Below are 72089 nucleotides of genomic sequence, written 5' to 3' on the forward strand. Positions count from 1 at the left end.
ACTCCCCAATATCTGTACCCGGGACACACTCCCCAATATCTGTACCCGGGACACACTCCCCAATATCTGTACCTGGGACCCACTCCCCAGTATCTATACCCGGGACACACTCCCTAATATCTGTACCCGTGGCACACTCCCCAATATGTGTACCCGGGACACACTCCCCAATATCTGTACCCGGGACACACTCCCCAATATCTGTACCCGGGACACACTCCCCAATATCTGTACCCGGGACACACTCCCCAATATCTGTACCCGGGGCACACTCCGGGACACACTCCCCAATATCTGTACCCGGGACACACTCCCCAATATCTGTACCCGGGACACACTCCCCAATATCTGTACCCGGGACACACTCCCCAGTATCTGTACCCGGGACACACTCCCCAATATCTGTACCTGGGACACACTCCCCAATATCTGTACCCGGGACACACTCCCCAATATCTGCACCTGGGACCCACTCCCCAATATCTGTACCCGGGACACACTCCCCAATATCTGTACCCGGGACACACTCCCCAATATCTGTACCTGGGACACACTCCCCAATATCTGTACCCGTGGCACACTCCCCAATATGTGTACCCGGGACACACTCCCCAATATCTGTACCCGGGACACACTCCCCAATATCTGTACCCGGGACACACTCCCCAATATCTGTACCCGGGACACACTCCCCAATATCTGTATCCGGGGAACACTCCGGGACACACTCCCCAATATCTGTACCCGGGACACACTCCCCAATATCTGTACCCGGGACACACTCCCCAATATCTGTACCCGGGACACACTCCCCAATATCTGTACCCTGGACACACTCCCCAATATCTGTACCCGGGACACACTCCCCAATATCTGTACCCGGGACGCACTCCCCAATATCTGTACCCGGGGCACACTCCCCAATATCTGTACCTGGGACACACTCCCCAATATCTGTACCTGGGACCCACTCCCCAATATCTGTACCCGGGACACACTCCCCAATAAGTGTACCCGGGACACACTCCCCAATATCTGTACCCGGGACACACTCCCCAATATCTGTACACGGGACACACTCCCCAATAAGTGTACCCGGGACACACTCCCCAATATCTGTACCCGCGACACACTCCCCAATATCTGCACCCGGGGCACACTGCCCAATATCTGTACCCGGGACACACTGCCCAATATCTGTACCCGGGACACACTCCCCAATATCTGTGCCCGGGAAACACTCCCCAATATCTGTACCCGGGACACACTCCCCAATATCTGTACATGGGACACATTTCCCAATATCTGTACCCGGGACACACTCCCCAATATCTGTTCCCGGGACACACTCCCCAATATCTGTACCCGGGACGCACTCCCCAATATCTGTACCCGGGACGCACTCCCCAGTATCTATACCCGGGACACACTCCCTAATATCTGTACCCGTGGCACACTCCCCAATATGTGTACCCGGGACACACTCCCCAATATCTGTACCCGGGACACACTCCCCAATATCTGTACCCGGGACACACTCCCCAATATCTGTACCCGGGACACACTCCCCAATATCTGTACCCGGGGCACACTCCGGGACACACTCCCCAATATCTGTACCCGGGACACACTCCCCAATATCTGTACCCGGGACACACTCCCCAATATCTGTACCCGGGACACACTCCCCAGTATCTGTACCCGGGACACACTCCCCAATATCTGTACCTGGGACACACTCCCCAATATCTGTACCCGGGACACACTCCCCAATATCTGCACCTGGGACCCACTCCCCAATATCTGTACCCGGGACACACTCCCCAATATCTGTACCCGGGACACACTCCCCAATATCTGTACCTGGGACACACTCCCCAATATCTGTACCCGTGGCACACTCCCCAATATGTGTACCCGGGACACACTCCCCAATATCTGTACCCGGGACACACTCCCCAATATCTGTACCCGGGACACACTCCCCAATATCTGTACCCGGGACACACTCCCCAATATCTGTACCTGGGACACACTCCCCAATATCTGTACCCGGGACACACTCCCCAATATCGACCCGGGACACACTCCCCTATGTCTGTACCCGGGACACACTCCCCAATATCTGTACGCGGGACACACTCCCCAATATCTGTACCTGGGACCCACTCCCCAATATCTGTACCCGGGACACACTCCCCAATATCTGTACCCTGGACACACTCCCCAATATCTGTACCTGGGACACAATCCCCAATATCTGTACCCGGGACACACTCCCCAATATCTGTACCCGAGACACACTCCCCAGTATCTGTACCCGGGACACACTCCCCAATATCTGTACCTGGGACACACTCCCCAATATCTGTACCCGGGACACACTCCCCAATATCTACCCGGGACACACTCCCCTATATCTGTACCTGGGACACATTCCCCAATATCTGTACGCGGGACACACTCCCCAATATCTGTACCTGGGGCCCACTCCCCAGTATCTATACCCGGGACACACTCCCTAATATCTGTACCCTTGGCACACTCCCCGATATGTGTACCCGGGACACACTCCCCAATATCTGTACCCGGGACACACTCCCCAATATCTGTACCCGGGACACACTCCCCAATATCTGTACCCGGGACACACTCCCCAATATCTGTACCCGGGACACACTCCCCAATATCTGTACCCGGGGCACACTCCGGGACACACTCCCCAATATCTGTACCCGGGACACACTCCCCAATATCTGTACCCGGGACACACTCCCCAATATCTGTACCCGGGACACACTCCCCAATATCTGTACCTGGGACACACTCCCCAATATCTGTACCCGGGACACACACCCCAGTATCTGTACCCGGGACACACTCCCCAATATCTGTACCTGGGACACACTCCCCAATATCTGTACCCGGGACACACTCCCCAATATCTACCCGGGACACACTCCCCTATATCTGTACCTGGGACACACTCCCCAATATCTGTACGCGGGACACACTCCCCAATATCTGTACCTGGGACCCACTCCCCAATATCTGTACCCGGGACACACTCCCCAATATCTGTACCCGGGACACACTCCCCAATATCTGTACCTGGGACACACTCCCCAATATCTGTACCCGGGACACACTCCCCAATATCTGTACCCGGGACACACTCCCCAGTATCTGTACCCGGGACACACTCCCCAATATCTGTACCTGGGACACACTCCCCAATATCTGTACCCGGGACACACTCCCCAATATCTGCACCTGGGACCCACTCCCCAATATCTGTACCTGGGACACACTCCCCAATATCTGTACCCGGGACACACTCCCCAATATCTGTACCCGGGACACACTCCCCAATATCTGTACCTGGGACACACTCCCCAATATCTGTACCCGGGACACACTCCCCAATATCTGTACCCGGGACACACTCCCCAATATCTGTACCCGGGACACACTCCCCAATATCTGTACCCGGGACACACTCCCCAGTATCTGTACCCGGGACACACTCCCCAATATCTGTACCTGGGACACACTCCCCAATATCTGTACCCGGGACACACTCCCCAATATCTGCACCTGGGACCCACTCCCCAATATCTGTACCCGGGACACACTCCCCAATATCTGTACCCGGGACACACTCCCCAATATCTGTACCTGGGACACACTCCCCAATATCTGTACCCGTGGCACACTCCCCAATATGTGTACCCGGGACACACTCCCCAATATCTGTACCCGGGACACACTCCCCAATATCTGTACCCGGGACACACTCCCCAATATCTGTACCCGGGACACACTCCCCAATATCTGTATCCGGGGAACACTCCGGGACACACTCCCCAATATCTGTACCCGGGACACACTCCCCAATATCTGTACCCGGGACACACTCCCCAATATCTGTACCCGGGACACACTCCCCAATATCTGTACCCTGGACACACTCCCCAATATCTGTACCCGGGACACACTCCCCAATATCTGTACCCGGGACGCACTCCCCAATATCTGTACCCGGGGCACACTCCCCAATATCTGTACCTGGGACACACTCCCCAATATCTGTACCTGGGACCCACTCCCCAATATCTGTACCCGGGACACACTCCCCAATAAGTGTACCCGGGACACACTCCCCAATATCTGTACCCGGGACACACTCCCCAATATCTGCACCCGGGGCACACTGCCCAATATCTGTACCCGGGACACACTGCCCAATATCTGTACCCGGGACACACTCCCCAATATCTGTGCCCGGGAAACACTCCCCAATATCTGTACCCGGGACACACTCCCCAATATCTGTATATGGGACACATTTCCCAATATCTGTACCCGGGACACACTCCCCAATATCTGTTCCCGGGACACACTCCCCAATATCTGTACCCGGGACGCACTCCCCAATATCTGTACCCGGGACGCACTCCCCAGTATCTATACCCGGGACACACTCCCTAATATCTGTACCCGTGGCACACTCCCCAATATGTGTACCCGGGACACACTCCCCAATATCTGTACCCGGGACACACTCCCCAATATCTGTACCCGGGACACACTCCCCAATATCTGTACCCGGGACACACTCCCCAATATCTGTACCCGGGGCACACTCCGGGACACACTCCCCAATATCTGTACCCGGGACACACTCCCCAATATCTGTACCCGGGACACACTCCCCAATATCTGTACCCGGGACACACTCCCCAGTATCTGTACCCGGGACACACTCCCCAATATCTGTACCTGGGACACACTCCCCAATATCTGTACCCGGGACACACTCCCCAATATCTGCACCTGGGACCCACTCCCCAATATCTGTACCCGGGACACACTCCCCAATATCTGTACCCGGGACACACTCCCCAATATCTGTACCTGGGACACACTCCCCAATATCTGTACCCGTGGCACACTCCCCAATATCTGTACCCGGGACACACTCCCCAATATCTGTACCCGGGACACACTCCCCAATATCTGTACCCGGGACACACTCCCCAATATCTGTACCCGGGACACACTCCCCAATATCTGTACCTGGGACACACTCCCCAATATCTGTACCCGGGACACACTCCCCAATATCGACCCGGGACACACTCCCCTATGTCTGTACCCGGGACACACTCCCCAATATCTGTACGCGGGACACACTCCCCAATATCTGTACCTGGGACCCACTCCCCAATATCTGTACCCGGGACACACTCCCCAGTATCTGTACCCGGGACACACTCCCCAATATCTGTACCTGGGACACACTCCCCAATATCTGTACCCGGGACACACTCCCCAATATCTACCCGGGACACACTCCCCTATATCTGTACCTGGGACACATTCCCCAATATCTGTACGCGGGACACACTCCCCAATATCTGTACCTGGGGCCCACTCCCCAGTATCTATACCCGGGACACACTCCCTAATATCTGTACCCGTGGCACACTCCCCGATATGTGTACCCGGGACACACTCCCCAATATCTGTACCCGGGACACACTCCCCAATATCTGTACCCGGGACACACTCCCCAATATCTGTACCCGGGACACACTCCCCAATATCTGTACCCGGGACACACTCCCCAATATCTGTACCCGGGGCACACTCCGGGACACACTCCCCAATATCTGTACCCGGGACACACTCCCCAATATCTGTACCCGGGACACACTCCCCAATATCTGTACCCGGGACACACTCCCCAATATCTGTACCTGGGACACACTCCCCAATATCTGTACCCGGGACACACACCCCAGTATCTGTACCCGGGACACACTCCCCAATATCTGTACCTGGGACACACTCCCCAATATCTGTACCCGGGACACACTCCCCAATATCTACCCGGGACACACTCCCCTATATCTGTACCTGGGACACACTCCCCAATATCTGTACGCGGGACACACTCCCCAATATCTGTACCTGGGACCCACTCCCCAATATCTGTACCCGGGACACACTCCCCAATATCTGTACCCGGGACACACTCCCCAATATCTGTACCTGGGACACACTCCCCAATATCTGTACCCGGGACACACTCCCCAATATCTGTACCCGGGACACACTCCCCAGTATCTGTACCCGGGACACACTCCCCAATATCTGTACCTGGGACACACTCCCCAATATCTGTACCCGGGACACACTCCCCAATATCTGCACCTGGGACCCACTCCCCAATATCTGTACCTGGGACACACTCCCCAATATCTGTACCCGGGACACACTCCCCAATATCTGTACCCGGGACACACTCCCCAATATCTGTACCTGGGACACACTCCCCAATATCTGTACCCGGGACACACTCCCCAATATCTGTACCCGGGACACACTCCCCAATATCTGTACCTGGGACACACTCCCCAATATCTGTACCCGTGGCACACTCCGCAATATGTGTACCCGGGACACACTCCCCAATATCTGTACCCGGGACACACTCCCCAATATCTGTACCCGGGACACACTCCCCAATATCTGTACCCAGGACACACTCCCCAATATCTGTATCCGGGGCACACTCCGGGACACACTCCCCAATATCTGTACCCGGGACACACTCCCCAATATCTGTACCCGGGACACACTCCCCAATATCTGTACCCGGGACACACTCCCCAATATCTGTACCCGGGACACACTCCCCAATATCTGTACCCGGGACACACTCCCCAATATCTGTACCCAGGACACACTCCCCAATATCTGTATCCGGGGCACACTCCGGGACACACTCCCCAATATCTGTACCCGGGACACACTCCCCAATATCTGTACGCGGGACACACTCCCCAATATCTGTACCTTGGACAATCTCCCCAATATCTGTACCCTGGACACACTCCCCAATATCTGTACCCGGGACACACTCCCCAATATCTGTAACCGGGACACACTCCCCAATATCTGTACCCGGGACACACTCCCCAATATCTGTACCCGGGACACACTCCCCAATATCTGTACCCGGTGCACACTCCCCAATATGTGTACCCTGGACACACTTCCTTATATCTGTACCCGGGACACACTCCCCAATATCTGTACCCGGGACACACTCCCCAATATCTGTACCCGGGACACACTCCCCAATATCTGTACCCGGGACACACTCCCCAATATCTGTACCCGGGACACACTCCCCAATATCTGTACCTGGGACACACTCCCCATTATCTGTACCCGGGACACACTCCCCAATATCTGAACCTGGAACACACTCCCCAATATCTGTACCCGGGACACACTCCCCAATATCTGTACCCGGGACACACTCCCCAATATCTGTACCCGGGACACACTCCCCAATAGCTGTACCCGAGACACACTCCCCAATATCTGTACCCGGGACACACTCCCTAATATCTGTACCCGGGACACACTCCCCAATATCTACCCGGGACACACTCCCCTATATCTGTACCTGGGACACATTCCCCAATATCTGTACGCGGGACACACTCCCCAATATCTGTAACTGGGACCCACTCCCCAATATCTATACCCGGGACACACTCCCCAATATCTGTACCCGTGGCACACTCCCCAATATGTGTACCCGGGACACACTCACCAATATCTGTACCCGGGACACACTCCCCAATATCTGTACCCGGGACACACTCCCCAATATCTGTACCCGGGACACACTCCCCAATATCTGTACCCGGGGCACACTCCGGGACACACTCCCCAATATCTGTACCTGGGACACACTCCCCAATATCTGTACACGGGACACACTCCCCAATATCTGTACCCGGGACACACTCCCCAATATCTGTACCTGGGACACACTCCCCAATATCTGTACCCGGGACACACTCCCCAATATCTGTACCCGAGACACACTCCCCAGTATCTGTACCCGGGACACACTCCCCAATATCTGTACCTGGGACACACTCCCCAATATCTGTACCCGTGGCACACTCCCCAATATGTGTACCCGGGACACACTCCCCAATATCTGTACCCGTGGCACACTCCCCAATATGTGTACCCGGGACACACTCCCCAATATCTGTACCCGGGACACACTCCCCAATATCTGTACCCGGGACACACTCCCCAATATCTGTACCCGGGACACACTCCCCAATATCTGTACCCGGGGCACACTCCGGGACACACTCCCCAATATCTGTACCCGGGACACACTCCCCAATATCTGTACCCGGGACACACTCCCCAATATCTGTACCTGGGACACACTCCCCAATATCTGTACCCGGGACACACACCCCAGTATCTGTACCCGGGACACACTCCCCAATATCTGTACCTGGGACACACTCCCCAATATCTGTACCCGGGACACACTCCCCAATATCTACCCGGGACACACTCCCCTATATCTGTACCTGGGACACACTCCCCAATATCTGTACGCGGGACACACTCCCCAATATCTGTACCTGGGACCCACTCCCCAATATCTGTACCCGGGACACACTCCCCAATATCTGTACCCGGGACACACTCCCCAATATCTGTACCTGGGACCCACTCCCCAGTATCTATACCCGGGACACACTCCCTAATATCTGTACCCGTGGCACACTCCCCAATATGTGTACCCGGGACACACTCCCCAATATCTGTACCCGGGACACACTCCCCAATATCTGTACCCGGGACACACTCCCCAATATCTGTACCCGGGACACACTCCCCAATATCTGTACCCGGGGCACACTCCGGGACACACTCCCCAATATCTGTACCCGGGACACACTCCCCAATATCTGTACCCGGGACACACTCCCCAATATCTGTACCCGGGACACACTCCCCAGTATCTGTACCCGGGACACACTCCCCAATATCTGTACCTGGGACACACTCCCCAATATCTGTACCCGGGACACACTCCCCAATATCTGCACCTGGGACCCACTCCCCAATATCTGTACCCGGGACACACTCCCCAATATCTGTACCCGGGACACACTCCCCAATATCTGTACCTGGGACACACTCCCCAATATCTGTACCCGTGGCACACTCCCCAATATGTGTACCCGGGACACACTCCCCAATATCTGTACCCGGGACACACTCCCCAATATCTGTACCCGGGACACACTCCCCAATATCTGTACCCGGGACACACTCCCCAATATCTGTATCCGGGGCACACTCCGGGACACACTCCCCAATATCTGTACCCGGGACACACTCCCCAATATCTGTACCCGGGACACACTCCCCAATATCTGTACCCGGGACACACTCCCCAATATCTGTACCCTGGACACACTCCCCAATATCTGTACCCGGGACACACTCCCCAATATCTGTACCCGGGACGCACTCCCCAATATCTGTACCCGGGGCACACTCCCCAATATCTGTACCTGGGACACACTCCCCAATATCTGTACCTGGGACCCACTCCCCAATATCTGTACCCGGGACACACTCCCCAATATCTGTACCCGGGACACACTCCCCAATATCTGTACCCGGGACACACTCCCCAATAAGTGTACCCGGGACACACTCCCCAATATCTGTACCCGCGACACACTCCCCAATATCTGCACCCGGGGCACACTGCCCAATATCTGTACCCGGGACACACTCCCCAATATCTGTACCCGGGACACACTCCCCAATATCTGTGCCCGGGAAACACTCCCCAATATCTGTACCCGGGACACACTCCCCAATATCTGTACATGGGACACATTTCCCAATATCTGTACCCGGGACACACTCCCCAATATCTGTTCCCGGGACACACTCCCCAATATCTGTACCCGGGACGCACTCCCCAATATCTGTACCCGGGACACACTCCCCAATATCTGTACCCGGGACACACTCCCCAATATCTGTACCCGGGACACACACCCCAGTATCTGTACCCGGGACACACTCCCCAATATCTGTACCTGGGACAAACTCCCCAATATCTGTACCCGGGACACACTCCCCAATATCGACCCGGGACACACTCCCCTATGTCTGTACCCGGGACACACTCCCCAATATCTGTACGCGGGACACACTCCCCAATATCTGTACCTGGGACCCACTCCCCAATATCTGTACCCGGGACACACTCCCCAATATCTGTACCCTGGACACACTCCCCAATATCTGTACCTGGGACACACTCCCCAATATCTGTACCCGGGACACACTCCCCAATATCTGTACCCGAGACACACTCCCCAGTATCTGTACCCGGGACACACTCCCCAATATCTGTACCTGGGACACACTCCCCAATATCTGTACCCGGGACACACTCCCCAATATCTACCCGGGACACACTCCCCTATATCTGTACCTGGGACACATTCCCCAATATCTGTACGCGGGACACACTCCCCAATATCTGTACCTGGGACCCACTCCCCAGTATCTATACCCGGGACACACTCCCTAATATCTGTACCCGTGGCACACTCCCCAATATGTGTACCCGGGACACACTCCCCAATATCTGTACCCGGGACACACTCCCCAATATCTGTACCCGGGACACACTCCCCAATATCTGTACCCGGGACACACTCCCCAATATCTGTACCCGGGGCACACTCCGGGACACACTCCCCAATATCTGTACCTGGGACCCACTCCCCAATATCTATACCCGGGACACACTCCCCAATATCTGTACCCGTGGCACACTCCCCAATATGTGTACCCGGGACACACTCACCAATATCTGTACCCGGGACACACTCCCCAATATCTGTACCCGGGACACACTCCCCAATATCTGTACCCGGGACACACTCCCCAATATCTGTACCCGGGGCATACTCCGGGACACACTCCCCAATATCTGTACCTGGGACACACTCCCCAATATCTGTACACGGGACACACTCCCCAATATCTGTACCCGGGACACACTCCCCAATATCTGTACCTGGGACACACTCCCCAATATCTGTACCCGGGACACACTCCCCAATATCTGTACCCGAGACACACTCCCCAGTATCTGTACCCGGGACACACTCCCCAATATCTGTACCTGGGACACACTCCCCAATATCTGTACCCGTGGCACACTCCCCAATATGTGTACCCGGGACACACTCCCCAATATCTGTACCCGTGGCACACTCCCCAATATGTGTACCCGGGACACACTCCCCAATATCTGTACCCGGGACACACTCCCCAATATCTGTACCCGGGACACACTCCCCAATATCTGTACCCGGGACACACTCCCCAATATCTGTACCCGGGGCACACTCCGGGACACACTCCCCAATATCTGTACCCGGGACACACTCCCCAATATCTGTACCCGGGACACACTCCCCAATATCTGTACCTGGGACACACTCCCCAATATCTGTACCCGGGACACACACCCCAGTATCTGTACCCGGGACACACTCCCCAATATCTGTACCTGGGACACACTCCCCAATATCTGTACCCGGGACACACTCCCCAATATCTACCCGGGACACACTCCCCTATATCTGTACCTGGGACACACTCCCCAATATCTGTACGCGGGACACACTCCCCAATATCTGTACCTGGGACCCACTCCCCAATATCTGTACCCGGGACACACTCCCCAATATCTGTACCCGGGACACACTCCCCAATATCTGTACCTGGGACCCACTCCCCAGTATCTATACCCAGGACACACTCCCTAATATCTGTACCCGTGGCACACTCCCCAATATGTGTACCCGGGACACACTCCCCAATATCTGTACCCGGGACACACTCCCCAATATCTGTACCCGGGACACACTCCCCAATATCTGTACCCGGGACACACTCCCCAATATCTGTACCCGGGGCACACTCCGGGACACACTCCCCAATATCTGTACCCGGGACACACTCCCCAATATCTGTACCCGGGACACACTCCCCAATATCTGTACCCGGGACACACTCCCCAATATCTGTACCCGGGACACACTCCCCAGTATCTGTACCCGGGACACACTCCCCAATATCTGTACCTGGGACACACTCCCCAATATCTGTACCCGGGACACACTCCCCAATATCTACCCGGGACACACTCCCCTATATCTGTACCTGGGACACATTCCCCAATATCTGTACGCGGGACACACTCCCCAATATCTGTACCTGGGGCCCACTCCCCAGTATCTATACCCGGGACACACTCCCTAATATCTGTACCCGTGGCACACTCCCCGATATGTGTACCCGGGACACACTCCCCAATATCTGTACCCGGGACACACTCCCCAATATCTGTACCCGGGACACACTCCCCAATATCTGTACCCGGGACACACTCCCCAATATCTGTACCCGGGACACACTCCCCAATATCTGTACCCGGGGCACACTCCGGGACACACTCCCCAATATCTGTACCCGGGACACACTCCCCAATATCTGTACCCGGGACACACTCCCCAATATCTGTACCCGGGACACACTCCCCAATATCTGTACCTGGGACACACTCCCCAATATCTGTACCCGGGACACACACCCCAGTATCTGTACCCGGGACACACTCCCCAATATCTGTACCTGGGACACACTCCCCAATATCTGTACCCGGGACACACTCCCCAATATCTACCCGGGACACACTCCCCTATATCTGTACCTGGGACACACTCCCCAATATCTGTACGCGGGACACACTCCCCAATATCTGTACCTGGGACCCACTCCCCAATATCTGTACCCGGGACACACTCCCCAATATCTGTACCCGGGACACACTCCCCAATATCTGTACCTGGGACACACTCCCCAATATCTGTACCCGGGACACACTCCCCAATATCTGTACCCGGGACACACTCCCCAGTATCTGTACCCGGGACACACTCCCCAATATCTGTACCTGGGACACACTCCCCAATATCTGGACCCGGGACACACTCCCCAATATCTGCACCTGGGACCCACTCCCCAATATCTGTACCTGGGACACACTCCCCAATATCTGTACCCGGGACACACTCCCCAATATCTGTACCCGGGACACACTCCCCAATATCTGTACCTGGGACACACTCCCCAATATCTGTACCCGGGACACACTCCCCAATATCTGTACCCGGGACACACTCCCCAATATCTGTACCTGGGACACACTCCCCAATATCTGTACCCGTGGCACACTCCGCAATATGTGTACCCGGGACACACTCCCCAATATCTGTACCCGGGACACACTCCCCAATATCTGTACCCGGGACACACTCCCCAATATCTGTACCCAGGACACACTCCCCAATATCTGTATCCGGGGCACACTCCGGGACACACTCCCCAATATCTGTACCCGGGACACACTCCCCAATATCTGTACCCGGGACACACTCCCCAATATCTGTACCCGGGACACACTCCCCAATATCTGTACCCGGGACACACTCCCCAATATCTGTACCCGGGACACACTCCCCAATATCTGTACCCAGGACACACTCCCCAATATCTGTATCCGGGGCACACTCCGGGACACACTCCCCAATATCTGTACCCGGGACACACTCCCCAATATCTGTACGCGGGACACACTCCCCAATATCTGTACCTTGGACAATCTCCCCAATATCTGTACCCTGGACACACTCCCCAATATCTGTACCCGGGACACACTCCCCAATATCTGTAACCGGGACACACTCCCCAATATCTGTACCCGGGACACACTCCCCAATATCTGTACCCGGGACACACTCCCCAATATCTGTACCCGGTGCACACTCCCCAATATGTGTACCCTGGACACACTTCCTTATATCTGTACCCGGGACACACTCCCCAATATCTGTACCCGGGACACACTCCCCAATATCTGTACCCGGGACACACTCCCCAATATCTGTACCCGGGACACACTCCCCAATATCTGTACCCGGGACACACTCCCCAATATCTGTACCTGGGACACACTCCCCATTATCTGTACCCGGGACACACTCCCCAATATCTGAACCTGGAACACACTCCCCAATATCTGTACCCGGGACACACTCCCCAATATCTGTACCCGGGACACACTCCCCAATATCTGTACCCGGGACACACTCCCCAATAGCTGTACCCGAGACACACTCCCCAATATCTGTACCCGGGACACACTCCCTAATATCTGTACCCGGGACACACTCCCCAATATCTACCCGGGACACACTCCCCTATATCTGTACCTGGGACACATTCCCCAATATCTGTACGCGGGACACACTCCCCAATATCTGTAACTGGGACCCACTCCCCAATATCTATACCCGGGACACACTCCCCAATATCTGTACCCGTGGCACACTCCCCAATATGTGTACCCGGGACACACTCACCAATATCTGTACCCGGGACACACTCCCCAATATCTGTACCCGGGACACACTCCCCAATATCTGTACCCGGGACACACTCCCCAATATCTGTACCCGGGGCACACTCCGGGACACACTCCCCAATATCTGTACCTGGGACACACTCCCCAATATCTGTACACGGGACACACTCCCCAATATCTGTACCCGGGACACACTCCCCAATATCTGTACCTGGGACACACTCCCCAATATCTGTACCCGGGACACACTCCCCAATATCTGTACCCGAGACACACTCCCCAGTATCTGTACCCGGGACACACTCCCCAATATCTGTACCTGGGACACACTCCCCAATATCTGTACCCGTGGCACACTCCCCAATATGTGTACCCGGGACACACTCCCCAATATCTGTACCCGTGGCACACTCCCCAATATGTGTACCCGGGACACACTCCCCAATATCTGTACCCGGGACACACTCCCCAATATCTGTACCCGGGACACACTCCCCAATATCTGTACCCGGGACACACTCCCCAATATCTGTACCCGGGGCACACTCCGGGACACACTCCCCAATATCTGTACCCGGGACACACTCCCCAATATCTGTACCCGGGACACACTCCCCAATATCTGTACCTGGGACACACTCCCCAATATCTGTACCCGGGACACACACCCCAGTATCTGTACCCGGGACACACTCCCCAATATCTGTACCTGGGACACACTCCCCAATATCTGTACCCGGGACACACTCCCCAATATCTACCCGGGACACACTCCCCTATATCTGTACCTGGGACACACTCCCCAATATCTGTACGCGGGACACACTCCCCAATATCTGTACCTGGGACCCACTCCCCAATATCTGTACCCGGGACACACTCCCCAATATCTGTACCCGGGACACACTCCCCAATATCTGTACCTGGGACCCACTCCCCAGTATCTATACCCGGGACACACTCCCTAATATCTGTACCCGTGGCACACTCCCCAATATGTGTACCCGGGACACACTCCCCAATATCTGTACCCGGGACACACTCCCCAATATCTGTACCCGGGACACACTCCCCAATATCTGTACCCGGGACACACTCCCCAATATCTGTACCCGGGGCACACTCCGGGACACACTCCCCAATATCTGTACCCGGGACACACTCCCCAATATCTGTACCCGGGACACACTCCCCAATATCTGTACCCGGGACACACTCCCCAGTATCTGTACCCGGGACACACTCCCCAATATCTGTACCTGGGACACACTCCCCAATATCTGTACCCGGGACACACTCCCCAATATCTGCACCTGGGACCCACTCCCCAATATCTGTACCCGGGACACACTCCCCAATATCTGTACCCGGGACACACTCCCCAATATCTGTACCTGGGACACACTCCCCAATATCTGTACCCGTGGCACACTCCCCAATATGTGTACCCGGGACACACTCCCCAATATCTGTACCCGGGACACACTCCCCAATATCTGTACCCGGGACACACTCCCCAATATCTGTACCCGGGACACACTCCCCAATATCTGTATCCGGGGCACACTCCGGGACACACTCCCCAATATCTGTACCCGGGACACACTCCCCAATATCTGTACCCGGGACACACTCCCCAATATCTGTACCCGGGACACACTCCCCAATATCTGTACCCTGGACACACTCCCCAATATCTGTACCCGGGACACACTCCCCAATATCTGTACCCGGGACGCACTCCCCAATATCTGTACCCGGGGCACACTCCCCAATATCTGTACCTGGGACACACTCCCCAATATCTGTACCTGGGACCCACTCCCCAATATCTGTACCCGGGACACACTCCCCAATAAGTGTACCCGGGACACACTCCCCAATATCTGTACCCGGGACACACTCCCCAATAAGTGTACCCGGGACACACTCCCCAATATCTGTACCCGCGACACACTCCCCAATATCTGCACCCGGGGCACACTGCCCAATATCTGTACCCGGGACACACTCCCCAATATCTGTACCCGGGACACACTCCCCAATATCTGTGCCCGGGAAACACTCCCCAATATCTGTACCCGGGACACACTCCCCAATATCTGTACATGGGACACATTTCCCAATATCTGTACCCGGGACACACTCCCCAATATCTGTTCCCGGGACACACTCCCCAATATCTGTACCCGGGACGCACTCCCCAATATCTGTACCCGGGACACACTCCCCAATATCTGTACCCGGGACACACTCCCCAATATCTGTACCCGGGACACACACCCCAGTATCTGTACCCGGGACACACTCCCCAATATCTGTACCTGGGACACACTCCCCAATATCTGTACCCGGGACACACTCCCCAATATCGACCCGGGACACACTCCCCTATGTCTGTACCCGGGACACACTCCCCAATATCTGTACGCGGGACACACTCCCCAATATCTGTACCTGGGACCCACTCCCCAATATCTGTACCCGGGACACACTCCCCAATATCTGTACCCTGGACACACTCCCCAATATCTGTACCTGGGACACACTCCCCAATATCTGTACCCGGGACACACTCCCCAATATCTGTACCCGAGACACACTCCCCAGTATCTGTACCCGGGACACACTCCCCAATATCTGTACCTGGGACACACTCCCCAATATCTGTACCCGGGACACACTCCCCAATATCTACCCGGGACACACTCCCCTATATCTGTACCTGGGACACATTCCCCAATATCTGTACGCGGGACACACTCCCCAATATCTGTACCTGGGACCCACTCCCCAGTATCTATACCCGGGACACACTCCCTAATATCTGTACCCGTGGCACACTCCCCAATATGTGTACCCGGGACACACTCCCCAATATCTGTACCCGGGACACACTCCCCAATATCTGTACCCGGGACACACTCCCCAATATCTGTACCCGGGACACACTCCCCAATATCTGTACCCGGGGCACACTCCGGGACACACTCCCCAATATCTGTACCTGGGACCCACTCCCCAATATCTATACCCGGGACACACTCCCCAATATCTGTACCCGTGGCACACTCCCCAATATGTGTACCCGGGACACACTCACCAATATCTGTACCCGGGACACACTCCCCAATATCTGTACCCGGGACACACTCCCCAATATCTGTACCCGGGACACACTCCCCAATATCTGTACCCGGGGCATACTCCGGGACACACTCCCCAATATCTGTACCTGGGACACACTCCCCAATATCTGTACACGGGACACACTCCCCAATATCTGTACCCGGGACACACTCCCCAATATCTGTACCTGGGACACACTCCCCAATATCTGTACCCGGGACACACTCCCCAATATCTGTACCCGAGACACACTCCCCAGTATCTGTACCCGGGACACACTCCCCAATATCTGTACCTGGGACACACTCCCCAATATCTGTACCCGTGGCACACTCCCCAATATGTGTACCCGGGACACACTCCCCAATATCTGTACCCGTGGCACACTCCCCAATATGTGTACCCGGGACACACTCCCCAATATCTGTACCCGGGACACACTCCCCAATATCTGTACCCGGGACACACTCCCCAATATCTGTACCCGGGACACACTCCCCAATATCTGTACCCGGGGCACACTCCGGGACACACTCCCCAATATCTGTACCCGGGACACACTCCCCAATATCTGTACCCGGGACACACTCCCCAATATCTGTACCTGGGACACACTCCCCAATATCTGTACCCGGGACACACACCCCAGTATCTGTACCCGGGACACACTCCCCAATATCTGTACCTGGGACATACTCCCCAATATCTGTACCCGGGACACACTCCCCAATATCTACCCGGGACACACTCCCCTATATCTGTACCTGGGACACACTCCCCAATATCTGTACGCGGGACACACTCCCCAATATCTGTACCTGGGACCCACTCCCCAATATCTGTACCCGGGACACACTCCCCAATATCTGTACCCGGGACACACTCCCCAATATCTGTACCTGGGACCCACTCCCCAGTATCTATACCCAGGACACACTCCCTAATATCTGTACCCGTGGCACACTCCCCAATATGTGTACCCGGGACACACTCCCCAATATCTGTACCCGGGACACACTCCCCAATATCTGTACCCGGGACACACTCCCCAATATCTGTACCCGGGACACACTCCCCAATATCTGTACCCGGGGCACACTCCGGGACACACTCCCCAATATCTGTACCCGGGACACACTCCCCAATATCTGTACCCGGGACACACTCCCCAATATCTGTACCCGGGACACACTCCCCAGTATCTGTACCCGGGACACACTCCCCAATATCTGTACCTGGGACACACTCCCCAATATCTGTACCCGGGACACACTCCCCAATATCTGCACCTGGGACCCACTCCCCAATATCTGTACCCGGGACACACTCCCCAATATCTGTACCCGGGACACACTCCCCAATATCTGTACCTGGGACACACTCCCCAATATCTGTACCCGTGGCACACTCCCCAATATGTGTACCCGGGACACACTCCCCAATATCTGTACCCGGGACACACTCCCCAATATCTGTACCCGGGACACACTCCCCAATATCTGTACCCGGGACACACTCCCCAATATCTGTATCCGGGGAACACTCCGGGACACACTCCCCAATATCTGTACCCGGGACACACTCCCCAATATCTGTACCCGGGACACACTCCCCAATATCTGTACCCGGGACACACTCCCCAATATCTGTACCCTGGACACACTCCCCAATATCTGTACCCGGGACACACTCCCCAATATCTGTACCCGGGACGCACTCCCCAATATCTGTACCCGGGGCACACTCCCCAATATCTGTACCTGGGACACACTCCCCAATATCTGTACCTGGGACCCACTCCCCAATATCTGTACCCGGGACACACTCCCCAATAAGTGTACCCGGGACACACTCCCCAATATCTGTACCCGGGACACACTCCCCAATATCTGTACACAGGACACACTCCCCAATAAGTGTACCCGGGACACACTCCCCAATATCTGTACCCGCGACACACTCCCCAATATCTGCACCCGGGGCACACTGCCCAATATCTGTACCCGGGACACACTGCCCAATATCTGTACCCGGGACACACTCCCCAATATCTGTGCCCGGGAAACACTCCCCAATATCTGTACCCGGGACACACTCCCCAATATCTGTACATGGGACACATTTCCCAATATCTGTACCCGGGACACACTCCCCAATATCTGTTCCCGGGACACACTCCCCAATATCTGTACCCGGGACGCACTCCCCAATATCTGTACCCGGGACGCACTCCCCAGTATCTATACCCGGGACACACTCCCTAATATCTGTACCCGTGGCACACTCCCCAATATGTGTACCCGGGACACACTCCCCAATATCTGTACCCGGGACACACTCCCCAATATCTGTACCCGGGACACACTCCCCAATATCTGTACCCGGGACACACTCCCCAATATCTGTACCCGGGGCACACTCCGGGACACACTCCCCAATATATGTACCCGGGACACACTCCCCAATATCTGTACCCGGGACACACTCCCCAATATCTGTACCCGGGACACACTCCCCAGTATCTGTACCCGGGACACACTCCCCAATATCTGTACCTGGGACACACTCCCCAATATCTGTACCCGGGACACACTCCCCAATATCTGCACCTGGGACCCACTCCCCAATATCTGTACCCGGGACACACTCCCCAATATCTGTACCCGGGACACACTCCCCAATATCTGTACCTGGGACACACTCCCCAATATCTGTACCCGTGGCACACTCCCCAATATGTGTACCCGGGACACACTCCCCAATATCTGTACCCGGGACACACTCCCCAATATCTGTACCCGGGACACACTCCCCAATATCTGTACCCGGGACACACTCCCCAATATCTGTATCCGGGGAACACTCCGGGACACACTCCCCAATATCTGTACCCGGGACACACTCCCCAATATCTGTACCCGGGACACACTCCCCAATATCTGTACCCGGGACACACTTCCCAATATCTGTACCCTGGACACACTCCCCAATATCTGTACCCGGGACACACTCCCCAATATCTGTACCCGGGACGCACTCCCCAATATCTGTACCCGGGGCACACTCCCCAATATCTGTACCTGGGACACACTCCCCAATATCTGTACCTGGGACCCACTCCCCAATATCTGTACCCGGGACACACTCCCCAATAAGTGTACCCGGGACACACTCCCCAATATCTGTACCCGGGACACACTCCCCAATATCTGTACACGGGACACACTCCCCAATAAGTGTACCCGGGACACACTCCCCAATATCTGTACCCGCGACACACTCCCCAATATCTGCACCCGGGGCACACTGCCCAATATCTGTACCCGGGACACACTGCCCAATATCTGTACCCGGGACACACTCCCCAATATCTGTGCCCGGGAAACACTCCCCAATATCTGTACCCGGGACACACTCCCCAATATCTGTACATGGGACACATTTCCCAATATCTGTACCCGGGACACACTCCCCAATATCTGTTCCCGGGACACACTCCCCAATATCTGTACCCGGGACGCACTCCCCAATATCTGTACCCGGGACACACTCCCCAATATCTGTACCCGGGACACACTCCCCAATATCTGTACCCGGGACACACACCCCAGTATCTGTACCCGGGACACACTCCCCAATATCTGTACCTGGGACACACTCCCCAATATCTGTACCCGGGACACACTCCCCAATATCGACCCGGGACACACTCCCCTATGTCTGTACCCGGGACACACTCCCCAATATCTGTACGCGGGACACACTCCCCAATATCTGTACCTGGGACCCACTCCCCAATATCTGTACCCGGGACACACTCCCCAATATCTGTACCCTGGACACACTCCCCAATATCTGTACCTGGGACACACTCCCCAATATCTGTACCCGGGACACACTCCCCAATATCTGTACCCGAGACACACTCCCCAGTATCTGTACCCGGGACACACTCCCCAATATCTGTACCTGGGACACACTCCCCAATATCTGTACCCGGGACACACTCCCCAATATCTACCCGGGACACACTCCCCTATATCTGTACCTGGGACACATTCCCCAATATCTGTACGCGGGACACACTCCCCAATATCTGTACCTGGGACCCACTCCCCAGTATCTATACCCGGGACACACTCCCTAATATCTGTACCCGTGGCACACTCCCCAATATGTGTACCCGGGACACACTCCCCAATATCTGTACCCGGGACACACTCCCCAATATCTGTACCCGGGACACACTCCCCAATATCTGTACCCGGGACACACTCCCCAATATCTGTACCCGGGGCACACTCCGGGACACACTCCCCAATATCTGTACCTGGGACCCACTCCCCAATATCTATACCCGGGACACACTCCCCAATATCTGTACCCGTGGCACACTCCCCAATATGTGTACCCGGGACACACTCACCAATATCTGTACCCGGGACACACTCCCCAATATCTGTACCCGGGACACACTCCCCAATATCTGTACCCGGGACACACTCCCCAATATCTGTACCCGGGGCACACTCCGGGACACACTCCCCAATATCTGTACCTGGGACACACTCCCCAATATCTGTACACGGGACACACTCCCCAATATCTGTACCCGGGACACAATCCCCAATATCTGTACCTGGGACACACTCCCCAATATCTGTACCCGGGACACACTCCCCAATATCTGTACCCGAGACACACTCCCCAGTATCTGTACCCGGGACACACTCCCCAATATCTGTACCTGGGACACACTCCCCAATATCTGTACCCGTGGCACACTCCCCAATATGTGTACCCGGGACACACTCCCCAATATCTGTACCCGTGGCACACTCCCCAATATGTGTACCCGGGACACACTCCCCAATATCTGTACCCGGGACACACTCCCCAATATCTGTACCCGGGACACACTCCCCAATATCTGTACCCGGGACACACTCCCCAATATCTGTACCCGGGGCACACTCCGGGACACACTCCCCAATATCTGTACCCGGGACACACTCCCCAATATCTGTACCCGGGACACACTCCCCAATATCTGTACCTGGGACACACTCCCCAATATCTGTACCCGGGACACACACCCCAGTATCTGTACCCGGGACACACTCCCCAATATCTGTACCTGGGACACACTCCCCAATATCTGTACCCGGGACACACTCCCCAATATCTACCCGGGACACACTCCCCTATATCTGTACCTGGGACACACTCCCCAATATCTGTACGCGGGACACACTCCCCAATATCTGTACCTGGGACCCACTCCCCAATATCTGTACCCGGGACACACTCCCCAATATCTGTACCCGGGACACACTCCCCAATATCTGTACCTGGGACCCACTCCCCAGTATCTATACCCGGGACACACTCCCTAATATCTGTACCCGTGGCACACTCCCCAATATGTGTACCCGGGACACACTCCCCAATATCTGTACCCGGGACACACTCCCCAATATCTGTACCCGGGACACACTCCCCAATATCTGTACCCGGGACACACTCCCCAATATCTGTACCCGGGGCACACTCCGGGACACACTCCCCAATATCTGTACCCGGGACACACTCCCCAATATCTGTACCCGGGACACACTCCCCAATATCTGTACCCGGGACACACTCCCCAGTATCTGTACCCGGGACACACTCCCCAATATCTGTACCTGGGACACACTCCCCAATATCTGTACCCGGGACACACTCCCCAATATCTGCACCTGGGACCCACTCCCCAATATCTGTACCCGGGACACACTCCCCAATATCTGTACCCGGGACACACTCCCCAATATCTGTACCTGGGACACACTCCCCAATATCTGTACCCGTGGCACACTCCCCAATATGTGTACCCGGGACACACTCCCCAATATCTGTACCCGGGACACACTCCCCAATATCTGTACCCGGGACACACTCCCCAATATCTGTACCCGGGACACACTCCCCAATATCTGTATCCGGGGCACACTCCGGGACACACTCCCCAATATCTGTACCCGGGACACACTCCCCAATATCTGTACCCGGGACACACTCCCCAATATCTGTACCCGGGACACACTCCCCAATATCTGTACCCTGGACACACTCCCCAATATCTGTACCCGGGACACACTCCCCAATATCTGTACCCGGGACGCACTCCCCAATATCTGTACCCGGGGCACACTCCCCAATATCTGTACCTGGGACACACTCCCCAATATCTGTACCTGGGACCCACTCCCCAATATCTGTACCCGGGACACACTCCGCAATAAGTGTACCCGGGACACACTCCCCAATATCTGTACCCGGGACACACTCCCCAATATCTGTACACGGGACACACTCCCCAATAAGTGTACCCGGGACACACTCCCCAATATCTGTACCCGCGACACACTCCCCAATATCTGCACCCGGGGCACACTGCCCAATATCTGTACCCGGGACACACTGCCCAATATCTGTACCCGGGACACACTCCCCAATATCTGTGCCCGGGAAACACTCCCCAATATCTGTACCCGGGTCACACTCCCCAATATCTGTACATGGGACACATTTCCCAATATCTGTACCCGGGACACACTCCCCAATATCTGTTCCCGGGACACACTCCCCAATATCTGTACCCGGGACGCACTCCCCAATATCTGTACCCGGGACACACTCCCCAATATCTGTACCCGGGACACACTCCCCAATATCTGTACACGGGACACACACCCCAGTATCTGTACCCGGGACACACTCCCCAATATCTGTACCTGGGACACACTCCCCAATATCTGTACCCGGGACACACTCCCCAATATCGACCCGGGACACACTCCCCTATGTCTGTACCCGGGACACACTCCCCAATATCTGTACGCGGGACACACTCCCCAATATCTGTACCCGGGACACACTCCCCAATATCTGTACCCGGGACACACTCCCCAATATCTGTACCCTGGACACACTCCCCAATATCTGTACCTGGGACACACTCCCCAATATCTGTACCCGGGACACACTCCCCAATATCTGTACCCGAGACACACTCCCCAGTATCTGTACCCGGGACACACTCCCCAATATCTGTACCTGGGACACACTCCCCAATATCTGTACCCGGGACACACTCCCAAATATCTACCCGGGACACACTCCCCTATATCTGTACCTGGGAAACATTCCCCAATATCTGTACGCGGGACACACTCCCCAATATCTGTACCTGGGACCCACTCCCCAGTATCTATACCCGGGACACACTCCCTAATATCTGTACCCGTGGCACACTCCCCAATATGTGTACCCGGGACACACTCCCCAATATCTGTACCCGGGACACACTCCCCAATATCTGTACCCGGGACACACTCCCCAATATCTGTACCCGGGACACACTCCCCAATATCTGTACCCGGGGCACACTCCGGGACACACTCCCCAATATCTGTACCCGGGACACACTCCCCAATATCTGTACCCGGGACACACTCCCCAATATCTGTACCCGGGACACACTCCCCAATATCTGTACCTGGGACACACTCCCCAATATCTGTACCCGGGACACACACCCCAGTATCTGTACCCGGGACACACTCCCCAATATCTGTACCTGGGACACACTCCCCAATATCTGTACCCGGGACACACTCCCCAATATCTACCCGGGACACACTCCCCTATATCTGTACCTGGGACACACTCCCCAATATCTGTACGCGGGACACACTCCCCAATATCTGTACCTGGGACCCACTCCCCAATATCTGTACCCGGGACACACTCCCCAATATCTGTACGCGGGACACACTCCCCAATATCTGTACCTGGGACACACTCCCCAATATCTGTACCCGGGACACACTCCCCAATATCTGTACCCGGGACACACTCCCCAGTATCTGTACCCGGGACACACTCCCCAATATCTGTACCTGGGACACACTCCCCAATATCTGTACCCGTGGCACACTCCCCAATATGTGTACCCGGGACACACTCCCCAATATCTGTACCCGGGACACACTCCCCAATATCTGTACCCGGGACACACTCCCCAATATCTGTACCCGGGACACACTCCCCAATATCTGTATCCGGGGCACACTCCGGGACACACTCCCCAATATCTGTACCCGGGACACACTCCCCAATATCTGTACCCGGGACACACTCCCCAATATCTGTACCCGGGACACACTCCCCAATATCTGTACCCTGGACACACTCCCCAATATCTGTACCCGGGACACACTCCCCAATATCTGTACCCGGGACGCACTCCCCAATATCTGTACCCGGGGCACACTCCCCAATATCTGTACCTGGGACACACTCCCCAATATCTGTACCTGGGACCCACTCCCCAATATCTGTACCCGGGACACACTCCCCAATAAGTGTACCCGGGACACACTCCCCAATATCTGTACCCGGGACACACTCCCCAATATCTGTACACGGGACACACTCCCCAATAAGTGTACCCGGGACACACTCCCCAATATCTGTACCCGCGACACACTCCCCAATATCTGCACCCGGGGCACTCTGCCCAATATCTGTACCCGGGACACACTGCCCAATATCTGTACCCGGGACACACTCCCCAATATCTGTGCCCGGGAAACACTCCCCAATATCTGTACCCGGGACACACTCCCCAATATCTGTACATGGGACACATTTCCCAATATCTGTACCCGGGACACACTCCCCAATATCTGTTCCCGGGACACACTCCCCAATATCTGTAACCGGGACGCACTCCCCAATATCTGTACCCGGGACACACTCCCCAATATCTGTACCCGGGACACACTCCCCAATATCTGTACCCGGGACACACACCCCAGTATCTGTACCCGGGACACACTCCCCAATATCTGTACCTGGGACACACTCCCCAATATCTGTACCCGGGACACACTCCCCAATATCGACCCGGGACACACTCCCCTATGTCTGTACCCGGGACACACTCCCCAATATCTGTACGCGGGACACACTCCCCAATATCTGTACCTGGGACCCACTCCCCAATATCTGTTCCCGGGACACACTCTCCAATATCTGTACCCTGGACACACTCCCCAATATCTGTACCTGGGACACACTCCCCAATATCTGTACCCGGGACACACTCCCCAATATCTGTACCCGAGACACACTCCCCAGTATCTGTACCCGGGACACACTCCCCAATATCTGTACCTGGGACACACTCCCCAATATCTGTACCCGGGACACACTCCCCAATATCTACCCGGGACACACTCCCCTATATCTGTACCTGGGACACATTCCCCAATATCTGTACGCGGGACACACTCCCCAATATCTGTACCTGGGACCCACTCCCCAGTATCTATACCCGGGACACACTCCCTAATATCTGTACCCGTGGCACACTCCCCAATATGTGTACCCGGGACACACTCCCCAATATCTGTACCCGGGACACACTCCCCAATATCTGTACCCGGGACACACTCCCCAATATCTGTACCCGGGACACACTCCCCAATATCTGTACCCGGGACACACTCCCCAATATCTGTACCCGGGGCACACTCCGGGACACACTCCCCAATATCTGTACCCGGGACACACTCCCCAATATCTGTACCCGGGACACACTCCCCAATATCTGTACCCGGGACACACTCCCCAATATCTGTACCTGGGACACACTCCCCAATATCTGTACCCGGGACACACACCCCAGTATCTGTACCCGGGACACACTCCCCAATATCTGTACCTGGGACACACTCCCCAATATCTGTACCCGGGACACACTCCCCAATATCTACCCGGGACACACTCCCCTATATCTGTACCTGGGACACACTCCCCAATATCTGTACGCGGGACACACTCCCCAATATCTGTACCTGGGACCCACTCCCCAATATCTGTACCCGGGACACACTCCCCAATATCTGTACGCGGGACACACTCCCCAATATCTGTACCTGGGACACACTCCCCAATATCTGTACCCGGGACACACTCCCCAATATCTGTACCCGGGACACACTCCCCAGTATCTGTACCCGGGACACACTCCCCAATATCTGTACCTGGGACACACTCCCCAATATCTGTACCCGGGACACACTCCCCAATATCTGCACCTGGGACCCACTCCCCAATATCTGTGCCTGGGACACACTCCCCAATATCTGTACCCGGGACACACTCCCCAATATCTGTACCTGGGACACACTCCCCAATATCTGTACCCGTGGCACACTCCGCAATATGTGTACCCGGGACACACTCCGCAATATCTGTACCCGGGACACACTCCCCAATATCTGTACCCGGGACACACTCCCCAATATCTGTACCCAGGACACACTCCCCAATATCTGTATCCGGGGCACACTCCGGGACACACTCCCCAATATCTGTACCCGGGACACACTCCCCAATATCTGTACCCGGGACACACTCCCCAATATCTGTACCCGGGACACACTCCCCAATATCTGTACCCGGGACACACTCCCCAATATCTGTACCCGGGACACACTCCCCAATATCTGTACCCGGGACACACTCCCCAATATCTGTATCCGGGGCACACTCCGGGACACACTCCCCAATATCTGTACCCGGGACACACTCCCCAATATCTGTACGCGGGACACACTCCCCAATATCTGTACCTTGGACAATCTCCCCAATATCTGTACCCTGGACACACTCTCCAATATCTGTACCCGGGACACACTCCCCAATATCTGTAACCGGGACACACTCCCCAATATCTGTACCCGGGACACACTCCCCAATATCTGTACCCGGGACACACTCCCCAATATCTGTACCCGGTACACACTCCCCAATATGTGTACCCGGGACACACTTCCTTATATCTGTACCCGGGACACACTCCCCAATATCTGTACCCGGGACACACTCCCCAATATCTGTACCCGTGACACACTCCCCAATATCTGTACCCGGGACACACTCCCCAATATCTGTACCCGGGACACACTCCCCAATATCTGTACCTGGGACACACTCCCCAATATCTGTACCCGGGACACACTCCCCAATATCTGTACCCGGGACACACTCCCCAATATCTGTACCCGGGACACACTCCCCAATAGCTGTACCCGAGACACACTCCCCAATATCTGTACCCGGGACACACTCCCTAATATCTGTACCCGGGACACTCTCCCCAATATCTACCCGGGACACACTCCCCTATATCTGTACCTGGGACACATTCCCCAATATCTGTACCTGGGACCCACTCCCCAGTATCTATACCCGGGACACACTCCGTAATATCTGTACCCGTGGCACACTCCCCAATATGTGTACCCGGGACACACTCCCCAATATCTGTACCCGGGACACACTCCCCAATATCTGTACCCGGGACACACTCCCCAATATCTGTACCCGGGACACACTCCCCAATATCTGTACCCGGGACACACTCCCCAATATCTGTACCCGGGGCACACTCCGGGACACACTCCCCAATATCTGTACCCGGGACACACTCCCCAATATCTGTACCCGGGACACACTCCCCAATATCTGTACCCGGGACACACTCCCCAATATCTGTACCTGGGACACACTCCCCAATATCTGTACCCGGGACACACACCCCAGTATCTGTACCCGGGACACACTCCCCAATATCTGTACCTGGGACACACTCCCCAATATCTGTACCCGGGACACACTCCCCAATATCTACCCGGGACACACTCCCCTATATCTGTACCTGGGACACACTCCCCAATATCTGTACGCGGGACACACTCCCCAATATCTGTACCTGGGACCCACTCCCCAATATCTGTACCCGGGACACACTCCCCAATATCTGTACGCGGGACACACTCCCCAATATCTGTACCTGGGACACACTCCCCAATATCTGTACCCGGGACACACTCCCCAATATCTGTACCCGGGACACACTCCCCAATATCTGTACCCGGGACACACTCCCCAATATCTGTACCCGGGACACACTCCCCAATATCTGTACCCGGGACACACTCCCCAATATCTGTATCCGGGGCACACTCCGGGACACACTCCCCAATATCTGTACCCGGGACACACTCCCCAATATCTGTACCCGGGACACACTCCCCAATATCTGTACCCGGGACACACTCCCCAATATCTGTACCCTGGACACACTCCCCAATATCTGTACCCGGGACACACTCCCCAATATCTGTACCCGGGACGCACTCCCCAATATCTGTACCCGGGGCACACTCCCCAATATCTGTACCTGGGACACACTCCCCAATATCTGTACCTGGGACCCACTCCCCAATATCTGTACCCGGGACACACTCCCCAATAAGTGTACCCGGGACACACTCCCCAATATCTGTACCCGGGACACACTCCCCAATATCTGTACACGGGACACACTCCCCAATAAGTGTACCCGGGACACACTCCCCAATATCTGTACACGGGACACACTCCCCAATAAGTGTACCCGGGGCACTCTGCCCAATATCTGTACCCGGGACACACTGCCCAATATCTGTACCCGGGACACACTCCCCAATACCTGTGCCCGGGAAACACTCCGCAATATCTGTACCCGGGACACACTCCCCAATATCTGTACATGGGACACATTTCCCAATATCTGTACCCGGGACACACTCCCCAATATCTGTTCCCGGGACACACTCCCCAATATCTGTAACCGGGACGCACTCCCCAATATCTGTACCCGGGACACACTCCCCAATATCTGTACCCGGGACACACTCCCCAATATCTGTACCCGGGACACACACCCCAGTATCTGTACCCGGGACACACTCCCCAATATCTGTACCTGGGACACACTCCCCAATATCTGTACCCGGGACACACTCCCCAATATCGACCCGGGACACACTCCCCTATGTCTGTACCCGGGACACACTCCCCAATATCTGTACGCGGGACACACTCCCCAATATCTGTACCTGGGACCCACTCCCCAATATCTGTTCCCGGGACACACTCTCCAATATCTGTACCCTGGACACACTCCCCAATATCTGTACCTGGGACACACTCCCCAATATCTGTACCCGGGACACACTCCCCAATATCTGTACCCGAGACACACTCCCCAGTATCTGTACCCGGGACACACTCCCCAATATCTGTACCTGGGACACACTCCCCAATATCTGTACCCGGGACACACTCCCCAATATCTACCCGGGACACACTCCCCTATATCTGTACCTGGGACACATTCCCCAATATCTGTACGCGGGACACACTCCCCAATATCTGTACCTGGGACCCACTCCCCAGTATCTATACCCGGGACACACTCCCTAATATCTGTACCCGTGGCACACTCCCCAATATGTGTACCCGGGACACACTCCCCAATATCTGTACCCGGGACACACTCCCCAATATCTGTACCCGGGACACACTCCCCAATATCTGTACCCGGGACACACTCCCCAATATCTGTACCCGGGACACACTCCCCAATATCTGTACCCGGGGCACACTCCGGGACACACTCCCCAATATCTGTACCCGGGACACACTCCCCAATATCTGTACCCGGGACACACTCCCCAATATCTGTACCCGGGACACACTCCCCAATATCTGTACCTGGGACACACTCCCCAATATCTGTACCCGGGACACACTCCCCAATATCTACCCGGGACACACTCCCCTATATCTGTACCTGGGACACACTCCCCAATATCTGTACGCGGGACACACTCCCCAATATCTGTACCTGGGACCCACTCCCCAATATCTGTACCCGGGACACACTCCCCAATATCTGTACGCGGGACACACTCCCCAATATCTGTACCTGGGACACACTCCCCAATATCTGTACCCGGGACACACTCCCCAATATCTGTACCCGGGACACACTCCCCAGTATCTGTACCCGGGACACACTCCCCAATATCTGTACCTGGGACACACTCCCCAATATCTGTACCCGGGACACACTCCCCAATATCTGCACCTGGGACCCACTCCCCAATATCTGTGCCTGGGACACACTCCCCAATATCTGTACCCGGGACACACGCCCCAATATCTGTACCTGGGACACACTCCCCAATATCTGTACCCGTGGCACACTCCGCAATATGTGTACCCGGGACACACTCCGCAATATCTGTACCCGGGACACACTCCCCAATATCTGTACCCGGGACACACTCCCCAATATCTGTACCCAGGACACACTCCCCAATATCTGTATCCGGGGCACACTCCGGGACACACTCCCCAATATCTGTACCCGGGACACACTCCCCAATATCTGTACCCGGGACACACTCCCCAATATCTGTACCCGGGACACACTCCCCAATATCTGTACCCGGGACACACTCCCCAATATCTGTACCCGGGACACACTCCCCAATATCTGTACCCGGGACACACTCCCCAATATCTGTATCCGGGGCACACTCCGGGACACACTCCCCAATATCTGTACCCGGGACACACTCCCCAATATCTGTACGCGGGACACACTCCCCAATATCTGTACCTTGGACAATCTCCCCAATATCTGTACCCTGGACACACTCCCCAATATCTGTACCCGGGACACACTCCCCAATATCTGTAACCGGGACACACTCCCCAATATCTGTACCCGGGACACACTCCCCAATATCTGTACCCGGGACACACTCCCCAATATCTGTACCCGGTACACACTCCCCAATATGTGTACCCGGGACACACTTCCTTATATCTGTACCCGGGACACACTCCCCAATATCTGTACCCGGGACACACTCCCCAATATCTGTACCCGTGACACACTCCCCAATATCTGTACCCGGGACACACTCCCCAATATCTGTACCCGGGACACACTCCCCAATATCTGTACCTGGGACACACTCCCCAATATCTGTACCCGGGACACACTCCCCAATATCTGTACCCGGGACACACTCCCCAATATCTGTACCCGGGACACACTCCCCAATAGCTGTACCCGAGACACACTCCCCAATATCTGTACCCGGGACACACTCCCTAATATCTGTACCCGGGACACTCTCCCCAATATCTACCCGGGACACACTCCCCTATATCTGTACCTGGGACACATTCCCCAATATCTGTACCTGGGACCCACTCCCCAGTATCTATACCCGGGACACACTCCGTAATATCTGTACCCGTGGCACACTCCCCAATATGTGTACCCGGGACACACTCCCCAATATCTGTACCCGGGACACACTCCCCAATATCTGTACCCGGGACACACTCCCCAATATCTGTACCCGGGACACACTCCCCAATATCTGTACCCGGGACACACTCCCCAATATCTGAACCCGGGGCACACTCCGGGACACACTCCCCAATATCTGTACCCGGGACACACTCCCCAATATCTGTACCCGGGACACACTCCCCAATATCTGTACCCGGGACACACTCCCCAATATCTGTACCTGGGACACACTCCCCAATATCTGTACCCGGGACACACACCCCAGTATCTGTACCCGGGACACACTCCCCAATATCTGTACCTGGGACACACTCCCCAATATCTGTACCCGGGACACACTCCCCAATATCTACCCGGGACACACTCCCCTATATCTGTACCTGGGACACACTCCCCAATATCTGTACGCGGGACACACTCCCCAATATCTGTACCTGGGACCCACTCCCCAATATCTGTACCCGGGACACACTCCCCAATATCTGTACGCGGGACACACTCCCCAATATCTGTACCTGGGACACACTCCCCAATATCTGTACCCGGGACACACTCCCCAATATCTGTACCCGGGACACACTCCCCAGTATCTGTACCCGGGACACACTCCCCAATATCTGTACCTGGGACACACTCCCCAATATCTGTACCCGGGACACACTCCCCAATATCTGTACCTGGGACACACTCCCCAATATCTGTACCCGTGGCAAACTCCGCAATATGTGTACCCGGGACACACTCCCCAATATCTGTACCCGGGACACACTCCCCAATATCTGTACCCGGGACACACTCCCCAATATCTGTACCCAGGACACACTCCCCAATATCTGTATCCGGGGCACACTCCGGGACACACTCCCCAATATCTGTACCCGGGACACACTCCCCAATATCTGTACCCGGGACACACTCCCCAATATCTGTACCCGGGACACACTCCCCAATATCTGTACACGGGACACACTCCCCAATATCTGTACCCGGGACACACTCACCAATATCTGTACCCGGGACACACTCCCCAATATCTGTACCCAGGACACACTCCCCAATATCTGTATCCGGGGCACACTCCGGGACACACTCCCCAATATCTGTACCCGGGACACACTCCCCAATATCTGTACGCGGGACACACTCCCCAATATCTGTACCTTGGACAATCTCCCCAATATCTGTACCCTGGACACACTCCCCAATATCTGTACCCGGGACACACTCCCCAATATCTGTAACCGGGACACACTCCCCAATATCTGTACCCGGGACACACTCCCCAATATCTGTACCCGGGACACACTCCCCAATATCTGTACCCGGTACACACTCCCCAATATGTGTACCCGGGACACACTTCCTTATATCTGTACCCGGGACACACTCCCCAATATCTGTACCCGGGACACACTCCCCAATATCTGTACCCGGGACACACTCCCCAATATCTGTACCCGGGACACACTCCCCAATATCTGTACCCGGGACACACTCCCCAATATCTGTACCTGGGACACACTCCCCATTATCTGTACCCGGGACACACTCCCCAATATCTGAACCTGGAACACACTCCCCAATATCTGTACCCGGGACACACTCCCCAATATCTGTACCCGGGACACACTCCCCAATATCTGTACCCGGGACACACTCCCCAATAGCTGTACCCGAGACACACTCCCCAATATCTGTACCCGGGACACACTCCCTAATATCTGTACCCGGGACACTCTCCCCAATATCTACCCGGGACACACTCCCCTATATCTGTACCTGGGACACATTCCCCAATATCTGTACGCGGGACACACTCCCCAATATCTGTACCTGGGACCCACTCCCCAATATCTATACCCGGGACACACTCCCCAATATCTGTACCCGTGGCACACTCCCCAATATGTGTACCCGGGACACACTCACCAATATCTGTACCCGGGACACACTCCCCAATATCTGTACCCGGGACACACTCCCCAATATCTGTACCCGGGACACACTCCCCAATATCTGTACCCGGGGCACACTCCGGGACACACTCCCCAATATCTGTACCTGGGACACACTCCCCAATATCTGTACCCGGGACACACTCCCCAATATCTGTACCCGGGACACACTCCCCAATATCTGTACCTGGGACACACTCCCCAATATCTGTACCCGGGACACACACCCCAGTATCTGTACCCGGGACACACTCCCCAATATCTGTACCTGGGACACACTCCCCAATATCTGTACCCGGGACACACTCCCCAATATCTACCCGGGACACACTCCCCTATATCTGTACCTGGGACACACTCCCCAATATCTGTACCCGGGACACACTCCCCAATATCTGTACCTGGGACCCACTCCCCAATATCTGTACCCGGGACACACTCCCCAATATCTGTACCCGGGACACACTCCCCAATATCTGTACCTGGGACCCACTCCCCAGTATCTATACCCGGGACACACTCCCTAATATCTGTACCCGTGGCACACTCCCCAATATGTGTACCCGGGACACACTCCCCAATATCTGTACCCGGGACACACTCCCCAATATCTGTACCCGGGACACACTCCCCAATATCTGTACCCGGGACACACTCCCCAATATCTGTACCCGGGGCACACTCCGGAACACACTCCCCAATATCTGTACCCGGGACACACTCCCCAATATCTGTACCTGGGACACACTCCCCAATATCTGTAGCTGGGACACTCTACCCAATATCTGTACCTTGGACAATCTCCCCAATATCTGTACCCGGGACACACTCCCCAATATCTGTACCCGGGACACACTCCCCAATATCTGTAACCGGGACACACTCCCCAATATCTGTACCCGGGACACACTCCCCAATATCTGTACCCGGGACACACTCCCCAATATCTGTACCCGGTACACACTCCCCAATATGTGTACCCGGGACACACTTCCTTATATCTGTACCCGGGACACACTCCCCAATATCTGTACCCGGGACACACTCCCCAATATCTGTACCCGGGACACACTCCCCAATATCTGTACCCGTGACACTCTCCCCAATATCTGAACCTGGAACACACTCCCCAATATCTGTACCCGGGACACACTCCCCAATATCTGTACCCGGGACACACTCCCCAATATCTGTACCCGGGACACACTCCCCAATAGCTGTACCCGAGACACACTCCCCAATATCTGTACCCGGGACACACTCCCTAATATCTGTACCCGGGACACACTCCCCAATATCTACCCGGGACACACTCCCCTATATCTGTACCTGGGACACATTCCCCAATATCTGTACGCGGGACACACTCCCCAATATCTGTACCTGGGACCCACTTCCCAATATCTATACCCGGGACACACTCCCCAATATCTGTACCCGTGGCACACTCCCCAATATGTGTACCCGGGGCACACTCCGGGACACACTCCCCAATATCTGTACCCGGGACACACTCCCCAATATCTGTACCCGGGACACACTCCCCAATATCTGTACCCGGGACACACTCCCCAATATCTGTACCCGGGGCACACTCCGGGACACACTCCCCAATATCTGTACCCGGGACACACTCGCCAATATCTGTACCCGGGATACACTCCCCAATATCTGTACCCGGGACACACTCCCCAATATCTACCCGGGACACACTCCCCTATATCTGTACCTGGGACACACTCCCCAATATCTGTACGCGGGACACTCTCCCCAATATCTGTACCTGGGACACACTCCCCAATATCTGTACCCGGGACACACTCCCCAATATCTGTACCCGGGACACACTCCCCAATATCTGTACCTGGGACACACTACCCAATATCTGTACCCGGGACACACTCCCCAATATCTGTACCGGGACACACTCCCCAGTATCTGTACCCGGGACACACTCCCCAATATCTGTACCTGGGACACACTCCCCAATATCTGTACCCGGGACACACTCCCCAATATCTGCACCTGGGACCCACTCCCCAATATCTGTACCCGGGACACACTCCCCAATATCTGTACCCGGGACACACTCCCCAATATCTGTACCTGGGACACACTCCCCAATATCTGTACCCGTGGCACACTCCCCAATATGTGTACCCGGGACACACTCCCCAATATCTGTACCCGGGACACACTCCCCAATATCTGTACCCGGGACACACTCCCCAATATCTGTACCCGGGACACACTCCCCAATATCTGTATCCGAGGCACACTCCGGGACACACTCCCCAATATCTGTACCCGGGACACACTCCCCAATATCTGTACCCGGGACACACTCCCCAATATCTGTACCCTGGACACACTCCCCAATATCTGTACCCGGGACACACTCCCCAATATCTGTACCCGGGACGCACTCCCCAATATCTGTACCCGGGGCACACTCCCCAATATCTGTACCTGGGACACACTCCCCAATATCTGTAGCTGGGACACACTACCCAATATCTGTACCTTGGACAATCTCCCGAATATCTGTACCCGGGACACACTCCCCAATATCTGTACCCGGGACACACTCCCCAATATCTGTAACCGGGACACACTCCCCAATATCTGTACCCGGGACACACTCCCCAATATCTGTAACTGGGACACACTCCCCAATATCTGTACCCGGGACAGACTCCCCAATATCTGTACCCGGGACACACTCCCCAATATCTGTACCCGGGACACACTCCCCAATATGTGTACCCGGGACACACTCCCCTATATCTGTACCCGGGACACACTCCCCAATATCTGTACCCGGGACACACTCCCCAATATCTGTACCCGGGACACACTCCCCAATATCTGTACCCGGGACACACTCCCCAATATCTGTACCTGGGACACACTCCCCATTATCTGTACCCGGGACACACTCCCCAATATCTGAACCTGGAACACACTCCCCAATATCTGTACCCGGGACACACTCCCCAATATCTGTACCCGGGACACACTCCCCAATAGCTGTTCCCGAGACACACTCCCCAATATCTGTACCCGGGACACACTCCCTAATATCTGTACCCGGGACACACTCCCCAATATCTGTACCCGGGACACACTCCCCAATATCTGTACCCGGGACACACTCCCCAATATCTGCACCCGGGACACACTCCCCAATATCTGCATCCGGGACACACTCCCCAATATCTGTATCGGTACACACTCCCCAATATCTGTACCCGGGACACACTCCGCAATATCTGTACCCGGGACACACTCCCCAATATCTGTACCCGGGACACACTCCCCAATATCTGTACCCAGGAAACACTGCCCAATATCTGTAACCGGGACACACTCCCCAATATCTGTACCCGGGACACACTCCCCAATATCTGTACATGGGACACAATCCCCAATATCTGTACCCGGGACACACTCCCCAATATCTGTACCCGGGACACACTCCCCAATATCTGTACCCGGGACACACTCCCCAATATCTGTACCCGGGACACACTCCCCAATATCTGTACCCGGGACACACTCCCCAATATGTGTACCCGGGACACACTCCCTAATATCTGTACCCGGGACACACTCCCCAATATCTGTACCCGGGACACACTCCCCAATATCTGTACCCGGGACACATTCCCCAATATCTGTACCCGGGGCACGCACCCCAATATCTGTATCTGGGACACGCTCCCCAATATCTGTCCACGGGACACACTCCCCAATATCTGTACCTGGGACACACTCCCCAATATCTGTTCCCGGGACACACTCCCCAATATCTGTACCCGGGAAACACTCCCTAATATCTGTACCCGGGTCACACTCCCCAATATCTGTACCCGGGACACACTCCCCAATATCTGTACCCGGGACACACTCCCCAATATCTGTACCCGGGACTCACTCCCCAATATCTGTACCCGGGACACACTCCCCAATATCTGTACCCGGGACACACTCCCCAATATCTGTACCGGGACACACTCCCCAGTATCTGTACCCGGGACACACTCCCCAATATCTGTACCTGGGACACACTCCCCAATATCTGTACCCGGGACACACTCCCCAATATCTGCACCTGGCACCCACTCCCCAATATCTGTACCCGGGACACACTCCCCAATATCTGTACCCGGGACACACTCCCCAATATCTGTACCCGGGACACACTCCCCAATATCTGTACCCGGGACACACTCCCCAATATGTGTACCCGGGACACACTCCCCTATATCTGTACCCGGGACACACTCCCCAATATCTGTACCCGGGACACACTCCCCAATATCTGTACCCGGGACACACTCCCCAATATCTGTACCCGGGACACACTCCCCAATAGCTGTTCCCGAGACACACTCCCCAATATCTGTACCCGGGACACACTCCCTAATATCTGTACCCGGGACACACTCCCCAATATCTGTACCCGGGACACACTCCCCAATATCTGTACCCGGGACACACTCCCCAATATCTGCACCCGGGACACACTCCCCAATATCTGCATCCGGGACACACTCCCCAATATCTGTATCGGGACACACTCCCCAATATCTGTACCCGGGACACACTCCGCAATATCTGTACCCTGGACACACTCCCCTATATCTGTACCCGGGACACACTCCCCAATATCTGTACCCAGGAAACACTGCCCAATATCTGTAACCGGGACACACTCCCCAATATCTGTACCCGGGACACACTCCCCAATATCTGTACATGGGACACAATCCCCAATATCTGTACCCGGGACACACTCCCCAATATCTGTACCCGGGACACACTCCCCAATATCTGTACCCGGGACACACTCCCCAATATCTGTACCCGGGACACACTCCCCAATAACTGTACCCGGGACACACTCCCCAATATCTGTACCCGGGACACACTCCCCAATATGTGTACCCGGGACACACTCCCTAATATCTGTACCCGGGACACACTCCCCAATATCTGTACCCGGGACACACTCCCCAATATCTGTACCCGGATCACATTCCCCAATATCTGTACCCGGGACACGCTCCCCAATATCTGTACCCGGGGCACGCACCCCAATATCTGTATCTGGGACACGCTCCCCAATATCTGTCCACGGGACACACTCCCCAATATCTGTACCTGGGACACACTCCCCAATATCTGTTCCCGGTACACACTCCCCAATATCTGTACCCGGGAAACACTCCCTAATATCTGTACCCGGGACACACTCCCCAATATCTGTACCCGGGACACACTCCCCAATATCTGTACCCGGGACACACTCTCCAATATCTGTACCCGGGACTCACTACCCAATATCTGTACCCGGGACACACTCCCCAATATCTGTACCCGGGACACACTCCCCAATATCTGTACCCGGGACACACTCCCCAATATCTGTACCCGGGACACACTCCCCAATATCTGTACACGGGACACACTCCCCAATATGTGTACCCGGGACACACTCCCCAATATCTGTACCCGGGGCACACTCCCCAATATCTGTACCCGGGACTCACTCCCCAATATCTGTACCCGGGACACACTCCCCAATATCTGTACCTGGGACACACTCTCCAATATGTGTACCCGGGACACACTCCCCGATATCTGTACCCGGGACACACTCCCCAATATCTGTACCCGGGACACACTCCCCAATATCTGTACCCAGGACACATTCCACAATATCTGTACCCGGGACACGCTCCCCAATATCTGTACCCGGGACACACTCCCCAATATCTGTACCCGGGGCACGCTCCCCAATATCTGTATCTGGGACACGCTCCCCAATATCTGTCCCCGGGACATGCTCCCCAAAATCTGTACCTTGGACACGCACCCCAATATCTGTTCCCGGGACACACTGCCCAATATCTGTACCCGGGAAACACTCTCCAATATCTGTACCCGGGACACACTCCCCAATATCTGTACCTGCGACACACTCCCCAATATCTGTACCCGGGACACACTCCCCAATATCGGCACCTGGGACACACTCCCCAATATCTGTACCCGGGACACACTCCCCAATATCTGTACCCGGGACACACTCCCCAATATCTGTACCTGGGACACACTCCCCAATATCTGTACCCGGGACACACTCCCCAGAATCTGTACCTGGGACACACTCCCCAATATCTGTACCTGGGACACACTCCCTAATATCTGTACCCGGGACACACTCCCCAATATCTACCCGGGGCACACTCCCCAATATCTGTACCCGGGACACACAACACAATATCTGTACCCGGGACACACTCCCCAATATCTGTACCCGGAACACACTCCCCAATATCTGTACCCGGGACACACTCCCAATATCTGTACCCGGGACACACTCCCCAATATCTGTACCCGGGACACACTCCCCAATATCTGTACCTGGGACACACTCCCCAACATCTGTACCCGGGACACACTGCCCAATATCTGTGCCCGGGACACAATTCCCAATATCTGTACCCGGGACACACTCCCCAATATCTGTACCCGGGACACACTCCCCAATATCTGACCCGGTACACACTCCCCAATATCGGAAACACTCCCCAATATCTGTACCTGGGACATACTCCCCAATATCTGTACCCGGGACACACTCCCCAATATCTGTACCCGGGACACACTCCCCAATATCTGTACCCGGGACACACTCCCCAATATCTGTACCCGGGACATACTCCCCAATATCTGTACCTGGGACACACTCCCCAATATCTGTACACGGGACACACTCCCCAATATCTGTACCCGGAACACACTCCCCAATATCTGTACCAGGGACACACTCCCCAATAAGTGTACCCGGGACACACTCCCCAATATCTGTACCCGGGACACACTCCCCAATATCTGTACCCGGGACACACTCCCCAATATCTGTACCCGGGACACACTGCCCAATATCTGTACCCGCGACACACTCCCCAATATCTGCACCCGGGGCACACTGCCCAATATCTGTACCCGGGACACACTGCCCAATATCTGTGCCCGGGACACACTCCCCAATATCTGTGCCCGGGACACAATCCCCAATATCTGTGCCCGGGACACACTCCCCAATATCTGTGCCCGGGACACAATCCCCAATATCTGTACCCGGGACACACTCCCCAATATCTGTAGCCGGAACACATTCCCCAATATCTGTACCCGGGACACGCTCCCCAATATCTGTACCCGGGACACGCTCCCCAATATCTGTACCCGGGGCACGCTCCCCAATATCTGTACCCGGCACACACTCCCCAATATCTGTACCTGGGACCCACTCCCCAATATCTATACCCGGGACACACTCCCCAATATCTGTACCCGTGGCACACTCCCCAATATGTGTACCCGGGACACACTCCCCAATATCTGTACCCGGGACACGCTCCCCAATATCTGTACCCGGGGCACGCTCCCCAATATCTGTACGCGGGACACACTCCCCAATATCTGTACCTGGGACACACTCCCCAATATGTGTATCCGGGACACACTCCCCAATATCTGTACCCGGGACACACTCCCCAATATCTGTACCCGGGACACACTCCCCAATATCTGTACCCGGGACACACTCCCCAATATCTGTACCCGGGGCACTCTCCGGGACACACTCCCCAATATCTGCACCCGGGACACACTCGCCAATATCTGTACCCGGGACACACTCCCCAATATCTGTACCCGGGACACACTCCCCAATATCTACCCGGGACACACTCCCCTATATCTGTACCTGGGACACACTCCCCAATATCTGTACGCGGGACACTCTCCCCAATATCTGTACCCGGGGCATGCACCCCAATATCTGTATCTGGGACACGCTCCCCAATATCTGTCCACGGGACACACTCCCCAATATCTGTACCTGGGACACACTCCCCAATATCTGTTCCCGGGACACACTCCCCAATATCTGTACCCGGGTCACACTCCCTAATATCTGTACCCGGGTCACACTCCCCAATATCTGTACCCGGGACACACTCCCCAATATCTGTACCCGGGACTCACTACCCAATATCTGTACCCGGGACACACTCCCCAATATCTGTACTAGGGACACACTCCCCAATATCTGTACCGGGACACAATCCCCAGTATCTGTACCCGGGACACACTCCCCAATATCTGTACCTGGGACACACTCCCCAATATCTGTACCCGGGACACACTCCCCAATATCTGTACCCGGGACACACTCCCCAATATCTGTACCCGGGACACACTCCCCAATAACTGTACCCGGGACACACTCCCCAATATCTGTACCCGGGACACACTCCCCAATATGTGTACCCGGGACACACTCCCTAATATCTGTACCCGGGACACACTCCCCAATATCTGTACCCGGGACACACTCCCCAATATCTGTACCCGGATCACATTCCCCAATATCTGTACCCGGGACACGCTCCCCAATATCTGTACCCGGGGCACGCACCCCAATATCTGTATCTGGGACACGCTCCCCAATATCTGTCCACGGGACACACTCCCCAATATCTGTACCTGGGACACACTCCCCAATATCTGTTCCCGGTACACACTCCCCAATATCTGTACCCGGGAAACACTCCCTAATATCTGTACCCGGGACACACTCCCCAATATCTGTACCCGGGACACACTCCCCAATATCTGTACCCGGGACACACTCTCCAATATCTGTACCCGGGACTCACTACCCAATATCTGTACCCGGGACACACTCCCCAATATCTGTACCCGGGACACACTCCCCAATATCTGTACCCGGGACACACTCCCCAATATCTGTACCCGGGACACACTCCCCAATATCTGTACACGGGACACACTCCCCAATATGTGTACCCGGGACACACTCCCCAATATCTGTACCCGGGGCACACTCCCCAATATCTGTACCCGGGACTCACTCCCCAATATCTGTACCCGGGACACACTCCCCAATATCTGTACCTGGGACACACTCTCCAATATGTGTACCCGGGACACACTCCCCGATATCTGTACCCGGGACACACTCCCCAATATCTGTACCCGGGACACACTCCCCAATATCTGTACCCAGGACACATTCCACAATATCTGTACCCGGGACACGCTCCCCAATATCTGTACCCGGGACACACTCCCCAATATCTGTACCCGGGGCACGCTCCCCAATATCTGTATCTGGGACACGCTCCCCAATATCTGTCCCCGGGACATGCTCCCCAAAATCTGTACCTTGGACACGCACCCCAATATCTGTTCCCGGGACACACTGCCCAATATCTGTACCCGGGAAACACTCTCCAATATCTGTACCCGGGACACACTCCCCAATATCTGTACCTGCGACACACTCCCCAATATCTGTACCCGGGACACACTCCCCAATATCGGCACCTGGGACACACTCCCCAATATCTGTACTCGGGACACACTCCCCAATATCTGTACCCGGGACACACTCCCCAATATCTGTACCTGGGACACACTCCCCAATATCTGTACCCGGGACACACTCCCCAGAATCTGTACCTGGGACACACTCCCCAATATCTGTACCTGGGACACACTCCCTAATATCTGTACCCGGGACACACTCCCCAATATCTACCCGGGGCACACTCCCCAATATCTGTACCCGGGACACACAACACAATATCTGTACCCGGGACACACTCCCCAATATCTGTACCCGGAACACACTCCCCAATATCTGTACCCGGGACACACTCCCAATATCTGTACCCGGGACACACTCCCCAATATCTGTACCCGGGACACACTCCCCAATATCTGTACCTGGGACACACTCCCCAACATCTGTACCCGGGACACACTGCCCAATATCTGTGCCCGGGACACAATTCCCAATATCTGTACCCGGGACACACTCCCCAATATCTGTACCCGGGACACACTCCCCAATATCTGACCCGGTACACACTCCCCAATATCGGAAACACTCCCCAATATCTGTACCTGGGACATACTCCCCAATATCTGTACCCGGGACACACTCCCCAATATCTGTACCCGGGACACACTCCCCAATATCTGTACCCGGGACACACTCCCCAATATCTGTACCCGGGACATACTCCCCAATATCTGTACCTGGGACACACTCCCCAATATCTGTACACGGGACACACTCCCCAATATCTGTACCCGGAACACACTCCCCAATATCTGTACCAGGGACACACTCCCCAATAAGTGTACCCGGGACACACTCCCCAATATCTGTACCCGGGACACACTCCCCAATATCTGTACCCGGGACACACTCCCCAATATCTGTACCCGGGACACACTGCCCAATATCTGTACCCGCGACACACTCCCCAATATCTGCACCCGGGGCACACTGCCCAATATCTGTACCCGGGACACACTGCCCAATATCTGTGCCCGGGACACACTCCCCAATATCTGTGCCCGGGACACAATCCCCAATATCTGTGCCCGGGACACACTCCCCAATATCTGTGCCCGGGACACAATCCCCAATATCTGTACCCGGGACACACTCCCCAATATCTGTAGCCGGAACACATTCCCCAATATCTGTACCCGGGACACGCTCCCCAATATCTGTACCCGGGACACGCTCCCCAATATCTGTACCCGGGGCACGCTCCCCAATATCTGTACCCGGCACACACTCCCCAATATCTGTACCTGGGACCCACTCCCCAATATCTATACCCGGGACACACTCCCCAATATCTGTACCCGTGGCACACTCCCCAATATGTGTACCCGGGACACACTCCCCAATATCTGTACCCGGGACACGCTCCCCAATATCTGTACCCGGGGCACGCTCCCCAATATCTGTACGCGGGACACACTCCCCAATATCTGTACCTGGGACACACTCCCCAATATGTGTATCCGGGACACACTCCCCAATATCTGTACCCGGGACACACTCCCCAATATCTGTACCCGGGACACACTCCCCAATATCTGTACCCGGGACACACTCCCCAATATCTGTACCCGGGGCACTCTCCGGGACACACTCCCCAATATCTGCACCCGGGACACACTCGCCAATATCTGTACCCGGGACACACTCCCCAATATCTGTACCCGGGACACACTCCCCAATATCTACCCGGGACACACTCCCCTATATCTGTACCTGGGACACACTCCCCAATATCTGTACGCGGGACACTCTCCCCAATATCTGTACCTGGGACACACTCCCCAATATCTGTACCCGGGACACACTCCCCAATATCTGTACCCGGGACACACTCCCCAATATCTGTACCTGGGACACACTACCCAATATCTGTACCCGGGACACACTCCCCAATATCTGTACCGGGACACACTCCCCAGTATCTGTACCCGGGACACACTCCCCAATATCTGTACCTGGGACACACTCCCCAATATCTGTACCCGGGACACACTCCCCAATATCTGCACCTGGGACCCACTCCCCAATATCTGTACCCGGGACACACTCCCCAATATCTGTACCCGGGACACACTCCCCAATATCTGTACCTGGGACACACTCCCCAATATCTGTACCCGTGGCACACTCCCCAATATGTGTACCCGGGACACACTCCCCAATATCTGTACCCGGGACACACTCCCCAATATCTGTACCCGGGACACACATCCCAATATCTGTATCCGGGGCACACTCCGGGACACACTCCCCAATATCTGTACCCGGGACACACTCCCCAATATCTGTACCCGGGACACACTCCCCAATATCTGTACCCGGGACACACTCCCCAATATCTATACCCTGGACACACTGCCCAATATCTGTACCCGGGACACACTCCCCAATATCTGTACCCGGGACACACTCCCCAATATCTGTACCCGGGGCACACTCCCCAATATCTGTACCTGGGACACACTCCCCAATATCTGTAGCTGGGACACACTACCCAATATCTGTACCTTGGACAATCTCCCCAATATCTGTACCCGGGACACACTCCCCAATATCTGTACCCGGGACACACTCCCCAATATCTGTAACCGGGACACACTCCCCAATATCTGTACCCGGGACACACTCCCCAATATGTGTACCCGGGACACACTCCCCTATATCTGTACCCGGGACACACTCCCCAATATCTGTACCCGGGACACACTCCCCAATATCTGTACCCGGGACACACTCCCCAATATCTGTACCTGGGACACACTCCCCATTATCTGTACCCGGGACACACTCCCCAATATCTGAACCTGGAACACACTCCCCAATATCTGTACCCGGGACACACTCCCCAATATCTGTACCCGGGACACACTCCCCAATAGCTGTTCCCGAGACACACTCCCCAATATCTGTACCCGGGACACACTCCCTAATATCTGTACCCGGGACACACTCCCCAATATCTGTACCCGGGACACACTCCCCAATATCTGTACCCGGGACACACTCCCCAATATCTGTACCCGGGACACACTCCCCAATATGTGTACCCGGGACACACTCCCTAATATCTGTACCCGGGACACTCCCCAATATCTGTACCCGGGACACACTCCCCAATATCTGTACCCGGGACACATTCCCCAATATCTGTACCCGGGGCATGCACCCCAATATCTGTATCTGGGACACGCTCCCCAATATCTGTCCACGGGACACACTCCCCAATATCTGTACCTGGGACACACTCCCCAATATCTGTTCCCGGGACACACTCCCCAATATCTGTACCCGGGTCACACTCCCTAATATCTGTACCCGGGTCACACTCCCCAATATCTGTACCCGGGACACACTCCCCAATATCTGTACCCGGGACTCACTACCCAATATCTGTACCCGGGACACACTCCCCAATATCTGTACTAGGGACACACTCCCCAATATCTGTACCGGGACACAATCCCCAGTATCTGTACCCGGGACACACTCCCCAATATCTGTACCTGGGACACACTCCCCAATATCTGTACCCGGGACACACTCCCCAATATCTGCACCTGGCACCCACTCCCCAATATCTGTACCCGGGACACACTCCCCAATATCTGTACCCGGGACACACTCCCCAATATCTGTACCTGGGACACACTCCCCAATATCTGTACCCGTGGCACACTCCCCAATATGTGTACCCGGGACACACTCCCCAATATCTGTACCCGGGACACACTCCCCAATATCTGTACCCGGGACACACTCCCCAATATCTGTACCCGGGACACACTCCCCAATATCTGTATCCGGGGCACACTCCGGGACACACTCCCCAATATCTGTACCCGGGACACACTCCCCAATATCTGTACCCGGGACACACTCCCCAATATCTGTACCCTGGACACACTCCCCAATATCTGTACCCGGGACACACTCCCCAATATCTGTACCCGGGACGCACTCCCCAATATCTGTACCCGGGGCACACTCCCCAATATCTGTACCTGGGACACACTCCCCAATATCTGTAGCTGGGACACACTACCCAATATCTGTACCTTGGACAATCGCCCCAATATCTGTACCCGGGTCACACTCCCCAATATCTGTACCCGGGACACACTCCCCAATATCTGTAACCGGGACACACTCCCCAATATCTGTACCCGGGACACACTCCCCAATATCTGTACCCGGGACACACTCCCCAATATCTGCACCCGGGACACACTCCCCAATATGTGTACCCGGGACACACTCCCCTATATCTGTACCCGGGACACACTCCCCAATATCTGTACCCGGGACACACTCCCCAATATCTGTACCCGGGACACACTCCCCAATATCTGTACCCGGGACACACTCCCCAATATCTGTACCCGGGACACACTCCCCAATATCTGTACCTGGGACACACTCCCCATTATCTGTACCCGGGACACACTCCCCAATATCTGTACCCGGGACACACTCCCCAATATCTGTACCCGGGACACACTCCCCAATATCTGTACCCGGGACACACTCCCCAATATCTGTACCCGGGACACACTCCCCAATATCTGTACCCGGGACACACTCCCCAATATCTGCACCCGGGACACACTCCCCAATATCTGCATCCGGGACACACTCCCCAATATCTGTATCGGTACACACTCCCCAATATCTGTACCCGGGACACACTCCGCAATATCTGTACCCGGGACACACTCCCCAATATCTGTACCCGGGACACACTCCCCAATATCTGTACCCAGGAAACACTGCCCAATATCTGTAACCGGGACACACTCCCCAATATCTGTACCCGGGACACACTCCCCAATATCTGTACATGGGACACAATCCCCAATATCTGTACCCGGGACACACTCCCCAATATCTGTACCCGGGACACACTCCCCAATATCTGTACCCGGGACACACTCCCCAATATCTGTACCCGGGACACACTCCCCAATATCTGTACCTGGGACACACTCCCCAATATCTGTACCCGGGACACACTCCCCAATATCTGTACCCGGGACACATTCCCCAATATCTGTACCCGGGACACGCTCCCCAATATCTGTACCCGGGGCACGCACCCCAATATCTGTATCTGGGACACGCTCCCCAATATCTGTCCACGGGACACACTCCCCAATATCTGTACCTGGGACACACTCCCCAATATCTGTTCCCGGGACACACTCCCCAATATCTGTACCCGGGAAACACTCCCTAATATCTGTACCCGGGACACACTCCCCAATATCTGTACCCGGGACACACTCCCCAATATCTGTACCCGGGACACACTCCCCAATATCTGTACCCGGGACTCACTACCCAATATCTGTACCCGGGACACACTCCCCAATATCTGTACCCGGGACACACTCCCCAATATCTGTACCCGGGACACACTCGCCAATATCTGTACACGGGACACACTCCCCAATATCTGTACCCGGGACACACTCCCCAATATCTGTACCCGGGGCACACTCCCCAATATCTGTACCCGGGACACACTCCCCAATATCTGTACCCGGGACACACTCCCCAATATCTGTACCTGGGACACACTCTCCAATATGTGTACCCGGGACACACTCCCCGATATCTGTACCCGGGACACACTCCCCAATATCTGTACCCGGGACACACTCCCCAATATCTGTACCCAGGACACATTCCCCAATATCTGTACCCGGGACACGCTCCCCAATATCTGTACCCGGGACACACTCCCCAATATCTGTACCCGGGGCACGCTCCCCAATATCCGTATCTGGGACACGCTCCCCAATATCTGTCCCCAGGACATGCTCCCCAAAATCTGTACCTTGGACACGCTTCCCAATATCTGTTCCCGGGACACACTGCCCAATATCTGTACCCGGGAAACACTCTCCAATATCTGTACCTGGGACACACTCCCCAATATCTGTACCCGGGACACACTCCCCAATATCGGCACCTGGGACACACTCCCCAATATCTGTACGCGGGACACTCTCCCCAATATCTGTACCTGGGACACACTCCCCAATATCTGTACCCGGGACACACTCCCCAATATCTGTACCCGGGACACACTCCCCAATATCTGTACCTGGGACACACTACCCAATATCTGTACCCGGGACACACTCCCCAATATCTGTACCGGGACACACTCCCCAGTATCTGTACCCGGGACACACTCCCCAATATCTGTACCTGGGACACACTCCCCAATATCTGTACCCGGGACACACACCCCAATATCTGCACCTGGGACCCACTCCCCAATATCTGTACCCGGGACACACTCCCCAATATCTGTACCCGGGACACACTCCCCAATATCTGTACCTGGGACACACTCCCCAATATCTGTACCCGTGGCACACTCCCCAATATGTGTCCCCGGGACACACTCCCCAATATCTGTACCCGGGACACACTCCCCAATATCTGTACCCGGGACACACTCCCCAATATCTGTACCCGGGACACACTCCCCAATATCTGTATCCGGGGCACACTCCGGGACACACTCCCCAATATCTGTACCCGGGACACACTCCCCAATATCTGTACCCGGGACACACTCCCCAATATCTGTACCCGGGACACACTCCCCAATATCTGTACCCTGGACACACTCCCCAATATCTGTACCCGGGACACACTCCCCAATATCTGTACCCGGGACGCACTCCCCAATATCTGTACCCGGGGCACACTCCCCAATATCTGTACCTGGGACACACTCCCCAATATCTGTAGCTGGGACACACTACCCAATATCTGTACCTTGGACAATCTCCCCAATATCTGTACCCGGGACACACTCCCCAATATCTGTACCCGGGACACACTCCCCAATATCTGTAACCGGGACACACTCCCCAATATCTGTACCCGGGACACACTCCCCAATATCTGTACCCGGGACACACTCCCCAATATCTGTACCCGGGACACACTCCCCAATATGTGTACCCGGGTCACACTCCCCTATATCTGTACCCGGGACACACTCCCCAATATCTGTACCCGGGACACACTCCCCAATATCTGTACCCGGGACACACTCCCCAATATCTGTACCCGGGACACACTCCCCAATATCTGTACCTGGGACACACTCCCCATTATCTGTACCCGGGACACACTCCCCAATATCTGAACCTGGAACACACTCCCCAATATCTGTACCCGGGACACACTCCCCAATATCTGTACCCGGGACACACTCCCCAATAGCTGTTCCCGAGACACACTCCCCAATATCTGTACCCGGGACACACTCCCTAATATCTGTACCCGGGACACACTCCCCAATATCTGTACCCGGGACACACTCCCCAATATCTGTACCCGGGACACACTCCCCAATATCTGTACCCGGGACACACTCCCCAATATCTGTATCCGGGGCACACTCCAGGACACACTCCCCAATATCTGTACCCGGGACACACTCCCCAATATCTGTACCCGGGACACACTCCCCAATATCTGTACCCTGGACACACTCCCCAATATCTGTACCCGGGACACACTCCCCAATATCTGTACCCGGGACGCACTCCCCAATATCTGTACCCGGGGCACACTCCCCAATATCTGTACCTGGGACACACTCCCCAATATCTGTAGCTGGGACACACTACCCAATATCTGTACCTTGGACAATCGCCCCAATATCTGTACCCGGGTCACACTCCCCAATATCTGTACCCGGGACACACTCCCCAATATCTGTAACCGGGACACACTCCCCAATATCTGTACCCGGGACACACTCCCCAATATCTGTACCCGGGACACACTCCTCAATATCTGTACCCGGGACACACTCCCCAATATGTGTACCCGGGACACACTCCCCTATATCTGTACCCGGGACACACTCCCCAATATCTGTACCCGGGACACACTCCCCAATATCTGTACCCGGGACACACTCCCCAATATCTGTACCCGGGACACACTCCCCAATATCTGTACCCGGGACACACTCCCCAATATCTGTACCCGGGACACACTCCCCATTATCTGTACCCGGGACACACTCCCCAATATCTGAACCTGGAACACACTCCCCAATATCTGTACCCGGGACACACTCCCCAATATCTGTACCCGGGACACACTCCCCAATATCTGTACCCGGGACACACTCCCCAATATCTGTACCCTGGACACACTCCCCAATATCTGTACCCGGGACACACTCCCCAATATCTGCACCCGGGACACACTCCCCAATATCTGCATCCGGGACACACTCCCCAATATCTGTATCGGTACACACTCCCCAATATCTGTACCCGGGACACACTCCGCAATATCTGTACCCGGGACACACTCCCCAATATCTGTACCCGGGACACACTCCCCAATATCTGTACCCAGGAAACACTGCCCAATATCTGTAACCGGGACACACTCCCCAATATCTGTACCCGGGACACACTCCCCAATATCTGTACATGGGACACAATCCCCAATATCTGTACCCGGGACACACTCCCCAATATCTGTACCCGGGACACACTCCCCAATATCTGTACCCGGGACATACTCCCCAATATCTGTACCCGGGACACACTCCCCAATATCTGTACCCGGGACACACTCCCCAATATGTGTACCCGGGACACACTCCCTAATATCTGTACCCGGGACACACTCCCCAATATCTGTACCCGGGACACACTCCCCAATATCTGTACCCGGGACACATTCCCCAATATCTGTACCCGGGACACGCTCCCCAATATCTGTACCCGGGGCACGCACCCCAATATCTGTATCTGGGACACGCTCCCCAATATCTGTCCACGGGACACACTCCCCAATATCTGTACCTGGGACACACTCCCCAATATCTGTTCCCGGGACACACTCCCCAATATCTGTACCCGGGAAACACTCCCTAATATCTGTACCCGGGACACACTCCCCAATATCTGTACCCGGGACACACTCCCCAATATCTGTACCCGGGACTCACTACCCAATATCTGTACCCGGGACACACTCCCCAATATCTGTACCCGGGACACACTCCCCAATATCTGTACCCGGGACACACTCCCCAATATCTGTACCCGGGACACACTCCCCAATATGTGTACCCGGGACACACTCCCCTATATCTGTACCCGGGACACACTCCCCAATATCTGTACCCGGGACACACTCCCCAATATCTGTACCCGGGACACACTCCCCAATATCTGTACCTGGGACACACTCCCCATTATCTGTACCCGGGACACACTCCCCAATATCTGAACCTGGAACACACTCCCCAATATCTGTACCCGGGACACACTCCCCAATATCTGTACCCGGGACACACTCCCCAATAGCTGTTCCCGAGACACACTCCCCAATATCTGTACCCGGGACACACTCCCTAATATCTGTACCCGGGACACACTCCCCAATATCTGTACCCGGGACACACTCCCCAATATCTGTACCCGGGACACACTCCCCAATATCTGCACCCGGGACACACTCCCCAATATCTGCATCCGGGACACACTCCCCAATATCTGTATCGGTACACACTCCCCAATATCTGTACCCGGGACACACTCCGCAATATCTGTACCCGGGACACACTCCCCAATATCTGTACCCGGGACACACTCCCCAATATCTGTACCCAGGAAACACTGCCCAATATCTGTAACCGGGACACACTCCCCAATATCTGTACCCGGGACACACTCCCCAATATCTGTACATGGGACACACTCCCCAATATCTGTACCCGGGACACACTCCCCAATATCTGTACCCGGGACACACTCCCCAATATCTGTACCCGGGACACACTCCCCAATATCTGTACCCGGGACACACTCCCCAATATCTGTACCCGGGACACACTCCCCAATATCTGTACCCAGGACACACTCCCCAATATGTGTACCCGGGACACACTCCCTAATATCTGTACCCGGGACACACTCCCCAATATCTGTACCCGGGACACACTCCCCAATATCTGTACCCGGGACACATTCCCCAATATCTGTACCCGGGGCACCCACCCCAATATCTGTATCTGGGACACGCTCCCCAATATCTGTCCACGGGACACACTCCCCAATATCTGTACCTGGGACACACTCCCCAATATCTGTTCCCGGGACACACTCCCCAATATCTGTACCCGGGAAACACTCCCTAATATCTGTACCCGGGTCACACTCCCCAATATCTGTACCCGGGACACACTCCCCAATATCTGTACCCGGGACACACTCCCCAATATCTGTACCCGGGACTCACTACCCAATATCTGTACCCGGGACACACTCCCCAATATCTGTACTAGGGACACACTCCCCAATATCTGTACCGGGACACACTCCCCAGTATCTGTACCCGGGACACACTCCCCAATATCTGTACCTGGGACACACTCCCCAATATCTGTACCCGGGACACACTCCCCAATATCTGCACCTGGCACCCACTCCCCAATATCTGTACCCGGGACACACTCCCCAATATCTGTACCCGGGACACACTCCCCAATATCTGTACCTGGGACACACTCCCCAATATCTGTACCCGTGGCACACTCCCCAATATGTGTACCCGGGACACACTCCCCAATATCTGTACCCGGGACACACTCCCCAATATCTGTACCCGGGACACACTCCCCAATATCTGTACCCGGGACACACTCCCCAATATCTGTATCCGGGGCACAATCCGGGACACACTCCCCAATATCTGTACCCGGGACACACTCCCCAATATCTGTACCCGGGACACACTCCCCAATAGCTGTTCCCGAGACACACTCCCCAATATCTGTACCCGGGACACACTCCCTAATATCTGTACCCGGGACACACTCCCCAATATCTGTACCCGGGACACACTCCCCAATATCTGTACCCGGGACACACTCCCCAATATCTGCACCTAGGGACACACTCCCCAATATCTGCATCCGGGACACACTCCCCAATATCTGTATCGGTACACACTCCCCAATATCTGTACCCGGGACACACTCCGCAATATCTGTACCCGGGACACACTCCCCAATATCTGTACCCGGGACACACTCCCCAATATCTGTACCCAGGAAACACTGCCCAATATCTGTAACCGGGACACACTCCCCAATATCTGTACCCGGGACACACTCCCCAATATCTGTACATGGGACACAATCCCCAATATCTGTACCCGGGACAGACTCCCCAATATCTGTACCCGGGACACACTCCCCAATATCTGTACCCGGGACACACTCCCCAATATCTGTACCCAGGACACACTCCCCAATATGTGTACCCGGGACACACTCCCTAATATCTGTACCCGGGACACACTCCCCAATATCTGTACCCGGGACACACTCCCCAATATCTGTACCCGGGACACATTCCCCAATATCTGTACCCGGGGCAACCACCCCAATATCTGTATCTGGGACACGCTCCCCAATATCTGTCCACGGGACACACTCCCCAATATCTGTACCTGGGACACACTCCCCAATATCTGTTCCCGGGACACACTCCCCAATATCTGTACCCGGGAAACACTCCCTAATATCTGTACCCGGGTCACACTCCCCAATATCTGTACCCGGGACACACTCCCCAATATCTACCCAGGACACACTCCCCAATATCTACCCGGGGCACACTCCCCAATATCTGTACCCGGGACACACTCCCCAATATCTGTACCCGGGACACATTCCCCAATATCTGTACCCGGGACACGCTCCCCAATATCTGTACCCGGGGCACGCACCCCAATATCTGTATCTGGGACACGCTCCCCAATATCTGTCCACGGGACACACTCCCCAATATCTGTACCTGGGACACACTCCCCAATATCTGTTCCCGGGACACACTCCCCAATATCTGTACCCGGGAAACACTCCCTAATATCTGTACCCGGGACACACTCCCCAATATCTGTACCCGGGACACACTCCCCAATATCTGTACCCGGGACTCACTACCCAATATCTGTACCCGGGACACACTCCCCAATATCTGTACCCGGGACACACTCCCCAATATCTGTACCCGGGACACACTCCCCAATATCTGTACCCGGGACACACTCCCCAATAGCTGTTCCCGAGACACACTCCCCAATATCTGCACCTGGCACCCACTCCCCAATATCTGTACCCGGGACACACTCCCCAATATCTGTACCCGGGACACACTCCCCAATATCTGTACCTGGGACACACTCCCCAATATCTGTACCCGTGGCACACTCCCCAATATGTGTACCCGGGACACACTCCCCAATATCTGTACCCGGGACACACTCCCCAATATCTGTACCCGGGACACACTCCCCAATATCTGTACCCGGGACACACTCTCCAATATCTGTATCCGGGGCACACTCCGGGACACACTCCCCAATATCTGTACCCGGGACACACTCCCCAATATCTGTACCCGGGACACACTCCCCAATATCTGTACCCGGGACACACTCCCCAATATCTGTACCCTGGACACACTCCCCAATATCTGTACCCGGGACACACTCCCCAATATCTGTACCCGGGACGCACTCCCCAATATCTGTACCCGGGGCACACTCCCCAATATCTGTACCTGGGACACACTCCCCAATATATGTAGCGGGGACACACTACCCAATATCTGTACCTTGGACAATCGCCCCAATATCTGTACCCGGGTCACACTCCCCAATATCTGTACCCGGGACACACTCCCCAATATCTGTAACCGGGACACACTCCCCAATATCTGTACCCGGGACACACTCGCCAATATCTGTACCCGGGACACACTCCCCAATATCTGTACCCGGGACACACTCCCCAATATGTGTACCCGGGACACACTCCCCTATATCTGTACCCGGGACACACTCCCCAATATCTGTACCCGGGACACACTCCCCAATATCTGTACCCGGGACACACTCCCCAATATCTGTACCCGGGACACACTCCCCAATATCTGTACCCGGGACACACTCCCCAATATCTGTACCTGGGACACACTCCCCATTATCTGTACCCGGGACACACTCCCCAATATCTGAACCTGGAACACACTCCCCAATATCTGTACCCGGGACACACTCCCCAATATCTGTACCCGGGACACACTCCCCAATATCTGTACCCGGGACACACTCCCCAATATCTGTACCCGGGACACACTCCCCAATATCTGTACCCGGGACACACTCCCCAATATCTGCACCCGGGACACACTCCCCAATATCTGCATCCGGGACACACTCCCCAATATCTGTATCGGTACACACTCCCCAATATCTGTACCCGGGACACACTCCGCAATATCTGTACCAGGGACACACTCCCCAATATCTGTACCCGGGACACACTCCCCAATATCTGTACCCAGGAAACACTGCCCAATATCTGTAACCGGGACACACTCCCCAATATCTGTACCCGGGACACACTCCCCAATATCTGTACATGGGACACAATCCCCAATATCTGTACCCGGGACACACTCCCCAATATCTGTACCCGGGACACAATCCCCAATATCTGTACCCGGGACACACTCCCCAATATGTGTACCCGGGACACACTCCCTAATATCTGTACCCGGGACACACTCCCCAATATCTGTACCCGGGACACACTCCCCAATATCTGTACCCGGGACACATTCCCCAATATCTGTACCCGGGACACGCTCCCCAATATCTGTACCCGGGGCACGCACCCCAATATCTGTATCTGGGACACGCTCCCCAATATCTGTCCACGGGACACACTCCCCAATATCTGTACCTGGGACACACTCCCCAATATCTGTTCCCGGGACACACTCCCCAATATCTGTACCCGGGAAACACTCCCTAATATCTGTACACGGGACACACTCCCCAATATCTGTACCCGGGACACACTCCCCAATATCTGTACCCGGGACACACTCCCCAATATCTGTACCCGGGACTCACTACCCAATATCTGTACCCGGGACACACTCCCCAATATCTGTACCCGGGACACACTCCCCAATATCTGTACCCGGGACACACTCCCCAATATCTGTACCCGGGACACACTCCCCAATATCTGTACACGGGACACACTCCCCAATATCTGTACCCGGGACACACTCCCCAATATCTGTACCCGGGGCACACTCCCCAATATCTGTACCCGGGACACACTCCCCAATATCTGTACCCGGGACACACTCCCCAATATCTGTACCTGGGACACACTCTCCAATATGTGTACCCGGGACACACTCCCCGATATCTGTACCCGGGACACACTCCCCAATATCTGTACCCGGGACACACTCCCCAATATCTGTACCCAGGACACATTCCCCAATATCTGTACCCGGGACACGCTCCCCAATATCTGTACCCGGGACACACTCCCCAATATCTGTACCCGGGGCACGCTCCCCAATATCTGTATCTGGGACACGCTCCCCAATATCTGTCCCCAGGACATGCTCCCCAAAATCTGTACCTTGGACACGCTCCCCAATATCTGTTCCCGGGACACACTGCCCAATATCTGTACCCGGGAAACACTCTCCAATATCTGTACCCGGGACACACTCCCCAATATCTGTACCTGGGACACACTCCCCAATATCTGTACCCGGGACACACTCCCCAATATCGGCACCTGGGACACACTCCCCAATATCTGTACCCGGGACACACTCCCCAATATCTGTACCCGGGACACACTCCCCAATATCTGTACCTGGGACAAACTCCCCAATATCTGTACCCGGGACACACTCCCCAGAATCTGTACCCGGGACACACTCCCCAATATCTGTACCTGGGACACACTCCCCAATATCTGTACCCGGGACACACTCCCCAATATCTACCCGGGGCACACTCCCCAATATCTGTAGCCGGAACACATTCCCCAATATCTGTACCCGGGACACGCTCCCCAATATCTGTACCCGGGACACGCTCCCCAATATCTGTACCCGGGGCACGCTCCCCAATATCTGTACCCGGGACACACTCCCCAATATCTGTACCTGGGACCCACTCCCCAATATCTATACCCGGGACACACTCCCCAATATCTGTACCCGTGGCACACTCCCCAATATGTGTACCCGGGACACACTCCCCAATATCTGTACCCGGGACACGCTCCCCAATATCTGTACCCGGGGCACGCTCCCCAATATCTGTACGCGGGACACACTCCCCAATATCTGTACCTGGGACCCACTCCCCAATATCTATACACGGGACACACTCCCCAATATCTGTACCCGTGGCACACTCCCCAATATGTGTACCCGGGACACACTCCCCAATATCTGTACCCGGGACACACTCCCCAATATCTGTACCCGGGACACACTCCCCAATATCTGTACCCGGGACACACTCCCCAATATCTGTACCCGGGGCACACTCCGGGACACACTCCCCAATATCTGTACCCGGGACACACTCGCCAATATCTGTACCCGGGACACACTCCCCAATATCTGTACCCGGGACACACTCCCCAATATCTACCCGGGACACACTCCCCTATATCTGTACCTGGGACACACTCCCCAATATCTGTACGCGGGACACTCTCCCCAATATCTGTACCTGGGACACACTCCCCAATATCTGTACCCGGGACACACTCCCCAATATCTGTACCCGGGACACACTCCCCAATATCTGTACCTGGGACACACTACCCAATATCTGTACCCGGGACACACTCCCCAATATCTGTACCGGGACACACTCCCCAGTATCTGTACCCGGGACACACTCCCCAATATCTGTACCTGGGACACACTCCCCAATATCTGTACCCGGGACACACTCCCCAATATCTGCACCTGGGACCCACTCCCCAATATCTGTACCCGGGACACACTCGCCAATATCTGTACCCGGGGCACACTCCCCAATATCTGTACCCGGGACACACTCCCCAATATCTGTACCCGGGACACACTCCCCAATATCTGTATCCGGGGCACACTCCGGGACACACTCCCCAATATCTGTACCCGGGACACACTCCCCAATATCTGTACCCGGGACACACTCCCCAATATCTGTACACGGGACACACTCCCCAATATCTGTACCCTGGACACACTCCCCAATATCTGTACCCGGGACACACTCCCCAATATCTGTACCCGGGACACACTCCCCAATATCTGTACCCGGGACACACTCCCCAATATCTGTACCCGGGACACACTCCCCAATATCTGTACCCGGGACACACTCCCCAATATCTGTACCCGGGACTCACTCCCCAATATCTGTACCCGGGACACACTCCCCAATATCTGTACCCGGGACACACTCCCCAATATCTGTACCCGGGACACACTCCCCAATATCTGTACCCGGGACACACTCCCCAATATCTGTACACGGGACACACTCCCCAATATCTGTACCCGGGACACACTCCCCAATATCTGTACCCGGGGCACACTCCCCAATATCTGTACCCGGGACACACTCCCCAATATCTGTACCCGGGACACACTCCCCAATATCTGTACCTGGGACACACTCTCCAATATGTGTACCCGGGACACACTCCCCGATATCTGTACCCGGGACACACTCCCCAATATCTGTACCCGGGACACATTCCCCAATATCTGTACCCGGGACACGCTCCCCAATATCTGTACCCGGGACACACTCCCCAATATCTGTACCCGGGGCACGCTCCCCAATATCTGTATCTGGGACACGCTCCCCAATATCTGTCCGCAGGACATGCTCCCCAAAATCTGTACCTTGGACACGCTCCCCAATATCTGTTCCCGGGACACACTGCCCAATATCTGTACCCGGGAAACACTCTCCAATATCTGTACCCGGGACACACTCCCCAATATCTGTACCTGGGACACACTCCCCAATATCTGTACCCGGGACACACTCCCCAATATCGGCACCTGGGACACACTCCCCAATATCTGTACCCGGGACACACTCCCCAATATCTGCACCCGGGACACACTCCCCAATATCTGTACCTGGGACACACTCCCCAATATCTGTACCCGGGACACACTCCCCAATATCTACCCGGGGCACACTCCCCAATATCTGTAGCCGGAACACATTCCCCAATATCTGTACCCGGGACACGCTCCCCAATATCTGTACCCGGGACACGCTCCCCAATATCTGTACCCGGGGCACGCTCCCCAATATCTGTACCCGGGACACACTCCCCAATATCTGTACCTGGGACCCACTCCCCAATATCTATACCCGGGACACACTCCCCAATATCTGTACCCGTGGCACACTCCCCAATATGTGTACCCGGGACACACTCCCCAATATCTGTACCCGGGACACGCTCCCCAATATCTGTACCCGGGGCACGCTCCCCAATATCTGTACGCGGAACACACTCCCCAATATCTGTACCTGGGACCCACTCCCCAATATCTATACCCGGGACACACTCCCCAATATCTGTACCCGTGGCACACTCCCCAATATGTGTACCCGGGACACACTCCCCAATATCTGTACCCGGGACACACTCCCCAATATCTGTACCCGGGACACACTCCCCAATATCTGTACCCGGGACACACTCCCCAATATCTGTACCCGGGGCACACTCCGGGACACACTCCCCAATATCTGTACCCGGGACACACTCGCCAATATCTGTACCCGGGACACACTCCCCAATATCTGTACCCGGGACACACTCCCCAATATCTACCCGGGACACACTCCCCTATATCTGTACCTGGGACACACTCCTCAATATCTGTACGCGGGACACTCTCCCCAATATCTGCACCTGGGACACACTCCCCAATATCTGTACCCGGGACACACTCCCCAATATCTGTACCTGGGACACACTCCCCAATATCTGTACCGGGACACACTCCCCAGTATCTGTACCCGGGACACACTCCCCAATATCTGTACCTGGGACACACTCCCCAATATCTGTACCCGGGACACACTCCCCAATATCTGCACCTGGGACCCACTCCCCAATATCTGTACCCGGGACACACTCCCCAATATCTGTACCTGGGACACACTCCCCAATATCTGTACCGGGACACACTCCCCAGTATCTGTACCCGGGACACACTCCCCAATATCTGTACCTGGGACACACTCCCCAATATCTGTACCCGGGACACACTCCCCAATATCTGCACCTGGGACCCACTCCCCAATATCTGTACCCGGGACACACTCCCCAATATCTGTACGCGGGACACTCTCCCCAATATCTGCACCTGGGACACACTCCCCAATATCTGTACCCGGGACACACTCCCCAATATCTGTACCTGGGACACACTCCCCAATATCTGTACCGGGACACACTCCCCAGTATCTGTACCCGGGACACACTCCCCAATATCTGTACCTGGGACACACTCCCCAATATCTGTACCCGGGACACACTCCCCAATATCTGCACCTGGGACCCACTCCCCAATATCTGTACCCGGGACACACTCCCCAATATCTGTACCCGGGACACACTCCCCAATATCTGTACCTGGGACACACTCCCCAATATCTGTACCCGTGGCACACTCCCCAATATCTGTACCCGGGACACACTCCCCAATATCTGTACCCGGGACACACTCCCCAATATCTGTATCCGGGGCACACTCCGGGACACACTCCCCAATATCTGTACCCGGGACACACTCCCCAATATCTGTACCCGGGACACACTCCCCAATATCTGTACCCGGGACACACTCCCCAATATCTGTACCCGGGACACACTCCCCAATATCTGTACCCGGGACGCACTCCCCAATATCTGTACCCGGGGCACACTCCCCAATATCTGTACCTGGGACACACTCCCCAATATCTGTAGCTGGGACACACTACCCAATATCTGTACCTTGGACAATCTCCCCAATATCTGTACCCGGGACACACTCCCCAATATCTGTACCCGGGACACACTCCCCAATATCTGTAACCGGGACACACTCCCCAATATCTGTACCCGGGACACACTCCCCAATATCTGTACCCGGGACACACTCCCCAATATCTGTACCCGGGACACACTCCCCAATATGTGTACCCGGGACACACTCCCCTATATCTGTACCCGGGACACACTCCCCAATATCTGTACCCGGGACACACTCCCCAATATCTGTACCCGGGACACACTCCCCAATATCTGTACCCGGGACACACTCCCCAATATCTGTACCTGGGACACACTCCCCATTATCTGTACCCGGGACACACTCCCCAATATCTGAACCTGGAACACACTCCCCAATATCTGTACCCGGGACACACTCCCCAATATCTGTACCCGGGACACACTCCCCAATAGCTGTTCCCGAGACACACTCCCCAATATCTGTACGCGGGACACACTCCCTAATATCTGTACCCGGGACACACTCCCCAATATCTGTACCCGGGACATACTCCCCAATATCTGTACCCGGGACACACTCCCCAATATCTGTACCCGGGACACACTCCCCAATATCTGTATCCGGGGCACACTCCGGGACACACTCCCCAATATCTGTACCCGGGACACACTCCCCAATATCTGTACCTTGGACAATCGCCCCAATATCTGTACCCGGGTCACACTCCCCAATATCTGTACCCGGGAAACACTCCCTAATATCTGTACACGGGACACACTCCCCAATATCTGTACCCGGGACACACTCCCCAATATCTGTACCCGGGACACACTCCCCAATATCTGTACCCGGGACTCACTACCCAATATCTGTACCCGGGACACACTCCCCAATATCTGTACCCGGGACACACTCCCCAATATCTGTACCCGGGACACACTCCCCAATATCTGTACCCGGGACACACTCCCCAATATCTGTACACGGGACACACTCCCCAATATCTGTACCCGGGACACACTCCCCAATATCTGTACCCGGGGCACACTCCCCAATATCTGTACCCGGGACACACTCCCCAATATCTGTACCCGGGACACACTCCCCAATATCTGTACCTGGGACACACTCTCCAATATGTGTACCCGGGACACACTCCCCGATATCTGTACCCGGGACACACTCCCCAATATCTGTACCCGGGACACACTCCCCAATATCTGTACCCAGGACACATTCCCCAATATCTGTACCCGGGACACGCTCCCCAATATCTGTACCCGGGACACACTCCCCAATATCTGTACCCGGGGCACGCTCCCCAATATCTGTATCTGGGACACGCTCCCCAATATCTGTCCCCAGGACATGCTCCCCAAAATCTGTACCTTGGACACGCTCCCCAATATCTGTTCCCGGGACACACTGCCCAATATCTGTACCCGGGAAACACTCTCCAATATCTGTACCCGGGACACACTCCCCAATATCTGTACCTGGGACACACTCCCCAATATCTGTACCCGGGACACACTCCCCAATATCGGCACCTGGGACACACTCCCCAATATCTGTACCCGGGACACACTCCCCAATATCTGTACCCGGGACACACTCCCCAATATCTGTACCTGGGACACACTCCCCAATATCTGTACCCGGGACACACTCCCCAGAATCTGTACCCGGGACACACTCCCCAATATCTGTACCTGGGACACACTCCCCAATATCTGTACCCGGGACACACTCCCCAATATCTACCCGGGGCACACTCCCCAATATCTGTAGCCGGAACACATTCCCCAATATCTGTACCCGGGACACGCTCCCCAATATCTGTACCCGGGACACGCTCCCCAATATCTGTACCCGGGGCACGCTCCCCAATATCTGTACCCGGGACACACTCCCCAATATCTGTACCTGGGACCCACTCCCCAATATCTATACCCGGGACACACTCCCCAATATCTGTACCCGTGGCACACTCCCCAATATGTGTACCCGGGACACACTCCCCAATATCTGTACCCGGGACACGCTCCCCAATATCTGTACCCGGGGCACGCTCCCCAATATCTGTACGCGGGACACACTCCCCAATATCTGTACCTGGGACCCACTCCCCAATATCTATACACGGGACACACTCCCCAATATCTGTACCCGTGGCACACTCCCCAATATGTGTACCCGGGACACACTCCCCAATATCTGTACCCGGGACACACTCCCCAATATCTGTACCCGGGACACACTCCCCAATATCTGTACCCGGGACACACTCCCCAATATCTGTACCCGGGGCACACTCCGGGACACACTCCCCAATATCTGTACCCGGGACACACTCGCCAATATCTGTACCCGGGACACACTCCCCAATATCTGTACCCGGGACACACTCCCCAATATCTACCCGGGACACACTCCCCTATATCTGTACCTGGGACACACTCCCCAATATCTGTACGCGGGACACTCTCCCCAATATCTGTACCTGGGACACACTCCCCAATATCTGTACCCGGGACACACTCCCCAATATCTGTACCCGGGACACACTCCCCAATATCTGTACCTGGGACACACTACCCAATATCTGTACCCGGGACACACTCCCCAATATCTGTACCGGGACACACTCCCCAGTATCTGTACCCGGGACACACTCCCCAATATCTGTACCTGGGACACACTCCCCAATATCTGTACCCGGGACACACTCCCCAATATCTGCACCTGGGACCCACTCCCCAATATCTGTACCCGGGACACACTCGCCAATATCTGTACCCGGGGCACACTCCCCAATATCTGTACCCGGGACACACTCCCCAATATCTGTACCCGGGACACACTCCCCAATATCTGTATCCGGGGCACACTCCGGGACACACTCCCCAATATCTGTACCCGGGACACACTCCCCAATATCTGTACCCGGGACACACTCCCCAATATCTGTACACGGGACACACTCCCCAATATCTGTACCCTGGACACACTCCCCAATATCTGTACCCGGGACACACTCCCCAATATCTGTACCCGGGACACACTCCCCAATATCTGTACCCGGGACACACTCCCCAATATCTGTACCCGGGACACACTCCCCAATATCTGTACCCGGGACTCACTCCCCAATATCTGTACCCGGGACACACTCCCCAATATCTGTACCCGGGACACACTCCCCAATATCTGTACCCGGGACACACTCCCCAATATCTGTACCCGGGACACACTCCCCAATATCTGTACACGGGACACACTCCCCAATATCTGTACCCGGGACACACTCCCCAATATCTGTACCCGGGGCACACTCCCCAATATCTGTACCCGGGACACACTCCCCAATATCTGTACCCGGGACACACTCCCCAATATCTGTACCTGGGACACACTCTCCAATATGTGTACCCGGGACACACTCCCCGATATCTGTACCCGGGACACACTCCCCAATATCTGTACCCGGGACACATTCCCCAATATCTGTACCCGGGACACGCTCCCCAATATCTGTACCCGGGACACACTCCCCAATATCTGTACCCGGGGCACGCTCCCCAATATCTGTATCTGGGACACGCTCCCCAATATCTGTCCGCAGGACATGCTCCCCAAAATCTGTACCTTGGACACGCTCCCCAATATCTGTTCCCGGGACACACTGCCCAATATCTGTACCCGGGAAACACTCTCCAATATCTGTACCCGGGACACACTCCCCAATATCTGTACCTGGGACACACTCCCCAATATCTGTACCCGGGACACACTCCCCAATATCGGCACCTGGGACACACTCCCCAATATCTGTACCCGGGACACACTCCCCAATATCTGCACCCGGGACACACTCCCCAATATCTGTACCTGGGACACACTCCCCAATATCTGTACCCGGGACACACTCCCCAATATCTACCCGGGGCACACTCCCCAATATCTGTAGCCGGAACACATTCCCCAATATCTGTACCCGGGACACGCTCCCCAATATCTGTACCCGGGACACGCTCCCCAATATCTGTACCCGGGGCACGCTCCCCAATATCTGTACCCGGGACACACTCCCCAATATCTGTACCTGGGACCCACTCCCCAATATCTATACCCGGGACACACTCCCCAATATCTGTACCCGTGGCACACTCCCCAATATGTGTACCCGGGACACACTCCCCAATATCTGTACCCGGGACACGCTCCCCAATATCTGTACCCGGGGCACGCTCCCCAATATCTGTACGCGGAACACACTCCCCAATATCTGTACCTGGGACCCACTCCCCAATATCTATACCCGGGACACACTCCCCAATATCTGTACCCGTGGCACACTCCCCAATATGTGTACCCGGGACACACTCCCCAATATCTGTACCCGGGACACACTCCCCAATATCTGTACCCGGGACACACTCCCCAATATCTGTACCCGGGACACACTCCCCAATATCTGTACCCGGGGCACACTCCGGGACACACTCCCCAATATCTGTACCCGGGACACACTCGCCAATATCTGTACCCGGGACACACTCCCCAATATCTGTACCCGGGACACACTCCCCAATATCTACCCGGGACACACTCCCCTATATCTGTACCTGGGACACACTCCTCAATATCTGTACGCGGGACACTCTCCCCAATATCTGCACCTGGGACACACTCCCCAATATCTGTACCCGGGACACACTCCCCAATATCTGTACCTGGGACACACTCCCCAATATCTGTACCGGGACACACTCCCCAGTATCTGTACCCGGGACACACTCCCCAATATCTGTACCTGGGACACACTCCCCAATATCTGTACCCGGGACACACTCCCCAATATCTGCACCTGGGACCCACTCCCCAATATCTGTACCCGGGACACACTCCCCAATATCTGTACCCGGGACACACTCCCCAATATCTGTACCTGGGACACACTCCCCAATATCTGTACCCGTGGCACACTCCCCAATATCTGTACCCGGGACACACTCCCCAATATCTGTACTCGGGACACACTCCCCAATATCTGTATCCGGGGCACACTCCGGGACACACTCCCCAATATCTGTACCCGGGACACACTCCCCAATATCTGTACCCGGGACACACTCCCCAATATCTGTACCCGGGACACACTCCCCAATATCTGTACCCGGGACACACTCCCCAATATCTGTACCCGGGACGCACTCCCCAATATCTGTACCCGGGGCACACTCCCCAATATCTGTACCTGGGACACACTCCCCAATATCTGTAGCTGGGACACACTACCCAATATCTGTACCTTGGACAATCTCCCCAATATCTGTACCCGGGACACACTCCCCAATATCTGTACCCGGGACACACTCCCCAATATCTGTAACCGGGACACACTCCCCAATATCTGTACCCGGGACACACTCCCCAATATCTGTACCCGGGACACACTCCCCAATATCTGTACCCGGGACACACTCCCCAATATGTGTACCCGGGACACACTCCCCTATATCTGTACCCGGGACACACTCCCCAATATCTGTACCCGGGACACACTCCCCAATATCTGTACCCGGGACACACTCCCCAATATCTGTACCCGGGACACACTCCCCAATATCTGTACCTGGGACACACTCCCCATTATCTGTACCCGGGACACACTCCCCAATATCTGAACCTGGAACACACTCCCCAATATCTGTACCCGGGACACACTCCCCAATATCTGTACCCGGGACACACTCCCCAATAGCTGTTCCCGAGACACACTCCCCAATATCTGTACGCGGGACACACTCCCTAATATCTGTACCCGGGACACACTCCCCAATATCTGTACCCGGGACATACTCCCCAATATCTGTACCCGGGACACACTCCCCAATATCTGTACCCGGGACACACTCCCCAATATCTGTATCCGGGGCACACTCCGGGACACACTCCCCAATATCTGTACCCGGGACACACTCCCCAATATCTGTACCTTGGACAATGCCCCAATATCTGTACCCGGGTCACACTCCCCAATATCTGTACCCGGGACACACTCCCCAATATCTGTAACCGGGACACACTCCCCAATATCTGTACCCGGGACACACTCCCCAATATCTGTACCCGGGACACACTCCCCAATATCTGTACCCGGGACACACTCCCCAATATGTGTACCCGGGACACACTCCCCTATATCTTTACCCGGGACACACTCCCCAATATCTGTACCCGGGACACACTCCCCAATATCTGTACCCGGGACACACTCCCCAATATCTGTACCCGGGACACACTCCCCAATATCTGCACCCGGGACACACTCCCCAATATGTGTACCCGGGACACACTCCCCAATATGTGTACCCGGGACACACTCCCCAATATCTGTACCCAGGAAACACTGCCCAATATCTGTAACCGGGACACACTCCCCAATATCTGTACCCGGGACACACTCCCCAATATCTGTACATGGGACACAATCCCCAATATCTGTACCCGGGACACACTCCCCAATATCTGTACCCGGGACACACTCCCCAATATCTGTACCCGGGACACACTCCCCAATATCTGTACCCGGGACATACTCCCCAATATCTGTACCCGGGACACACTCCCCAATATCTGTACCCGGGACACACTCCCCAATATGTGTACCCGGGACACACTCCCTAATATCTGTACCCGGGACACACTCCCCAATATCTGTACCCGGGACACACTCCCCAATATCTGTACCCGGGACACATTCCCCAATATCTGTACCCGGGACACGCTCCCCAATATCTGTACCCGGAGCACGCACCCCAATATCTGTATCTGGGACACGCTCCCCAATATCTGTCCACGGGACACACTCCCCAATATCTGTACCTGGGACACACTCCCCAATATCTGTTCCCGGGACACACTCCCCAATATCTGTACCCGGGAAACACTCCCTAATATCTGTACCCGGGACACACTCCCCAATATCTGTACCCGGGACACACTCCCCAATATCTGTACCCGGGACTCACTACCCAATATCTGTACCCGGGACACACTCCCTAATATCTGTACCCGGGACACACTCCCCAATATCTGTACCCGGGACACACTCCCCAATATCTGTACCCGGGACACACTCCCCAATATGTGTACCCGGGACACACTCCCCTATATCTGTACCCGGGACACACTCCCCAATATCTGTACCCGGGACACACTCCCCAAAATCTGTACCCGGGACACACTCCCCAATATCTGTACCTGGGACACACTCCCCATTATCTGTACCCGGGACACACTCCCCAATATCTGAACCTGGAACACACTCCCCAATATCTGTACCCGGGACACACTCCTCAATATCTGTACGCGGGACACTCTCCCCAATATCTGCACCTGGGACACACTCCCCAATATCTGTACCCGGGACACACTCCCCAATATCTGTACCTGGGACACACTCCCCAATATCAGTACCGGGACACACTCCCCAGTATCTGTACCCGGGACACACTCCCCAATATCTGTACCTGGGACACACTCCCCAATATCTGTACCCGGGACACACTCCCCAATATCTGCACCTGGGACCCACTCCCCAATATCTGTACCCGGGACACACTCCCCAATATCTGTACCCGGGACACACTCCCCAATATCTGTACCTGGGACACACTCCCCAATATCTGTACCCGTGGCACACTCCCCAATATCTGTACCCGGGACACACTCCCCAATATCTGTACCCGGGACACACTCCCCAATATCTGTATCCGGGGCACACTCCGGGACACACTCCCCAATATCTGTACCCGGGACACACTCCCCAATATCTGTACCCGGGACACACTCCCCAATATCTGTACCCGGGACACACTCCCCAATATCTGTACCCGGGACACACTCCCCAATATCTGTACCCGGGACGCACTCCCCAATATCTGTACCCGGGGCACACTCCCCAATATCTGTACCTGGGACACACTCCCCAATATCTGTAGCTGGGACACACTACCCAATATCTGTACCTTGGACAATCTCCCCAATATCTGTACCCGGGACACACTCCCCAATATCTGTACCCGGGACACACTCCCCAATATCTGTAACCGGGACACACTCCCCAATATCTGTACCCGGGACACACTCCCCAATATCTGTACCCGGGACACACTCCCCAATATCTGTACCCGGGACACACTCCCCAATATGTGTACCCGGGACACACTCCCCTATATCTGTACCCGGGACACACTCCCCAATATCTGTACCCGGGACACACTCCCCAATATCTGTACCCGGGACACACTCCCCAATATCTGTACCCGGGACACACTCCCCAATATCTGTACCTGGGACACACTCCCCATTATCTGTACCCGGGACACACTCCCCAATATCTGAACCTGGAACACACTCCCCAATATCTGTACCCGGGACACACTCCCCAATATCTGTACCCGGGACACACTCCCCAATAGCTGTTCCCGAGACACACTCCCCAATATCTGTACGCGGGACACACTCCCTAATATCTGTACCCGGGACACACTCCCCAATATCTGTACCCGGGACATACTCCCCAATATCTGTACCCGGGACACACTCCCCAATATCTGTACCCGGGACACACTCCCCAATATCTGTATCCGGGGCACACTCCGGGACACACTCCCCAATATCTGTACCCGGGACACACTCCCCAATATCTGTACCTTGGACAATCGCCCCAATATCTGTACCCGGGTCACACTCCCCAATATCTGTACCCGGGACACACTCCCCAATATCTGTAACCGGGACACACTCCCCAATATCTGTACCCGGGACACACTCCCCAATATCTGTACCCGGGACACACTCCCCAATATCTGTACCCGGGACACACTCCCCAATATGTGTACCCGGGACACACTCCCCTATATCTTTACCCGGGACACACTCCCCAATATCT

This window comes from Pristiophorus japonicus, unplaced genomic scaffold (genome assembly GCF_044704955.1).
Source record: "Pristiophorus japonicus isolate sPriJap1 unplaced genomic scaffold, sPriJap1.hap1 HAP1_SCAFFOLD_280, whole genome shotgun sequence".
Lineage (NCBI taxonomy): Eukaryota > Metazoa > Chordata > Chondrichthyes > Pristiophoridae > Pristiophorus > Pristiophorus japonicus.